Source organism: Budorcas taxicolor, chromosome 5 (genome assembly GCF_023091745.1).
Source record: "Budorcas taxicolor isolate Tak-1 chromosome 5, Takin1.1, whole genome shotgun sequence".
NCBI lineage: Eukaryota > Metazoa > Chordata > Mammalia > Artiodactyla > Bovidae > Budorcas > Budorcas taxicolor.
Genome location: NC_068914.1, coordinates 162,931,535 through 162,992,993, shown reverse-complemented (window position 1 = coordinate 162,992,993; position 61,459 = coordinate 162,931,535). Strand labels below are relative to the sequence as shown.

The 61,459-nt window shown below is 65.1% G+C and overlaps 3 protein-coding genes across 6 annotated transcripts; 1 reads left to right on the top strand and 2 right to left on the bottom strand.

The window, feature by feature from the left end:
* Positions 1-13,749: 13,749 nt before the first annotated feature.
* Positions 13,750-16,663, bottom strand: PIM3 (Pim-3 proto-oncogene, serine/threonine kinase). The gene is made up of 6 exons (XM_052639950.1): positions 16,525-16,663; positions 16,280-16,389; positions 16,141-16,191; positions 15,674-16,043; positions 14,940-15,116; positions 13,750-14,863 (listed from the first exon to the last, which is right to left on the bottom strand). The coding sequence occupies exons 1-6, from the start codon at positions 16,607-16,609 to the stop codon at positions 14,676-14,678; spliced, it is 981 nt and encodes a 326-aa protein (XP_052495910.1). The 5' UTR covers positions 16,610-16,663; the 3' UTR covers positions 13,750-14,675.
* Positions 16,664-43,958: 27,295 nt separating this feature from the next.
* On the bottom strand, positions 43,959-51,919 carry CRELD2 (cysteine rich with EGF like domains 2). Its single transcript, XM_052640761.1, has 10 exons — positions 51,789-51,919; positions 50,387-50,469; positions 49,778-49,888; positions 49,409-49,500; positions 48,675-48,851; positions 47,503-47,598; positions 46,278-46,361; positions 45,389-45,484; positions 44,956-45,102; positions 43,959-44,191 (listed from the first exon to the last, which is right to left on the bottom strand). Exons 1-10 carry the CDS (start codon positions 51,906-51,908, stop codon positions 44,142-44,144), a joined length of 1,056 nt encoding a protein of 351 aa, XP_052496721.1. The 5' UTR covers positions 51,909-51,919; the 3' UTR covers positions 43,959-44,141.
* Positions 51,920-52,378: 459 nt separating this feature from the next.
* On the top strand, positions 52,379-59,749 carry ALG12 (ALG12 alpha-1,6-mannosyltransferase). 4 transcript variants are annotated; one of them, XM_052640006.1, is made up of 10 exons: positions 52,379-52,428; positions 54,625-54,949; positions 55,014-55,146; positions 56,404-56,577; positions 56,954-57,148; positions 57,546-57,649; positions 58,129-58,352; positions 58,754-58,923; positions 59,006-59,081; positions 59,172-59,749. In XM_052640006.1, the coding sequence occupies exons 2-10, from the start codon at positions 54,782-54,784 to the stop codon at positions 59,401-59,403; spliced, it is 1,476 nt and encodes a 491-aa protein (XP_052495966.1). In that variant the 5' UTR covers positions 52,379-52,428; positions 54,625-54,781; the 3' UTR covers positions 59,404-59,749. The 4 variants fall into 4 exon arrangements, with proteins under 4 accessions (XP_052495966.1, XP_052495964.1, XP_052495968.1 ...); XM_052640004.1 differs by having other exon boundaries at positions 54,601-54,949; XM_052640007.1 differs by lacking the exon at positions 52,379-52,428 and adding an exon at positions 53,441-53,648.
* The last annotated feature ends 1,710 nt before the right edge of the window (positions 59,750-61,459 follow it).

The following is a 61,459-nucleotide window of genomic DNA, read 5'->3' as shown; positions in this document are numbered from 1 at the left end:
CTCTGCATCAAGGCACAGAAGGAGGTGGGGACCAAGGTCCCCACGCCACAAGTTCCGGCTTCTCACGCCTGGCCTGTCTCGGGGTCCCTGCTTGTGCACAGAGACTGCGGCCCTGATCCAGCGCCTCCCTCAGGAGGAATCCTTGACCTGGAGGGGTGGGGAGGTGGGTTGGCTGGTGGGTTTTGGGGGCCGGGTGCTAGAAACTGAACAGATGCAGGCTCCTCCACTTCGCAGCAGCCCTGGCCATCCCACAGGGGGGAACCGGAAGCCCAGACAAGGGGAACGACCGCGCTCCTCTCCAGGACTAAGGACCTGCCTGGCCACAGGGCTGGGGTGGGGAGGGGTGCTCCAGGGTCCCAGCTGCCCTGGTGTCCAGTATGTGCTGCCCTCGCATGGTGGTGGCACTCAGCCCAGGGCTCTGAGCTGGGCGGTCCACACGCACCCGGAGCCCCGTGGCCCGACAGGCACGCTGCGGTGGCCAGTGAGAGGCCGCTCCTTCAGCAGGACCTCCCCTCCCCAGCCCGGCCACACCTCTGCAGGAGAGCACCAATGCGGTCAGGCCCCAGAGCCAAGGATGACGGGTTCCCTCCCTGCCCTCCAGAGCTCACAGGTAACCCGGGTCTGTGTGCCTCACCCATTCATCCCCTCACCCCCCCAGCAGTCCCTGAGCACCCGCTGGGCGCCACCCTCTCCCAACATCAGGAGCACACAGCACCGGCTCCGGGGCTGCAGACCACGTCTGCTCTGCCCTGAACTGCGGGGCCCCAGGTCAGGAGTTTCAGCCCTAAAGCCTGGGCAAACAGCCATCAGTCACCTACCTGGAGCTGACCTCTGCATGGGGAAGACAGCTCACAAACAGCTGAGCCTGTCACTTATGTGAGTGCCCCGTGTGAGAAGGCAGAGGCCAAGAAAGCAAACAGGAACTGCGTGTGTGTGGAGGGGTGCCATTTAGAGCAGAGTGGTCCCCAGTATGACCAAAGAAATGGGTGATACCTCGGAGTTGCTCGGATTCAACGTTCTTGGTGGTTCGAGGGGCGTCCTAGTTTGCAGGAACGGTAGCTTGTGTAGAGGGAGTGGGCTGCTGTTGTGAGCTGTCTTCTGCAGTGAGGAGTGTGGAGTGGCTTGTCTTTGCCTGCTCTCTGCGCCCGGAGGTCAAGCCAAGGCCAGGGTTTGGGTGTCCAGCTGGAGTCGCCAGAGGAAGAGGGGGCAGCGGGGCAGGCAGGGCTGGGCTCTGAGTCCTGGCAGTGGGGCCTCCGGACAGCAGTGCCCACGGATCGGGGGCGTCTCTGGAGGCAGGTGTGCACCCAGCCCCCAGCAACAGGTGCCCCCTTTCCGCTCTTCCGGTCAGAACGTGAAGGGCGGTCATTCCTGAAGAACCTTCATGAGTACAACTTCCAGTAAGATTTTGATGATTTTAATTCTTTTAAAATGGCTGCTTATTACGTTGAGACGACTGACCCTTTTTTTCCTAAAACTCTTCATTTGCACGTCTAAACATATTTTTCCACGCTTCCCTGGGCACCACTGACACAGCCTCGGGATAGGGCACAGAGGGTGGTGGGGCGGGTGTGAACACGGGCCCTACTGGGGAGTGGGCTCCAGGCTGGGCGCCGCCCCCCACCCCGCCCCGGGCCGGAGGATGCAGCGTCTGGGCGCGGGGCGTGCGGGAAGGGGCTGGGGGCGCGCGGCAGGCTTCGAGGTCCGAGGACCGTCCAGCGAGCGCGGACTGAGGGGGAGTGGGACTTGGGAGACGCCAGGGACTCATGACTGCTGTCGGGTAGGGACACTGGGGGCCCGTCTGGCCCTAGGGCGTGTGCGCAGCCGTGACCCCTGGGGAGGGCGTGTGCCCAGCCGTGGGGAAAGAGGCGCTGGGGGTGACGCAGCTCACCGGGTGGGCGCACCTGCCTCTCCGCCGGGAAGTGGCACCTGGCGCCTTGGGCGAGCGGCCCCTGCGGCTCCGACCTGCGCGGACGCGGGCTCAGCCGCCGGGAGGACCAGGGGTGGGGGGCAGAGTCGGCCGCCACTGATACCCGCAACCTCAAGTTTTGGTTTCCGCCGGGGGGTGGGGGGCGCTGGCGGCCTGCGGGGGAGCAGGTGGGGAGGGGAGCAGCTGCGGGGCGGGCCCTCGGGAAGAGGCTGGGGCTTGGGCGGCCCTGGAAGGCGAGGGGAAAGGGGCGCGGCTGCTGCGGGAAGCGGGCCGCGAAGCTCCGGGAGCCGGGCGGGGCGGGGAACTCAGGAGGGTCTGCGGAGTCTCCGGCGCTTCTACGCCGAGCGCGCGTCTCCCGCCGCCCCCGCAGCGCGGCGGCTTTCCCTGAGCGGAGCGTGTGTGAGGACGCCTCCCTCGCCTTGGGCTGCAAGTGTCTGTCACGCCTCTGACCCTCCCAGGAGGGACCGCAGGACACGCGATCAGCTCCCGGGCGCGCGCGCCAGGCGTGCGTCCCGAGGCCCGAGCGTGCCGCAGTGCCCTCGCCCGCGGGAGAACGCGTGCCAAGAAGAAAACCCCGGCGCGCGTAAACACTGCCTGAAACATATGTTTTTAAAATATCTTGTATGTCTCACTTTAATTATTAAATGGTAAAATTGACGTTTTGATTGAAGTTTTATTTTATATTGGAGTATAGTTTATTTACAATGTTGTGTTAGCTTCAGGTGTACTGCAGAATGTTATTTATCCTCCCCCCCCCATTAAAGACTGACTTTTTGATTTCGGTGCACAGTTTTCTGAATCTTAACACATTTGGATGGCTGTCACTGGCACAGGACACACAGTTCCATCACCCCCAAATTGCCCCTGCCATAGCTTTGGGGCACACTTCTCCCCACCCGTAGCCCCTGGCAACCACTGATATTCTCCAGGATGGTCTGATGTTTTCCATGGAGGGACTCAGGCAGAAGACAGCTGGGACTGGTCTCTCTCCCTCTGTAACACCTTTGAGGCTCATCGGGGAGGTTGCGTGAGTCACCAGCTTGTTCCTTTTGTGATGCAGTCATATTTCATGGCGCAGATCACCACAGTTCACCCACTGAAAGACGTCTGGGTTGTTTTCAGCTGTTACAAATAAAGCCTCTATCCGTATTCATGTACAGGTTTCCGTGTGAATATACATTTCCATTTCTCCAGGTTAGATGCCTGGGCAGGGTTGCTGTATCTGGCAGTAAGTATACAGTTACCTGGGTAAGGAACTGAGAAAGCACCTCCCGGAGCGGCCACATGGCTCCGCCTTCCCAGCATCAGCGCTGGAGTGTTCCAGCTGCCGCGGTCCTCGGTCCTCGACAGCACTTGGCATTGTCAGCATTTCTTCCTCGCTGTGTTTCGTCGCCCAGTCACGCCCAACTCTTTGCAGCCTCACAGACTGCAGCTCTCTGTCGATGGAACTCTGCCCTTTTCTCCTTCGGGGGCTCTTCCCAGCCCAGGGATCCAACCCGAGCCTTCTGCATTGTCAGGTGGATTCCTTACCACGGAGCCATCAGGGAAACCCATTTCTTCTTTAGTTTTCTGTTACCATTTCCTCAACAGGTTTTTCCAGCCACGCAGTCTCTCTCCTTTCTTCAGGGACTCCAGCAACACAAATCCAGCCCGGCTGTCACGGCCCCATGGGTCCCTGAGACTGTTCATTCGTTAACGTCTCTATTTCTTAGACTAGTTTCTACTGATATATCAAGTTCAAGGATTCCTTCCTCTGTTATCTCCACTCTGCTAGCAAAACCACCCAGTAAGTTTCATTTTGCCTCACTTACTGAATTTTTCAGTTCCGAAATTTCCATTTGCTTCTTCGTATCTTTCTATTTCCTTGCTGAGTCATTCTGTTAATATTTTGTCAAGGCTGTTTACAGTTTCTGGTTAAAAGCTGGTTTAGAGTCCCAATCAGATAATCCAAATTATCTGTGGCAGCCCATCATGTGTGTCTATTGTCTTTTCTTGTGTGAGTGGGGATTTTACATTCTTTGGACACCTGGTGACTTCAGCTTCTACCCCCGACATCTGAGTGTTGCGGGCCTCCCCCTGCCCATGGAAAGTGCTTGTTTCCTATGTGCTCTGGTTCCACTGTTCCGTGATATTCAGTGTTTGCTGTTCTAATCAGGTCTGTCCCCGTGTGCACGCCTCACACTTAGTCTGAGACCTGGGTGGAGGTCTGCTGGTCAGATCAGTTTTCCAGTCATTTCGCACATTAATTAGGGTCAGATCTACGCACACTCAGGCTAGTGGCAAGAGCAGGAGGTCAAGACTTTAAAGCTTCTGGTGTCATTTCCCTAAATGTCTTCCTCTCCATTATTTTCCTGGTACTTTCCACTTACCTGAAAGTTCCCTTTTCCTCCACCAGAAACCTTCCATTTCTGCATTTGTGACGCATTTGGGGCCAAATGGCAAGAGGTCATAGAGGAAGAAAGCTGCTAATGACTGAGTTCAGCAAGGTTCCAGCCCCCAAAATCAACATACAAAATCCAACCGCATTTCCATGGATTAGCAATGAACAAGCCAAAGAGGAAATTGAGAAAACAATTTCATTTACAATAGCATCGAAAAAAAATGAAATGGATAGGAGTAAGTTTAACAAAAGGAGGCAAGACTTGTACATGTAAAGCTCATAGCATTTCTAGGAGAGGTTGAAAAGGTCTAGATAAGCAGGGAGACATTCAGTGTTCATGGGGGTGGTTCAGTCGCAAAGTCGTGTCTGACTCTTTGCGACCTCACGAACTGCAGCACACCAGCCTGCCCTGTCCTTCACTGTCTCCCAGAGTTTGTGGGGGAAACAGAGTCCTTCTCATTGGAAGGACTGATGCAGAGTTTGTGGGGGAATCCCCAAATGGATTAACAGATTGAATGCAATCCCTGGGCTTCTCAGGTGGCGCTAGTGGTAAACAATCTGTCTGCCAATGCAGGAGACGTGGGTTCGATCCCTGGGTTGGGAAGATCCCCTGGAGGAGGGCATGACAACCCACTCCAGCGTTCCTGCCTGGGAAATCCCATGGACAGAGGCATGCACTGGTGGGCTCCAGTCCCTGGGGTCACAGAAGAGTCAGCCGTGGCCACGCACACACACATCCAATCCCTATCAGAAGGTTAGCAGATTTAAGGGGGCCAGAAATTAACAATCTGACCATAAACTTGTGTGGAAATGTAAAGAACACAGAACAGCCAAAACAGTTTTTAAAGGAACAAGGTTGGAAAATTTACAGTTCCCAATTGTAAAACGTACAAGGAAGCCACAGCAGTAAGGACAGCACGTTTGGGGTAAAAGGATTGACACACAGGTCAATGGAACAGGACTGAAAGTCCAGAAGGAAGCCCACAGATTCACGATCAAATGATCTGTGGCAAAGGTTCCACAGCTTTCAGTGGGGAAACGATAGTTTTGCAATAAATGGTGCCACGACAAGCGGATATCCACATGCTGACAGAGGAGTTTGGACCCTCACCTCACGCCATACCCAAAAATTAACTTGAAGTGGGCCATGAACCGAAATGAAAGAGCTAAAGCTATGAAGCCTTTAAAAAGTCGGAGAAAAGCTCTGTGCCCCTGAGTTAGGCACAGTGTCCGGTATAGCGCTTAAGACAGAACCCAGGGGAAAATAGACTGGGCTTGGTCAAAAGCAAGTGTTTTGTGTTTCCAACTCCAGCAGTAAGACAGTGCAAACTGGGTAAGTGTCCACAAGTCATATATATGTGTGAAAGAGCACTCAGGACAAGACACACACACACTGAAGATTGTTCTGTATATTTATATAAAGGACACTCACAACTCAAAATAAGACAATCATACACTTAACATGATTCTGTATATTTTACCACAATTTACAGACATATATGGGCTTCCCTATGGCTCAGCTGGTAAAGAATCTGCCTACAATGCGGGCGACCTGGGCTCCTCCCGGGGTTGCGAAGATCCCCCGAAGAGAAAGGCTACCCACTCCAATATTCTGGCCTGAAAAATTCCATGGACTGTATAGTCCACGGGGTCAAAAAGAGTTGGACACGACTCAGTGACTTTCACTCATTTCACAAACATATATAACATTTTAAAGAACAGTAAGAAAAGCAGCCAGAGTGGAAAACAGGCCGGGTGTTTGATTGGACATTTCACCGAAGAAGGAGGAGTGGAGCTGGGTTTCTTCCTTGGTGAAATGTCTAATCAAAACTGAGAAGATGCTCAACATCATTAGCTCTTAGGAAAATTCAGATTGAAACCAAACGCAAAAACAGTGTCACACCCACTGGGACGGTAATCAAAATGAAAGATGATAACAAGCGTTGACAGGGTCATGGGAACATTGGAAACCTCGTATCTTGTTGGTGTGGACACAAAATGTGGAGCCGATTTCTTCAAAAGTCACACATAGATGACCCAGCAGTCCCATTCCGAATCATCTCCCTAAGAGAAATGACAACGGATGTGCGCATGGAGACGCGCACAAGCGTGTGCATACCAAGCTTATCCATAAGAGCGAACACGTGGGGGGAGCAGCCCAAATACCGATCAGCCAGTGCATGGCTATGCAAAATGGCTGGCTACAATGGAATTTTTCCAGTAGCCACGTATAGATGCGAGCGCGGACCATGAAGAAGAGCGGGCACCGAAGAATTGATGCTGTCACACTGTGGTGCTGGAGAAGGCTCTAGAAAGTCCCTTGGACATCAAGGAGATCCAACCAGCCCATCCTAAAGGACAACAGTCCTGAATACTCACTGGAAGGACTGATGCTGAAGCTCCAGTACTTTGGCCACCTGATGCGAAGAGCTGACTCTTGGAGAAGACCCTGATGCTGGGAAAGATTGAAGGAGGGAGGAGGGGATGACAGAGGATGAGATGGCTGGATGGCATCGCCGACTCGATGGACGTGAATCTGAGCAAGCTCTGGGAGTTGGTGATGGACAGGGAGGCCTGGGGTGCTGCGGTCCATGGGGTCGCAGAGTCAGACATACTGAACAACAGCACCATCACCGTGGAATCTTGTTACGGGAATGAACTATGGACCCATTACATCATGGATGAACTTCAAAATGCGTGTGCTTGGGAAAAGCAGGCAGACAGCAAACACTACAAGGTGTAGATTCTGTTTATGTGGAATGCCCAAAAAAGGCAAGTCTATGAGGACAGAAAGCAGGAGCGTGGTTGCCGGGGGCTGGGGTGGGGGACGAGTGACTGCTTACGAGGACAGGAGGTCGTCAAACCTGCTAAACTTGGACCGGGTGGTGGTGGCTGCACGGAAATTTTACTAAAATCACTGAATTGTGGGCGGCTCATTGCAGTCATTGAAAGTGGGTGGATTTCATGGTATGTAAATTATACCTCGATAAAGCTGTTTTAAAAATACTTTTCACAGATTTTATTAGATTTCCGTTTAACTCTATGAGAAATGTTTAAAGTGGCTCAGACTATTTTTAACATGAGGGATTTGACTTATTATTACAAATGCAGAGAGCGAAAGGAGATGGCTGACGTGGACCTGCCTCTGGGGCCCCTGGTGGAGGACTCCCCATTCCTTCGCCCCCACGAGTTGGGGGGAGCAGGCCCTCAGGAGGTGGGGGACTGAGGGGAGGCTGGGGTGCTGTCTAGGGGAGCGGGCTCCTAGGTGGAGGTGGCTCCAGTGAGAGGGCTGGTCGCCTGGTTAGCCAGGACAGCCTGGTGGCCGCGCAGACAAAGGCCTGGAGTTGGCACGGGGCCAGGGTGGGCCTGGATAGGCACTCCTGAGAGAGGAGGCGTCAGGAGGCAGGCACCGCCCGGAGGACCCCAGTAGGGACACCCGAGGGCGGGCAGCGTGGGCTGTCCAGGCAGAGACTGACATGTCACCAAGGGGCTGGGCCAGCCCCACAAGTCCCCCACCCTGCCTCTCCCTGAGACGCCCCCCCACCGGGCTGGGACTCCTCCTCTTGGAGCCCCAGTGTCCCCAGGGAAGGGCCTGCAGAGCGGCCCCCCGCCCACCCTCCCGGCCATGCACACCGAGTAAACAGGCCCTGCTTCCCGCACCCACAGACCTTCGGCCCTCGGGCCCGCCCACCGCAGCTCCTTCCTGCCCAGCAGGGCCAGGAAGCCCAGCAGGGCCACCCCTGGCAGGGACCCGGGCTTCTGGCTGCAGTCAGCAGACCTCTGGGCCCGGGTCTTGGAGGCACTGCGACAGCAGGGCTGTGGCCGCAGTCCCAGGCTGGCCGCCTCCCGCTGCCACCCCCCAGAGCCTGCACACACCCGTCTCCTGGCCCCCAGCTCATCTGGCCGTTAGTGCCAGTGGCCACCGGCTGCAGCCAGGCATGTGGGTCAGGCGCCCAGCAGACGGCGCAGCCGACCACGCATGACAAGGATGGGACCGAGCGGCCTGTGCAGGGAGTCCCGCGGAGCCTGCTCCGAGTTCCCAGGCACTCCAGCGCCCCCGCCCCAGGCTCAGGACAGTCTCGCCGGGATGGGACGGCCCCCCCAGGCACTCAGCTGAGGGCTGCTCTGGACCGAGGGGCTTTGCTGTGGGGGCCAGGGGGGCACCCGGACACCTGGGAGGGTCCTCCTTGGGTCTGACCGGCCTTCTGCTTCCTGCTCCATCAGGGACCCAGCCACCTCCCCTCTCAGTCCTTCAGGAAGACCCGGAGCCCCTCCACCCAACTCTGGCCCCAGAGTCCACCGGGCTCGCCCACCCTGCCAAGGGACCCCGCCTCGGGGCGGCTCCCCAACCTCCCAGCGGCCCTCGACGCCTCTCCCTCAGATCTCGGCGAAGCCCCTCTTCCTAAGACCCTGCTGCCCTCGTGGCTCCTGGACCCTCTCTGGGGCTGAAGGAGGTTCCTGCGCACGAGCCAAGCCAGCACGCACGTGTGCTCTCACATGGGTGCACGTGTGTGGTCACCCGGCCACCACGGCAGCTGGCAGCTGGCGGGTGGGAGGGCCTGGGGCGGGAGTGCCATGCCGCTACCCTCTGCCTCCCGTCACCAGCTTCCGACCTCCCGGCCCACCCGCCCCCACAGGTGCTGAGTCACAGGGGCTCCCCCTCCGGCTGCGGGGGTGTCGGGACGGAGGGCGAGTCACAGGCAGCCGGGCGCGGCGCGAGTCCTGGGGGCATGGGGCCGCGTGCACACACAGCAGCCCTGCTCGGCCACAACGCATGCACACCAGCAGCCAGACACACTCAGGCCACAACGCATGCACACTAGCACCCAGACACACTCAGGTCACAACGCATGCATACCAGCAGCCAGACACACTCAGGCCACAACGCATGCACACCAGCAGCCAGACACACTCAGGCCACAACGCATGCACACCAGCACCCAGACACACTCAGGCCACAACGCATGCACACACAGCAGCCCTGCTCGGCCACAATGCATGCACACCAGCAGACAGACACACTCAGGCCACAACGCATGCACACCAGCACCCAGACACACTCAGGCCACACAGATCCACACACCCTGACACCCCCAGGTACACACAGCCTGCTGTACCCAGGGGTGTCCCCTGGGAGCTTCCTGGAGGGGAAACAGGGGGCTGCCGGCCAACTTGCACAGGGACCCCACAGCAGCTCCTTCCCTGCTCCAGGGCAGCCCGGGCTCCGGGGCGCCTCCTCTGGTCCTTGGAGAGGGGGGGCCTGCTGGGAAGGGTGCTGGGCCGGCCTCGCTGGGGAGTCTCAGCGGCCAACACGCCTGACCTCTCAGTGGGGAGAGCTGAGGCCGGCGACCCCACCTCCCCTCTCAGCCCCTCCCTGAGACACCCCCTCCCCACTCAGCCCCTCCCCACCTCCCCACTCAGCCCTTCCTGGAGACCCCACCTCCCCCCTCAGCCCCTCCCTGAGACACCCCCTCCCCCCTCAGCCCCTCCCCACACCCCCACTCAGCCCCTCCCTACCTACCCCCTCAGCCCCTCCCCAAGGCCCCACCTCCCGCCTCAGCCCCTCCCCTGAGACACCCCCTCCCCACTCAGCCTCTCCCTGAGACCCCACCTCCCCCTCAGCCGTCCCAGCCACCCAGCCCACCCAGGAGGAGCTGGCTGTTGGGGAATCCAGGCCACGGGCCAGCAGTGGCCCCAGGGGTGTGTTGCTGGTGGAGGCTCGGCTGCCCCCCAGGTCTGCCGTCCCCCAGCCCACAGGCCCCCCCCACCTCTCGGCTTTCTGCAGAGCTGCCAGGGCTGGCATCTCTCAGGCCCGCTCTGAGGCCCACCCGGCAGAAGGGCTAACACTGACCCCGAGAACCCCACTGCCTCGTCCGGCCACAGCCTGAGTCCACCATGCCCACCGGCCTGGGCCATCGGCCCCGGGCTCGGGGGAGTCTGGTTCCCTCCGGAGGGAAAGGGCCCTTTGGGCTGGCTCCGGGCTGGGGAGTGGGGGGCCTGGGGTGAGCGGGAGCCAGCGATAGTGAGGCTTGGGGCAACTCCGAGGGAGGCTCCGGGCGGGCTGTGGACTCCACCCCACACCCTCCCCTCAGATAGGCCATGCCGAGACAGGCGCCCCAGTCCAGGCTTCTCCAGGCCCCGCCCACGGGGTGAGGGAGGAGTGGGCTTCCCCGGGTGTCAGGAGCCCCTGCCAGGCCTGGCACAGGGCTGGAGCCTCCCGGCCCTCCCGGTCACGGGCCCTAGGACCCAGGGCACCTGCGGCCCACAGAGGAGCCGCCGCCCCGACACCAGCGCCCGGCTCCCCGTCTTCAGGGCCCTGCCCCTGCCCCACAGCCCAGGCTCGGGTGAGGTCCGGGGCCACAGGGCGCAGGGCAGACAGCCCTCCTCACCCTCCTGCCAAGGAGCGGGCTCAGGCTCCTGGGGGCTGGCTGTGCGGGGACTCAGGAAGGCCCCGGACCAGGTGTCTGTCCTCCCGGCAGGTGTGGAGGTCCAGTGCCATCAGAGCTCCCTGCCCACCAGAGGCCTGGGCCTCGGATCAGGGCAAGCAGCCTCCCGGCAGGAGGGGCCAGAAGCCAGGTCAGAGCCAGCCCACCTTCCTGAGCTCAGTGGGGGGGGGTGGAGGCCCGGGTGGGGCAGGTCCCTGAGCTCAGTGTGGGGGGGTGAGGTCCCAGGTAGGGTGGGTCCCTGAGCTCCGTGGCGGGGAGCCCCTGGGTGGGGTGGGTCCCTGAGCTCAGTGTGGGGGATGGGGTCCCACCCTCAGGCACCTCCCTGGTGCATTCAGGGCTGACTGTAGGTGACCTGACCCCTAAAGCCCTTACTCATTCATCAGAGCACGGACCCCCACCCATCTCACTGTACCTGGGCCAGCATCGGGGTTCTGTCTCGCAGGAAAGGGCCTCCTTGCAGGGACCAAGCCAGGGGGAGGGCCGTGACCAGTGCTGGAGGGGTACGCTCTGTCTGCCCCCGCCCACCCCATAGGCCTGACTGCCAGGAACCCTTGGGGGCTGGGGCAGGGGGTGGGGTGTCTGTTGTGTAATCCAAGCTCGGTTTTGCCAAGGCTGCCTGGAAAGCCGGCCAGCCTGGAAGTCACGAGCCAGAGGCCCGGGCAGAGCCCCTCCACCCCGCTGCCTCACAGAGACCTCTGTGGAGGGGCAGACCCATGAAACACCCCAGGCCGGCATGTCATCGGCTTGGCCTCTGCACCCCCAGCCACAGCCGTGGGTCAGGGATGAACTGGGCCCAGCGAGCTATCCCTCCCTGTGCACTGGGGCCAGCGCCCGGCCTGGCCAACCCCACCCCTGGTGCCTACCCGGGACCCCAGGCGGCCCACACTCCAGCACTGCTCCCTCAGCAACCCCCGGGGCTGGTGAGCACACCTGTGTGGGGCCGTCCCCTCCCAGCCGCGGTGCTCGCGAGGGTCAGGCGGGCGGGCGGCCCTCTCGCTGCTGCCTGTCTAGCCTCCGTACCGCTTCAGGGGCTGCCCAGCCTCTCCCTTCAAGTTTCCTTCTGCGCTTTCTGCAGCATGGGGGTTCCACTGGCCAGGGTCTGGACGCCCAGAGGGCCTGCCTGGGACCACTTCCCTTTTCTGAGCAGCTGGGGCACCAAAGCCAAGCCAAGGTTTCGTTTCAGGGGCCGTGGCAGAGGAAAGAAACTTAGTGACGCCCGGCCAGCTGCGGCGGGTAGGTTTCGACCTGCCGTCCAGACTCTCCCCCGGAAGCTGAGCCAGCGCCCACTGGGGTGGGGGGGCACGGCAGGCCAGGCTTCCATGCTTCCCAAGGGAAGCCCCCGAGGGCGAGCTGTGAGCTGTTTCTAAGGGAGGCTCAGTACTAAACTGGCCGAGAAGTTAAAGCGTGGAGATGGGGGACCAGCCTGGTGGAGCAGAGCCCCTGGACAGGGCAGCTTCTAGAGCAGGGCCGCAGGAAGCCCCCGAGCTGGCAGCCTGGCGGGCTGGGGAGGGGTGCGGTCCTGCCCTCTGCGCTCTTCAGGCAGCCTGTCCCCACTGCTCCAGCCCCAGGCTGCGCACACCACCCAAGGTGCCAGCCGCCTCAAGGCGGGCTGGGGTTCCTGCCCGCAGGAACAGCCTCGTCCTGGTCCCCAGAGGCCCTGGGTCAGAGGAGCCCCTTCTCCCTGCCCCCTGTCCCAGGCCCGATGGACAGGCCTAGTTCTGACCAGTAGGACAAACCCCACCCCTGCAGGGTGCCTGCACACGCCAGGGGCACAGGCTGGCCTGGCAAGTGGGCCTCTGATTCTGGGAGCCTCCTTGCCTTCTCAGCTGGCTGCAGCACCTGGCGACTAGATGGGGGGGTGCCTCCCATTCCCCATGGCTGGACTGGTCCCCATGCCCAGTGGACAGACTGATGGAGCATGGGGTGTAAATGGCGGGGGGGGCGGTGCCCAAGACCAGCCCAACACCCTCCGCTGCAAGTGGGGACCAGGAGCATGGTGACATGGGGTCACTGTCACCAGAGAGGGGGTGCCCGTCCTCCACCCTGAGTGTCCTTCCTGGGAGGGCCCTGGGAGGATGTGGGCAGTCTCCAGGGCATCCACCCACATTGGGTGGCCCCCCAGGATGCCTGGCCTCAGGAGCAGACCCTGGGGAGACCCCCGGCCCCAGGCAGGCCACGAAGAGCCACTGAGTCCCTAAATGGCCCAGCCAGGAGCCCCCATCCCTGCCCATCAGAAGGGTTTTCCAGCTTCACTTTCTACAGCCTCTCACATCTGCTCTAACCTTTGACCCCAGAACGCTTCTGGCCCAGGTCTGTTCCCAGGGCCTTCCAGCAGGCATGTGAGCTGCACACCCGGGCCTGAGCTCTGGGCTCTGGGCCGTGTGCCTGGCCCCACTGGACTGTCTGGACAGCTTCCTTACTGGCCCCCTGGTGCCCCACTCACTACCCGGGCAGAGGATTCTCATGGGGGGGCGGTGCCCAGGGCAGGGAATGACAGACCCTCCACGGGCCCCCTGGCCCCACACTCTCATGCAAGCATTTCCACCTGGACTTGGCCACAGCTCCCACCCACCACCTCACCCTGCACCTGTCAGGCCAAGACCCAACCACGGCCACCTGCATTCTCTGCACTTGGAAGTCTCCGTCTCCTGGCAAACTTTTACCCATCCTTCAGAGCCCCTTCCAGCCTCTTGGGGCCACTGCCAGACAAGGCTCCAGATGAGGGCTGGCAATGACCCTCCCGCCACCCAGATCCAGCTCCTCTCTCAGGGGCCCTGAGGGCACAGCATGTTACCCCCTCCCCAGAGCACAGCGGGTCAGAGAAGAGGGTGGCAGGGAGGCCAACGCTGGGAGGGAAGCGCCTGAGCCCCCCACCCTGCCATCTTCCCCAGAAAAAAAGTGAAGAGTGTTACACGGGGTCCAGAGGCCCCTTCTCCCCAAACCTCTTCCCTTCTTACCCCGGGGTAGCCCAGAAAACACAAGACGTCTGTATAATACAAAACAATTTAATTGAAATACCTGTATAAAAAAATATGATTTCCAGACATCTCACTTTTGAACTGAAAGAAGCCCCTATCCACAGTGCCTACACACACCGGGATCACAAACACACAGCTGCTGAAATAAATTAAAGGCTTGAGACTCTGCCCCGCACCCCAACCTCCAGAGCCAACAAGCAGACTGTACAATGTCAATAATTTAAAACCCACCCCCCAGGCGCAGGGCTTCGAGGTGGCAGGGCCACCCACGCCCCTTAAATTAGCCACTGTACCAGCCCACCTTCTGACAGACACAGGAAGGACTGGGGCCTGGGGTACACACGCACAGCCACCTCCCTCCTCCGCCCACAGGCCTTAAGGAGGTAGGGCTGCTGGGAGGCAGAAACCTTGACAAATAAGTTAAACAATAAATAGCCCTCCTCGGGGTCACACCATAAATAAGACGCCTGCACGCGCACGCGCATCGGGTGGGCGGGCGGCAAGGCCTGAACGCTGCATTCCTTGTGCACAGTCGCGCCCAGACGAACACCGAGACGTTGGGGAGGGGGGTCACCAGGGGCCCTGTGCCCAGGTGAGATGAGGCCACAGGACTCGGGAGTGCTCCTGGTCCCCCACATCAGACGCGGAGGTGCCGGGCGGTCAGGGCCCGCTCCCGAGTGGCACAGGAGAGGGACGGTCTCGGCAAGCGCCGGCGGTGGGCAGGCAGGACCTGGCTTGGTCCGGAGTGTCTTTGGACAGACAGAGCTTGAGAAAACCAAGTCCCGTGAGAGCAGCGTTGGAAAAGGCACTCAAAGCAAAGGAAACGGGTTGGTGCCAAAGGCAAAGGTCACCAGGGGTCAGAGATCACTGCTTTCGCAAAGGAGCAGACAGCCTGGTCAGGGCAAGGGGTCCCTCCGGGCCCCGCGGCCAGGCGCAGGCCCTGCTCACAAGCTCTCACTGCTGGAGGTGGTGCTGGCCCCGTCGTCGGTATCCAGGGCGCAGAGCCGCAGGTCACAGCTCTCTGGGGTGCCCCCCTCGGCCCCCAGCATCCAGGGGTGGGCAGAAATCTGGTCCAGCGAGGGCCGCTCCGAGGGCCGCAGAGACAGACACCACTGAATGAGCTGCTGGCACTCTGAGGAGGAGAAGAGGATAAGCGCGAGGCCTGCCGCGCCCCCCACCCCCGCAGCCGGCCCAGCCCCCACACACACCTGGGGAGACCCTCCTTCGGAAGAAGAGGCGGCCCCGGAGAATCTCCTCATCCTGCTCGAAAGGAATGTCCCCGCACACCATGTCGTAGAGCAGCACACCCAGGGACCACACGGTGGCCGAGCGCCCGTGGTAGCGGTGGTAGCGGATCCACTCCGGGGGGCTGTATACGCGGGTGCCTGGAGGTCACACGGGGCTTAGCACGTCCGCCCCGGAGCGGCGGCCGACAAGGCACACAAACGCAGCGCCCGCACTCCCGGCGGATCCTCTCTGCAGCTGACCCTCTCCGAGGCGGAGCCAGAGGACTGGGCAGCCACGACATCCTGCCCCTTCTCGCCCTGGAAAAACCCCGGCGGGCGGGGCCTCCCGGGCGCCCCGCCCCCGCAGCTGGCCCGGCGCGGGCGGCGGGTCACGTGAGCTCGGGCTCGGGTTTCACAACAAACAGATGTGAGGTGAGGATACGCGAGGGGCGGGGAGCCCCGGCTTCCCCGGCTCCGCAATGCGGGCATTTCTGCGCTGCGCCCCCACGCTTCGCGCGCGCGCGCACGGAGACAAGCCTCACGGCGGCGCCGGGCTCCCAGCCGGGCCAAGGGAGTCCAGAGCCCACCCCGCGCCCCCACCCACCGGACACAACGGCCCGAGAGCCCACTCTGGCCGTGCTCGAGAGCGAGCCGGCGCGGCGCGCGGCCCCAACAGTCGCCAGCCCCTCGGCCCTCCCCGAGGAGAGGGCGCTCACCGTCGAAGTCGGTGTAGACCGTGTCGCGGAGCAGAGCGCCCGAGCCGAAGTCGATGAGCTTGAGCTCGCCCGAGCGCAGGTCCACCAGCAGGTTCTCGTCCTTTATGTCACGGTGCACGACCCCGCAGCTGTGGCAGTGGCGCACGGCAGCCAGCACCTGCGCGAAGAAGCGGCGCGCCAGGGCCTCGTCGAGGGCGCCGCGCTCCGTGATGAAGTCAAACAGGTCCTGCGCCGGCTCGGGCCGCTCCAGCACCAGTAGGAAGCCGTCGGGCCGCTCGAACCAGTCCAGCAGGCGGATGACCCCGCGCGCGCCGCCGGCCGCGCCCACTTTGCGGAGCAGCACCACCTCCAGTGGCACAACCGCGCCGGCCTAGGGGACACGGCGGTCAGCGCGCTCCACCTGGTTCCCGTGCCCCTCGTTTCGCCCGGCGCCCCCCGCTCCGCCCGGCGCCCCCGCCTGCGCTTACGATGCTGCCCCACTCGGTCACCCGCTCCTTGACCACGTGCTTCACGGCGACCTGGGGAGAGGGAACCAGTGGTCAGGCCCGCGAGGACGCAACGACGCGCGCGGGTCGAGAATCCCGGGTGCCCGGCGGCCAGACTCACCGGGAGCCCGTCAGCGATACGGCTGCCAGCGTAGACCGTGCCGAAGCCGCCGCTGCCCAGCACGGCGCCCACCTGATACACCTTCTCGAAGCTCTCCTTTTCCGCCTTGGCTGTGGGGAACCCACAAGCAGGGTTGGGGTGGCTGGGGAACCCAGCCCCCGGTCTCCTCCGGCCCCCCGACTCTAGTGAGCCCCAGGCCCCCGGCCCGCCGACCCTAGTGCGCTCCAGACCCCGCCGCCGCATACCTGGCTGCAGGATCTTCACCGGGAGGTGGTCCACGCCGCCCGGCCCGCACAGGTGTGCCAGGGAGCCGAACTTGGAGAGCAGCATCGCGGGCGGCGGCCGGGCGCGGACCTCGGCTCCAGGTCTCCGCGCCGCCTCTCGCCCGGCCCGGCTCCCCGCGCGGCGGCGGACGCCGGAGGGCGGCCTCCCGGGACCGCGCGGAGCCCCGACCCGGAGAGCGGTAGGGCGCGCCGGTCTCCGAGCTCGGGCGAGGCCGCCCGCGCGGCACAGTGCCCGGCAAAGCCCCGCGGGGACCGCGCGGACGCGACGCAGGCCGAGCCTCTCACACGCGCCGGCCGCCGCGCCCCGGGGTTTTGGGCCGCGGCCGCGCGTATCCCTCCGCGGGGGCGGGCCAAACCTGGCCCCGCCCCCCTCCGCCCGGGCGGCGGCGAGCCTTCCGGGGTGGGCGGGGCAGACCAAGGGCGCGGCGAGCCGGCTGGGACTAGCTGGCGGGAGCGAGGCCGCGGAGGCGCACGGCGCGGCGGGGCGCGGCGCTCACTCCTCCGCGCGCACACGGGTGCCCACGCCCGCGCAGCTCCCGCTCTCGGGGCGGGGCCGCGGGAGCCAATGGGAGCCCGCGTTTGCAAAGGGCACGGGCCCTAGCCAATGGCGATGCCCGGGCGGGGCCGCGGGAGCCAATGGGAGCCTGCCTTTGCGAAGGGCAAGGGGCCTAGCCAATGGCGACGCCCGGGCGGGGCGCGGCCAGAGCCCCTCCCCAGGCCGCGCTGGGAAGGTCACCGGCGAGACCGGCCCGGGGCCGGTGGCCCCGCAGGGAGTGTAGCGGCTGGGCTGCGAGGAGCCGCAGGAGTCGGGAGTCCGCTTCCGGTGCCCAGGGCTGTGCTCGTGCCCCCTGGGCAGTCCGTGCCCCCGAGGAGCGCCGCCCGGCGGCCGCGCCCCCGGACTCGAAACCCCCGCCTGGGGTGAGGCTCTGTCCTGCCCACCCCGGGCTACAGTCCCCACTCGGCCTGACCTCACACCTGCAGCCCGAGGGCCTTCCTGACCGTGCCTGCCCCCGGGGACCTTTGCCCTGCTGTCCCCGTGCCTGCAGGGCCCTCCCCTGCGCTCCACCCACCTGGCTGCCCACCAGGCCCAGTTGCTGTCCACCTTAGCAGGGAGGCTGCCTTGACCGCCTGTGCCAGGGCTGGCATCAGCCCAGGTCTTCACGGCCGTGGTCTGGACCTGAGCCCGTTCTCCACCTTCTGTACAGCACAGACCCATCCGGCCCCAGGGGTTGCTGTCCTCAGCCCAAGGTCACCACCGGCCTGAGCAGCTCAGGTATGAGCAGCCCCCCTGGCTGAGCCCAGGACGCCCGCTGTTTCCCACAGCCATCCAGAGAGGATTGAGGATTGGGGGAGCCAAGAGGTCGAGGTGCCGGTCCTTCTGGCATTGCAGGTACTCAGTGTGGCCCCTGGGGGCCAGGCTGGGGTCACATCATTGCAGCCCCATCCCTGGGCCCCCCAGAGGTTGCCTTCAGGCGTGCCCTCCAAGCATATGCCTCAGAGGCCCTTGCTAGCCTGCTGGCTCCCTCAGCATGCCCAGCCTGCCCCAAGTCACACCGCCTCGTTGCCACCAGGCTGGTAAGAGCCACTCACAGGGTCAAATCCGAGGCAGGCTGCCCACCTCTGCAGTGGAATTCAGAGACGCCCATCTTCTTGTGGGTTTTTTCGGGGACCAGTGCGTGGTCCACAGGGCCTTCCTCCTGGGGTCAGGCTGCTGCAGGTTCCTGGACCCATAGCCTGTCCTGAGCTGGGGAGGGAAGGAGTGCTGTAGAGTGTCCTGGGTCTTGGTATCAAGATGTGACTCTGAGGGTAATTCCAACTCTGTCAACAGGGGCCAAAGCCCCCCGTGGGCCTCCAGCCCCCCATGTGAATGCCTTGGGTGTCCTGACCTGGGGAGTCAGGCTTGGGAGGCCGGCAACCTGGTATGAGGGCTGTCCCTGCCCCCACCAGCTCCGGAGTCTTGATCTGAAGACCTTGAGTCTCCTCAAACTCAGAGCAGGGTTCACTCTCCTTCAGAAAGGGGCGATGTGTGTGTCTCTTGCCCCAGCCCTGAGGTGGGCTGAGCCACCTCTGGAAGCCCCTGGGGCCTCTGGGAGTGGGGCGGGGTCTCCCGCCTGGTCTGGGAGTGGAGGAGAGGGCAGGAGCGGCCTCTTTCCTGAGAGGGAGGTTTACTCGGAGCCTTCGTCTCTTCCAGACTCTTGTGTGTTGTAGACGTGCTGTGGTGTGTGTGTCCTGCGTGCACTGTGAATCCCTGAGGGTCAGAACGGAGCCAGACCCCCCTCCCTACCAGGGGCTGTCCTGCAGGGGCCCTCTTTCAGGTCCTGTCTGTCCCCAGGAGTAGGCCTGAGATGACCCCGCCCAGTGGGCAGGACCTTGCCTGGGTCCTGCCCACCTCCTCTGTCTCTACCCTGCCGGCAGGCATGGCCCACCCTATTTCTCAGCTTGGCACGCGGAGGCTCTGAGGGATTTTCCCATATGTGAGGCCTCTGCCCTCCTTACACAGAAAGGTAAAGCCAGGTCTGAGCACCAAGGGCCCCTCGCCCTTCTACCCCAGGCACTGCCCTTGGTCAGTTACCCCAGGCCAGCTCTTCACTGCAGGTCTGATCCACACCCCTCTTCCAGCCACATCCCCGCAGGGTAGGATGTCAAGCCCTGCCTGTTTTTTCCTGGTTCCTGGAAGGCCCATCCGGTGGGCCTTAAAAATAACCCTGGGCCCCACAGGCGGGCCTGGCCCAGGTCAGCAACTTTACGGGCAGCAAAGCTGGGGCCACTCCTGCGGCTGTGGGAGGAGCTCCTGGAGGGGGGCTCGGCTGAGGCACCAGGCCACCTCGCTGACAGCAGAGGCCGGGCAGGGGCCGGGCCTGGTCCCTCAGCCCCCCGCCACCCCGGGCATGCCCGAAGCTCAGGCCAGCGTGCTTCGAGCCCCCGTGTCCAGCGGGCCGTTCTGCAGAGAGGGGCCGCCTTGCAGGTGGGCCGGGTGCCTCTTCAGGCTTCCCGTGTCTTCTCTAGGCAGGTGTTTCCTAAGTGTGGGGAGCAATTTGGATCTGCCCCAGGGGCTGCAGCCCCGCCCCACCCTGGAAACAACCCTTCCTGGCCCTGCACAGCCCCACAAGGTCACCCTGCCCTGGGGGCAGGAGGGGCGGCTGTTGCCATGGTGACCAGAGCTGGGCTGTCCTCCCTGGATCAGGGAGGAAGAGGAGGCTGGAGGGCAGGTAGCCTCTGTCTCCACCTTGTCTCCCATCCACACACATCCACACTCACACACTCATACACACTCATGGACACTCATGCACACATTCATATACACTCACAGGCACTCGACACTCAGGGACACTCACGGACAGTCACGCACACATTGATACACACAGATACTCGTGCATACGGACACTCATGCGTACTCAAGGACATTCACACACACCATGAACATGTGCGTTCATGGACACTCATACACACTCAGGGACACCATGCACACTCACGGACATTCATATACGTGGGTACTCACACGGCCACGCATGCACACATTCATACACACACGCACACATTCACATACACTCATTCACATGGACACTCAAGGACACTCACTCATATACACTCATGCACACATTCGCATACATTCACGCACATGGACACTCAAGGACACATACACGTGGACGCTTATGCACACTCACGGACATTCATACACACGGGTACTCACACATGGACACGCACACACACCATCACACGCTTACACACGCTTACAGTCTGGCGTCACAGCAGGGAGCAGGGGGCCAGCACAGGCTCTGGGTCTGGGCCCTTGTCCCCCTCGCCCCACTCAGTCCCCGTGCCAGCAACCAGGGCCTCCTCACCTGGCCCCTCCAGCTCACCCTGGCCATCCCGTGGGGTTGCTCTGCCCTGCCCTGGACTCTCCATGCCCCTCCACCCTGCTGGTGCCTGGAGGACCTCCTCCCTGCCCCTGACCCCTGTCCGTGCCCCTCAGCCACCAGGTCTTCCCGGCACCCGCACATCAGTGTCCCACCTCCCATCCTCCAGGACCGCCCGGCTGGCAGGGTCAGCCTGGTGACTTGCCCCCTGAGCCCTGTCCCGCCTCCACCCCCGTCTTGGAGCCCTCTGCAGCCCGCGGGGCCTGGCTTGATAGCGCCCAGCTTCACCCCAGCGCCGTCTGAGCAACCCCAGGCCGGGCCCCAAGAGCTCCACGACCGGCTCGGGCTGCACGCCTCATGGCACAGGCGTCCCTGTGTCTGCAGCCGGGCTGAAGCAGGACAGACCTTCCCTCTGCCCCCTCTGCCTCTGTCCTGGCCTCTCACCCACCGGGGAGCGGAACCAGCAGAGCCAGCGTTTCTCAGTGTGCCCCAGAGGTGACGGGGCCGGCCGTGCTGGGGCCAGAGTCAGCGGGGGCTGTGGCTGGCGGCCTGTGGGAACCCGGGTCACCCTGCCCGGGAGCCCCCTGCCTGACCTGACCCCAGGCCAAGTTCAAGAGCTGCCAGCTCCTCTCGGTAGGTACCCCACCTCCTGCCACCCTTGTGCATGCCACTTCAAGGCGCCTGGCAGTGGTCACCTGGGTCTTGGCAAAGGGGACCTCGAAAAATCGGCGATGCTGTGGGATGCCCAACCTGGGGAGAGGCTGGAGTCCAGGTGGGTTTGACCCTGAACCCAGCTGGGCTAGAGCGCCCCACCCCAGCCCGGGGGTGGCGGTGACAGGAGCAGTGCCCAGACCTCGGGGGCCGCCCGGGCCGAAGGGGTGGTGTCCTCACCTCGGCCCTCCATCAGGCTCCGGGGCCAGGCCACCCCAGGCAGTGGGCACAGCCTTGGCCCTGGACCAGCTCTCTGGCCACTTTGCTGGGGCCTCACCCCGCTCACCCTGCCTGGGAGTCCCCTTCTGAGGGGCCTCTGGCCACCCCTGAGTAGGCCAGGAGGAGGAGCCACTCTGACGTGCTTCCTGGCTGCGTGGTGGATGCCTAAGACTTATCCTGGGCCCAGGCCCAGACTTCACAGAGTCTGGGGGCTCCTGGATGGGGAGGCCTGGGGCAGGGCCCAGCAGAGTGGCAGCTCTACCACCTCTGTGCCGAGACCCTCAAGGTCAAGGAGCCCAGCTTGGGTGGGACTGGGGCAGAGGAGCCTGCTTACCCCAAAGGCCCAGGCATGGGACAGGGGGCTGGGGGCAGTGGGGCCACCCTCTGCAGGAGCCCCGTGCCCCAACCCAGCAGCAGACGCAGCCTCTGAGACCCGGCCAGGGAGCGTTGGGTGGCCTTTGTGGGTGGTGCTGGGTGGGTTGGGTCCTGCTCGGCCCCTAGCATGGACGACGAAGGGACACAGAAGAAGCCTTAGAGGGGGACCCCCACGGAGCAGGAGGCTAGGCCAGCTGGCCTGTGAGTGCCTCTGGCTTGCATGCGGCTCCAGGGGCCACGCGGGGCCCGTGTTGGGGGCTTCCTGAAGGAGCAGGCAGAGCGCGGCTGAGTCTGGAGGGCCGAACCAGGATGGGGGAGGGGCACGCAGCCAGGCGGGGTTAGAGCTGTGGGGCTGGGAGCTGGCCAGGGGCCCGTGGAGACCTTGGGGCCCAGGGCCTGCGGCAGGAATGACCTCGTCTTGGGGGAGTTTCATTCAGTGCCGGGATGAGTGGTCAGACCACACTCAGGCCACAGAAAACTGCCCGCTCAAGTGGACCTTCCGACTGTCCAGAGCAAGGACCCGGGAGGGCCTGGTCACAGTAAACGCAGGGTCAAGTTGCAGCGACCGCCTTGGAGACACGTGCTAAGTGAGTATTTGCTGTGTAACTGCTCAGGCTCAGCACATGCACGCACCCCCCCCCATTCCACGCTGATGCCGCGCCACAGAGAGAGTGGTGTCTGGGGGCTGTCGGAGAGAAGGATGAGCCCCTGGGCGGCAGCTGGCCCCACCAGGAAGATAGGAGGCTGTCACCGCCAAGGCGGGAGCCCTGCCCAAGAATGGATCAGGCTTGGAAAGCAGAGCAGGAGGGATGACAGTTTCAGGTCAGGCTCGATCCGGCCCCTCCCTACCAGCCCCAAGGCCACACCCACACAGCTCAGAGCCCAAAAGCCTGGCACCCCAGTCCTTGTGGTCCTCTCCTTTAAGGGTTCGGGAATAAGAGAGCTAGGGAAGAGCCCTCCACACCTGGGCGTGGCGGTGGGGGGTCTTTGGTTCCAAGGAAGACAGAGCGTGGTCCAACTTCTGCCGGTGGAGAGAGAAGCCTGCACTGCTGCGGGCTGCCTGGGTGGGGCTCGGCACCCTGCTCTGGGGCCCAGGCTCCCTGACCTGAGTGGCAGCTGACCTTCTTCCTCACCCGCTGGAGCAGACCCAGGCCTGTGGGCAGCCGCTGAACACTGGTGGCCACAGGCCGAGCATGGAGCCAGGCCAGAGCAGGAGACAGGCCTGCCAGACAGGCCCTGGGGGGCCCATGGGGCCTTCCAGACTCTCCCCACTGCAGCTCCGGCTGGAGGGACCCAGTCAGGCTCCCAGAGGCAGCCCAGTGCCAGCCTGCACGGGGCACCGAAGGGCCCAGGGCCTTCAGATCAGAGCGCAGCCCACCAGGAACCACAGTGTTCAGGGGTTGTTGCCCAGGCCTGTGGGGGATGATGGGGAGAGTCTGGCGACCCTGAGCCAGGCCGGCGGCCTTTCCTGGCTGACCGCGTAGTCCTGGGGGCTGGGAGGGAAGGGGGCAAGAGCTGCAACAGGAGCTCCAGGACTGCTGGAACTCTGGGCCGACCCCCCAAATTTAGACTCGGCACCGACTGGGCGAGCCCGAGGGACCCCGGAGCCCGAGTCGGAGCTGTCTCTGTCTCCACCCGCGGTTCCCTGGCACCCTGCTCCCGGGGCCCGAGGCGGCCTGGGCAGAGCATCCGGTTCAGCAGAAGTGACTGGGCTGGTTTCCAGCCTCAGGGCCCGTCCTCGATTCCCAGGAAGTGACAGTGGTGTGGGGGTGGGGCGCAGGAGCTGAGTGGGCCTCTCTGAAGGGGGCACCTCCAACTCCTGCCCGGCTTATCTCTAAATGCCCCACAGTCCCACCGGCTTCCAGTGCTGGGGTGTTCAGGGCCCGGGGGGTCGCCCTAGTGGCTGGTCAGCCAGGCTCAAGGCCCAGGCAGCAATATGCCCACGTGTGCACACACAGTGGCTGGCCCGTGCAGCCCCGGGGGGTGGTGTGCAGACACCCGACGGCCCCCGCTGTCCGCGTGCTCTTCTGGGACCTCCTTCCCACTCCTCCTCAGCCCCGTGCCAGCCCGGCCAGGCACCACCAGCCCTTCCTCCCCGGGGGGCACAGGGAAGCCGTCCCACCCGCTCCAGAGGGCGGAGACCAGGGCGTTGCATGGCATGTGGCCAGGGGTGGACACACGGGATCCCCTGTCCAGAGAGGAGCCCTGAAAGCCCACGGCGGCCATCCCAACCCCCTGCCCCACCCTCACCCCATGGGGGCACCGGGGTAGGGCCCATGGCCGGCAGGAGTGCCCCACCCCAGGGACCAGGGCCTGCTCCCTGTGACGGTCTGCAAGGGGTCGGGCGGGCAGGAGGCCAAGCCCAGAGCATGGGTGCCTGGGCAGCTGGAAGGTGGGCGTGGCTGGGGGTGAGTGGCGGGGGGAGCCAGGGGGGGCATATCTCTGGGGCTGTGGAGCAGACCCTGCCCGTGGACAGCTGCTGAGTCATCCCAGGGAAACAACAGGAATGGGAGGAATTCTCCACTTGCTCTCTGGCCAGGCTCCCCACCCCCAGGAAACCCCCGTCCCAGGCCAGCAGCCCCTCACTTCCCGGTGCTCAGGGCCACCTGGCTCCCGCCCCAGGCCTGACCCCAGGCAGCAGCCTTGGTGTCCTGCCTGCTGGGCCCGCCTGGGTTGGGGTGGGGGTGTGGTGGCCAGGATGTCCAGCAGGCCCATGGAGGCCTCTGCGCCAGCACCCCGCACTCCTCTCAGGGGCCTGGCCTCCCACAGTCTGACTGGCTCCGGATAGGGGTCAGGGCAGGCGGTCCCCGGGGGTGGGCGCCGTGACCCTGGAGGTTCCCTGCGGAGTCCGTCCTGTCAGCGAAGCAGATCCTTCAGTCCCTCCCCAGCACTGCTGGTTGACATTTGAGGGGGCTGCAGGCGCCCTTGGCTTCCCACGTGGCTCAGTCTTAAAGTCAAAGTTTCGATCTCTGGGCCCAGGAGATCCTCTGGAGAAGGAAATGGCAACCCACTCTAGTATTCTTGCCTGGAGAATCCCATAGACAGAGGAGCCTGGTGGGCTACAGTCCATGGGGTCACAGAGAGTCAGATATGACTCAGCCTGCTCGCAGGCACGTGGGCGGGGACCCCCACCCCAGCAGGGCCAAGGCCTCCGCCTTTGCCCTTCCTGAACCTATGACAGCCTGGCTCCCTGCTGCCTCCCAGCTGGGGCCCCACGGGGACCCAAATGATGCCCATCCCAGTCCTCTGCCCGCCACCCTCATCTGGGTGTTCCCAGTGGCGGGCCTGGCAGCAGGGAGCCGCTGACTCGCGGTTTCTGAGACGCGCCAGTACGGGGTTTCGACCAGGCCCAGGGCCCCTCCCAGGCAGGCGAGTCAGCTGCCTGGGGACCCAGGGCTGAGGCTGCCACACGGGACAGGAGAACAAGCCGACCCGGGGCCCCCACCGCTGCCCTGACCCTGGGATCCATCCTGGCGCCCAGCCCAGCCCTGGGCCTTCGGAGGCGGTGTTTGTTTGGAGTCTGCTCCTGGCGCCCAGCCCAGCCCCGGGCCTTCGGAGGCGGTGTTTGGAGTCTGGTCCTGAGTGCCCAGTCCAGCCCCCGGCCTTCGGAGGCAGTGTTTGGAGTCTGCTCCTGAGCCCAGCCCAGCCCAGCCCAGCCCAGCCTCGGGCCTTCGGAGGCGGTGTTTGTTTGGAGTCTGCTCCTGAGCACATGCCACTCGCACCCAGAACCTTCTGTGGCTCCCGTGGTTGTCTCAGCAGAGGTGGCCCCTGGGAGGGTGCAGGGAGGTGCCCGTGTGCGTGGCAGGCGGTGGTGCCTGGAGCCCACGCCTGGCGGCAGGGACCCCCTGCCAGCCGCCCTGCACCTCTGATGTTAACTCACAGCAGTCCCTGCGCGGCCCCGAGCCCCAAGCCTGGTCCTGCTGGGCTGCGCTGACCTCACCTCAGGGGCAGCTGCAGGAACCGGCTCTGGGCGCGGGGCGGGTACTGCTGGTCCAGCTCCCGGGTCCTGTTTCCGCACTGCCCTCCTGAGGCCAAGGCCCATCCTGTGGGGCAGCAGGGCAGGACAGGGGGCTGCTCCTGCCCAGGACCTGCCCACACGGGCCCTCCTCCTCCCGGTCCTCGGGTACAGGTGCCTGCTGAGGCTGCGTGGTGCTGTCCAGCTTGCAGGCAGGAGAACCCAGGCTGGGGGTCACCAGGACAGGACTGGGGGTGGCAGGGAAGCTCAGTGAGTGGCAGGAGCTGCCGGCCCTTAGCTATCCCTGCGGAAGAACTTTTGGGGTCGAGGAGGTGTGGGGTGGGGCGGAGAGATGGCTCTAGCCAGGGCGAGAGTTTTGGATTTGGGGAGGCTGGACCAGCGCCCTCAGGAAGGTGCCCACAGCGCGGGCGGGATGGTGGGCTGGGCTGAGCAGCAGCCGTGGGGCCTCGGTGGAGGGTCTGCCTCCCAAAGGCCCACCTACCAGGACACCGGGGACCCCTGAGGGGACCTGGCTGTCTGCCCGGGCCCCGGGCCTCTTGGTGAGGTTGGGCGTGTGGAGCCCGGCTCTCCCCTTGAGTGGTCAAGGGCCCTGAGGGTGCTGGCCAGGCTGCCCTTGGGCAGAGGCGGGGAGGCCACCGCCTACAGCCAGGCCCGGGCCACCCCTGGCCTCCCGCCCGCTGCCTCTCCGGCTCCCACTTGGGAAGAGTGGACGGCGGCGTGCCGGCCCCCAACTGGAGCTGGGCCTTGAGGCGAGGCCGTTGGCCGGGGCTCCGAGCTGCTGCCCATGACGCAGGCTGGGGCCTTTGTTCCACCTGCTTCCTGGTCGGCTTCCAGTCCACACACACACACACACACGTACACACACACCTGTACACGCACACACACCTGGTCAGACCAGTTCCACCGGGCCCGCTCTCAGTCTGTGTCGGCCAGGCCTGTCCAGACCCTGTACTTCTGCCCCAGACTCAGTTTCCCCACCTGTGAGCTGGGCGGTCCTGCCGGCCTGAGGCCCTTGCTGGGCTGGGTGCAGAGGGGCCTCCGGGGGGGTGGGGGCAGGGGGTGGGAAGAGAGCCCCTAACTTCTGCCACCTCCCAGGGCCCTTCCAGCCTGTGGACTCAGCCCCTCTGCCCTTCAGCTCTCGACTGCCCGTCACTCGCCCCGCCCCACTCCGCGCCCCACGTCCCGTGCTGGTGGGGACACCCCCTCCTCCCAGTCGCTGGAGCCACAGGTCATCCTGCCTCCGGCGCTCCCTCCTTCTTCTGACCTCCTGCTCCGAGGTTCCAGCTCCTTCCAGGAGCCAGGAGAGTGCTCTGCACGCCCCGGGGGGACGCATCGGTCCCCTGTGTCCAGCCCCGATGGGCCCCCATGGGTGCTGACCTGGCACCTGGAAGGGCCTGGGTGGACCCTGCGCCCTGACCGGGGGTCCGTGTCCTTCATGATCTGCAGCCCAAGTGCCCTCCCCACCGACGTGTCCAGCAGCCGGACACCCCGGCAGTTGTGACCCCATCAGAGGCTTTGTTCTCTGGGCCACGGGGACACTGGGCAGCAGAGGGCTCCGGCCCCAGCCCAGCGGCAGTGCCCGGGGCCTGCACCTACCTCTGCGATGTGGACCCAATCCAGCCCTCCTGCCACAGTTCCCGCCTCTGGGCGCCCCAGCAGGAAGCCAGCCCCTGCTGCCAAGGGACTCTGCGCTCAGGACCCTCTCCCAGGCCTGGGGTGGCTGGTGGGGAGGGTCTCCCACCCCTCGAAACCTGGGGGCGGAAGGCAGGAAGGGGCACAGTGCCAGAAACCCTGATCTGTGAGGCTGGGGAGGCCTTCCGGGGACCGCTGCGTCCCAGACAGAAGAGCGGCGCCGGGCTCCCGCGGCTCCAACGCGGCCCCGCCCCCAGGCCCGCCGGCCCCGCCCCCATTGGAGCCCACTCCCCCATTGGAGCCCACTCCCCCATTGGAGCCCACTCCCCCATTGGAGCCCACTCCCCCATTGGAGCCCACTCCCCCATTGGAGCCCACTCCCCCATTGGAGCCCACTCCCCCAGGCCTGCCGGCCCCTCTGGGAGGGGGGCGGTGGCCGTGGCTTCTGTCGCTCAGCTCGTGTCCCTGGGCCTGGCCATCCTGGCTGCGGGCCTGAGGGCCATCCTGGGCCCCAAGTCTGAGCCCTAGAGGGGCGGGCCTGGGGGGCGGGGCGACAGCCCAGCAGGCTCGCTGCGGGCCGGTGGGCTGTATCCCCGCCCTGTTGGGGGAGGAGGTGGGGCACAGAGCTGAGCGCCCCTCCCGGGGCAGCTGAGAACACTGAAGCCCGGCCTTCCCACCCAAGAGAGTTCCAGGAGGCTAGGAGGGGCCTGGCAGCCGGGGCTTCCAAAGGAGCGGCCGCAGTGGCTGCACTGGGCGCGGAGGCTGTAGAGAGGTCAAACCTCAGGCCTGCCTGGGTCTGCAGCTGAGGCCCCTCTGCCAGGCCCTAGCTGCACCCCCACCCCCATGCAGGGGCGGGGGCTGCAGGACCCAGGGAGCCTAGATCTAAGGCCCTGCCCTAGACAGGCCTCGGCTCTCTAGCGCCCTTGGGGAGGCCGCTGGGGAGGGCGTTTGCAGGACGAATGGGCTCCTTGGAGGGCTCCTGGCACCCAGGAAGCTGGTGCTCCTGCGCGCTCTCGAGCGTGTGTGTGTGTGTGTGTGTGTGTGAGACCTGCCTGCATTAGTCTGCAAGGAGGTCCTCTCAGGCCTGCTGCTCACAGGAGCCACACGGCCAGGCCCAGCCCCTCCGGCCTCATCTGTTAGGATGACGTCCCCCACGCCCCGTCCCCAGTGGTAGCTGTGTCCCCAGGGGTGGCCCCATCCCCAGGGGTGGCTGTGTTCCCTGTGGCGGCCTGTCCCTGGGGGCGGGGGACTCTGAGCAGATGTCTCTAGCGTCTGGGATGGCTGAAGGCGGCCAGGCCTGGCCAGGTTGGGTGAGGAGAGGTGGGCAGAGGGGAGGGCATGGGCAGGGGGCTGGCAGGACCCGGGAGACCAGAGTGGGGAGGAGCTGGTGGGGGTGCCGAGGGGCGGGCAGAGGTCCCCCTGGGTGAGACTGGACATGGGCGGGGCCTGGCCACTAGGGGCATGGTCAGATGGGGCTGGAGGACCCGCAGGGAGAGGAGGCCGGGAGGGGTGGGGGCTTGCCCCAGGGTCTAGTCTCCTATGCTGCAGGCATCTCACAGACGGTAAAAAAATCAAGAAAGAAAAGAAGGTCTGGTCTTGAATTAGAGGAGGGGAGCCCTCCAGCCCAGCGTTAAGGAGACAGTTTACGTCTCTCACTGAAGCCTGAACACCTCCCCGCCCTGCCTCCCTCATGGAGCAAGTCTCAGTTTGGGTGGGCCGGGAGGGGCCCTTCCCGCGGTGCGGCTCTGCACCTTCCCTGGGGTTCAGGGGCCTGTTAGGAACACAGAGCACCAGCCAGAGACCCTCGGGCCACCCTGGTGATCCCAGGGCACCTTTGCTTTCCCAAGCCTGGGGCTGGAGGCCTCAGAAGGTGGAGGGGAGATAAGCCCAGGAAATGTCTTTTAAAAAAATACTTTAATTGTTAAATGCAACATCCGTGCAGAAAGAGCACGGACTTGTCATGGTCTTTTTTTGTCGTTGTTGTTGATTTAATGTTCGAAATAAAAAAGCATTAAATTTGGGGGCTTCCATGGTGATCCAGCGGTTAAGAGTTTGCCTTCCAGTGTAGGGACAAAGGATGGCTCCCTGGACAGGGAACTAAGTTCCTACATGCTGTGGGGGAGTGAAGCCTGCAGGCCACAGCTAGAGAAGCCGGAGCCGCTGCGAAGACCCAGTGCAGCCAGCATTTTAAAAAAAGAGAAAGAAACGCTAAATTTAAGAGTCGGTGTCATGAAAGTTACCCTTTATATTGTGCAGAGTGAGTTTAAGGCAAATAGAAGGGCAGTAACAATGGCACCCCACTCCAGTACTCTTGCCTGGAGGATCCCATGGACAGAGGAGTCTGGGGGTCTGTGGTCCATGGGGTCGCAGAGTCGGACACGACTGAAGGGACTCCGCTTGCATGCCCCTTGTTAGGGCCCCGTGAGCCGTGCGCAGGGCACCCTGCTACCACCTCCTGCCAGTCCTTGGCATCTGCCTGGCTGTTTCGGTGACGGCCATCCTGGTGGGTGGGGTGTGTGTGAGTGAGTGTGTGTGTGAGTGGGTGAGTGCGTGTGAGAGTGCGTGTGTGTGTGTGCGTGTATGTGAGTGTGTGTGTGTGCGTGCCTGCACGTGAGTGTGCATGTGTGTGAGTGCGTGTGTGTGACTGCGTATGTGTGACTGTGTGTGTGTGAGCGTACGTGTGTGTGTGCGTGTGTGTGTGCGCGCGTGTGTGTGAGTGCATATGTGTGACTGTGTGTGTGTGAGCGTACGTGTGTGTGAGTGCGTGTGTGTGTGCGCGCGTGTGTGAGTGCATGTGTGTGTGTGTGTGAGTGCGAGTGTGTGTGTGAGTGCATGTGTGTGTGTGAATGTGTGCGCGCATGTGTGTGTGTGCACGTGTGTATGAGTGCATGTGTGAGTGTATGCGCATGTGAGTGCATGTGTGTGTGCGCATGAGTGTGTGTGTGTGCGCGTGTGAGTGCATGTGTGAGTGTGTGTGAGTGTGAATGCGTGTGTGTTCTGGCTGCACTGTGCAGCCTGCAGCGTCTCAGTTCCCTGACCAGAGGCTAAACGTGTGCCCCAGGCAGTGGAAGCGCAGAGTCCAACCGCTGGACCCGGGAGCCCCCGGCTCTTCAGCACCGATGCCGTCTGGCCGTCCTCACTGTCCAGCTCACCCAGCTGGGATCCCCAACCCCCACCAACCACCCCCATCTTCCCCCAGACTCAGGGAGCAGGACGTGGCTGGAGACACACCCTCCCCGCTGCCAGCCCCTGCCGGCCCATGTCCCACCCCGCAAATCCTGACCTCTCCTCGTCCTCCGGCCCCTCCCAGGCTATCCTTCTGCCACCGTTGCCCCTACAGGGTCCACAGAGACCTGTGTGGCTTCCCTCATCAGAGCAGCTTCTCGAGACCTGCCCCCCGTGTGCCACGTGGGCACTGCCCTCTTGCCCGGACGCCCTGGCCTCTGCTCCATCGCACCTACAGCCGGTTCCTCCTTCCTTACCCTGCGGTCATCGCAAGTAACCCCAAACCCCAACGGTCTAAGACTGCCCAGGGTTGCTGTCTCCTGGCTCCCGTGGGCCTGGAATCCAGGTGTGGCCACTTCCCCTGCGTAGAGGCGCCGAGCAGGGACGCCGCCTCGCGGGACATCTTGGCCAGGATGGCGTTGGTGTGGCTGGTCCGGGTCCTGGCTGGGGGGCCTCCCTCAGCTTTACGCACTTGGGTCCCTCCACGGGTGGCCGCCAGGTCCGGCTGCGCGCTGGACGAGAGGTGGGCCGCACAAGGTGGGCCGAGGCCCAGAGCCTGCCCAGCGCTCATCACCCCCGAGCCCTTGCCACTGTCCCATCTCGCTTGGATGACCCTCCCTGGCCCCCACCCTGCGCGGTGATCCAGGGCCCGCCTGGGGACCTCTTGCCACCGGCAGCTCCCAGCCTGCGGCCAAGCGTCTCAATGTCGGGGGCAGGGGGGACAGCCTGGCCCCGCAGGCTTCCAGCGAGGGGCCCCGGGGGAGGACACAGGGTCGTGGAGACCCGAGGCGCATCGCGGCCGTTAGAGTGGGTCCCTGGGGTCCTCGTTAGGGCAGGAGACCTGCCAACCACCCTGGCCGTTCCTCCAGTCCCTGTGTGTGCAGCTGGCATGGACACCTGTCCCGCAGGGGCCAGTGCAGGGGGACCCTGGGTGGGAGCTTTGTGCCCGCCGCGCTCTGGGGAGGACAGCTGGCTGAGGCCAGGCCCCTCACCCCGTGGGGCCCCGGTCAGTTGCCAGGCTGGCCCTGCAGCACCCGCTGCCCCTGGACTCCCTGCCGTGACTGGATGGCATGGGCTGGGCCGGCGTCCTAAGCAGAGCCGCTGGGGAGGTGCCCGGAGGCAGGGAGGCCGGCGGGCTTGGGGAAGCGTGCGTGGCCATGGTTTGAAAGTGCTGGTGTCTGTCCCTATGGAGAAAAGGGGCTGCACACAGCCGTCCCACAGGACGGGCCAAGAGCATGTACTTGTCCCGCTTAGGGGCCGTGCCAACTCCTGCCTTTATGCAGCAAGGTCTGGGGCTTGGGAACCCTGAGAACATCGCACTGTCCCCGTGGCGGGAGGGTCACAGCACGGCCCGCAGCCCCAGTGGGGCCTGAGCGGTGCTGTGCCAGGCTCAGGGCTGGGGGCTGGGGGCCTGGAGAGGAGCAGAAGTGGTCACTCCCAGTGCCCCCCCGGCCCGGGCATCTGTGCTTGTCACTGCAGCCCTGGGCTCCATGGGGCAAAGATCCCGGTGCCCAGGGAAGCCCCGTCTCTCCAGGGTGCACATGAAGAACCACGGCTGAGCTGTTAAGAGCCGGTGGGTGAGCCAGTGGCCACCCCGGAGGAGCGGCGGGCCTCAGCTTTCACCCCGCTGCAGTGCAGCCACCTCAGGGACGACAGCTCGGTCAGGGAGGAAAGCTCGGTCAGGGAGGAGTCACCGGCCCACGTATCCCAGAGCAAGATCCTCTTCCTTCCGACCCACCCTGGGGTCCTCCCCATGGGGCGGGGCAGGGCTGTAGGCAGGGGGCCCTGGGGGGCTTGGGGGCCACGGCTTGTCCAGCCTCAGGCCCCGCATCCACTCACTAGACCCTGGGGGCTTCAGGGCAAGTACCTGAGAGTGACTCTAAGGGCGGATGCTCACAACCGTGGAGACCGCTCAAGGCCCCCTGCGCAGACTCGAGCCCAGCGGCCACCCGCATCGGTCCTTGGAGGTCTGCGTGCCCTTGGTCTGCGGTCACTGGAGGCCCCGGGCGGGGTGCCGGGGTGATTTCTCCCTCGCACGTGCTTCTGCTGTCAGGAGGGAGCTGGGCTCAGACACGGGGCAGCGGGAGCCGGTGGGGGCCGGACGGCAGACCCTCGCCTCCCCTACTCGCTGGATCAGCGGTCAGTGAGCAGTTCTTCCTGAGCGCCCGCTTCAGGACCATGGTCAGGGTGCATGGGACACGGCTGCCAGGGGGGTTTACTTGTTTGCTTGCCATTGAACAGAAGCACAGTGGCTGGACAGATGCAGGGAGGGAAACGTGGATATAACGGACGTGTGGACAGATGGACACATAGATTCCCTGACTCGGGCTGACAGCCGAGCCACCTCTGGAGCCATCACCTCAAGCCAGGAGCCTGGTGCCCACTCTTCCCTGCGTGGCATCGGCTGGCAAGGCATCACCCCCGGGGGGGGGTTCTCCGCTTGCCCACGGAGGACACAGCCACAGAAGCATGCTGAGGCCGGGACCCACGGCGCTAGGGTCACTCCGAACTGAAGCCTCCACCTGGAACTTAGCCCTCTGACCCAAACCATGGGGCCCGGGCCCACAGCACGCAGCAGAAGGACCCCATGAGCCTCGGCCAGCTCCCCACCCTCTGCACAGAGCCACCCTGGCCCCCACCCCACAGGGGAGAAGCCAAGTCCTCCCAGACCTGCCCCTTCTGGCACCCTGCTCTTGCCATCCCAGCTTCTAAATTGGGCCGCGCTGCAGGCACCTGTGACCAATGAGGGGCAGAAGTCCTCCAGGAGGGGCCCTTGGTCCCTGGACACCCTGCTGTCTTCAGCCCCGACTTGTGGGGAGCGCTGGGCTGAGGGCCAGTTGGGGGACCGGGCTGTCAGGGCAACCCTTGCCTGGCTGCGACCCCCACAAGCTTCAGGGCAGCCCCTCCAGGGGCGACAGACTCGGGCACAGGGCCAGGGACGTCCCGGGCATCGGCCGCCTGCTAGCCCAGGAAGGTCACTCCCCAGGCCTCAGCCCCTCCTCTCCAGTCCAGGCCTGGCATGACCCAGCTCAGCACCTCCCTCTTTTGATGGCTGAACAAAGAAAGAACAAGAGAAACTCTAGGTGGCTTGGGTGGGGGTCCAAACACTGTCCTACCAGCCGCCTGAGGACGGGGCTGTATTAGGACGTGGGTGGGCAAGGGTTGACCACCGGGCCTGAACAGAGACCAGCTTGGGGGAGCCCTCTAGTCCGGGGCATTCCCCCTTTGGCTGGCATCGCCTCTTGCCCACCCCAGGAACGCAGGTGGGTAGGCTGAGGTAGGCAGCAGATGGCACAAGGGCTATCAGGCACCTGCCCGAAGGCTGGACCCCAGGGCTCATGGAGCCGCCGTGCACGCGACGTCCCTCCTCCCTGACGTCCCTGGACACCCACCCGCCCAACAGGATGGAGGTCACGGCCGGAGCAGGCAGACTGGCCCTGGGCCGGGGTGGGCCGCTTCCGTGCGGGCTGGGGGGCGGGGAGCAGTCGCCACTGCTGCCCAGCACCAGGCACTCAGTGGCACGTCCCAGCCGCGCTGGGCAGGGCGGCTCGCACAGGCCGGCTCGGGCCAGCGCCCAGGGGGAGCCAGCTGCGCCCCCGCCCCCAGCAGATGTGAGTCGGAAGTGGGGAGGGCCGGGCGTGGGGGTGCTGGTGACGGGGCCCTTCCTGTGGTGGTACACGTGTACATGCAAGAACATGTGGGGGTGTGCTGGCGTGAGGGCGGGCCACACATGTGCACGCCTGCCCACGCCGTGGAGGATCCACTGGCTGAACCATGTGGCCAGGGAGCAGCAGCTTGGTGACTGCTGACCCTGAGGCCCTACAGGGCTCCTGGGCAGGAGGGGAACTGAGGCCGCCTTGGCCGCCCCCTCTGCCCCCACCCTTCTTCCTCACACATGGCTGGCAATGTCCTTCTCTGTGCCCCTGGGTCTTAGGTCTGAGGCTGCCCTCACGGATGCCCCTGCTGGTCGTGACCTAACAGAGCCCCCACCCCACGTGTCTCCTGATGTCGGGGGTCTCCGGGTGGGGCCTGGCTGGGCTCTGCAGGAAGGCAGTGCCCGGGTGTCCATCTCCACGTGACCTGGGGACACCGTGCCGGAGGGGCAGCCCCCAGGAGACCGCCCTGACTGTGGGGCTGAGATGACAGCGGGTTTGCCTTAAAACTGGAATCCTGGGCCTCCCGCTCAGAGGGACACACAGACAAGGAGACGGACAGACGGGCAGCTGGCGACAGGCAGAAGCTGCTGAGAATTGGCGGAAGCTGGGCGGGTGGCCGGCGGGTGGCCCGACAGGTCCTGGAAATCCTCGCTTCCTGTTTTCCCAACAAAGGGCCTCTGTCTCCGGGAGGCCGCTGGCCAGCATCAGCGGACGTGCCTTTTCCGTAAACAGAGTTGTTTTCTCTCTCCTCTTGGCACAGTAACAGCAGGTTCCAAGCCCCTCAACCCCGGCCCCCAGCACGACCAGCCACAGGGTCCTGTTACAGAGACTGTCCCGGCCAGGGCCATCCCGCCACCCTGTGAGCTGGGGCCATCGCTTGACCGCCTCTGATGCGTCCCCGTGGACAAGCAGGGGCCAGGCATTCAGTGGTGCCCGTCTCCTGGGACAGGCGGGAAGGCAGGCCAGCCTGGGGTCCACGAGAGCCAGAGTCAGGGGCAGGGGCTGGGGTGGGCAGGGCCCTGGGTGCAGGGGGCAGGACGAAGCCCCCACAGGCTGGTCTCCTCAGAGGGAGCAGCGTTGGCTTCGGGCTGACTCGGGGTGCCTCCTGGGGCATTCAACTGGGTGGACACCATGGTGCCTGCACCCCCAGACGCGGGTCAGAGAGGGCCTCTGAGATGCCCCAGCACCTGAGTGCGGCCAAAGGGGCAGACTGGGTGTGCCCACCTCCCCTAGAAGGGAGGCCAGGCCAGATCCCCAGGAGAGGACCAGGACACAGCTCCAGGCTCCTTGGCTCGGTGGCCTGAGGGGAGGTGGGCATGCAAACAGCGCCCTGGCCTCAGCTGGGGCACAAGCGGTCCCGGAGCCAGCCAGGAGTGGGCTCAGAGCCCAGCGGGCGGCTGAGGGGCCAGTGTGCAGGCGTGTGTGGGCGATTGTGTGCAGGGAGGCAGGCGCCTGAAGGGCCTTGTGTGAGGGGCTGGGGGTTATTTATAGTAGCTCCACTGCGGAGAGGAGCTATTAATAGTGAGGGTGGAGGGTGAATGGACAATATGCCTCCGTGGGGTGGGGGAGGGTGCCACTCTCTGCCCGAGACACCCGGAGCTGGTACCCCAGCCCCCACCCCGCCGGCGAACAAGGGCCACTGTTATCCCCGCCACAGCTGAGCCCTGGGCACCTCACCTGCGGCAGCGGTGGGGGTCCCAGGCTGGTGTCCCCGCCCCTCTCCCACCCTTCACCCTAAGGAGAGCCGGGCCGATGGGGGGGGGGCAGCTGTGAGATGGGAGGGACCCCAAATGGAGGAGGGGGGCGGGGGGCTCAGATCGGCCCTCGCACCCGGAGTCAGGGGGCGGCAAGGAGAGGGCAGAGATGGGCTGGGGGTGGGGGGCTGTGTGCTCTGGCATCACCTCACTTCTAGTCCGAGGCCGGGAAAGGGTGTGGCAGGGCCCCAGCCGACCCTGCAGGGTGACTCTGCCTGCAGGAGGGTGAGTACGCGGACCGGGGGACGCTCACCCCCGGCTCCCTGGGACCGAGGGTCACGCTCCAGGGATGTTGTCCGAAACCACAGAGGGAGCCTCAGCTCCGGGAACGAGTCGGACCTGAGCTCACGGAGGGCGCAGGGTGAAGTGGGGGCCCCCCGCTCTCCAGCCCCCCGGGGTGGGGGCTCCCTGAGCCCGGTCACAGGTTCCACGACGGCCCGTCGGGGCCGCTGCTCCCCGCGCGGAAGGAGAGCTGGGCGGACCCCGGCGCGGAGGACACGCAGGACCCGGGGTGGAGATCTCAGCGCGCGGCGCACCCGGGCTCTGCCGCCCCCCGACCTGGCGTCTCCCGCCCCCGCCCTCCCCGCGCGGACCGTTTCCTGCGGGAACCCCCGTGACGTCAAGAGCAGCGCGAGCGCCCCGCCCGCGGCCACCTGGCACCGAGCGCGTTCCGAGAAGGTCGCGGCCCAGCGCGCACGCGCCGCCCCGAAACCCGGCGTCACCGCCGCCGCCCGGCGCTCCGGGAAGGGGGGGAGCCGCGCGGTCGGGGAGGAACGGGGAGGAGGGGGGAGCGGGGGGGAGGGGGGACGAGGAGGAGGGGGGACGGGGGAGGGGGCGGGGGGAGGGGGAGCGGGGGAGGAGGGGGGAGCGGGGAGGAGGGGGGAGCGGGGGGGAGGGGGGCGGGGAGGAGGGGGGAGCGGGGAGGAGGGGGGACGGGGGAGGGGGGACGGGGGAGGGGGGACGGGGAGGAGGGGGACGGGGGGGAGGGGGCGGGGGGAGGGGGAGCGGGGGAGGAGGGGGGACGGGGAGGAGGGGGACGGGGGGGAGGGAGCGGGGGAGGAGGGGGGAGCGGGGAGGAGGGGGGAGCGGGGGGGAGGGGGGCGGGGAGGAGGGGGGACGGGGGGGAGGGGAGCGGGGGGGCGGGGGGAGGGGGGCGGGGGGAGGGGGGCGGGGGAGGGGAGGAAGAACGGGGAGAGGAGGGGAGGGGGCGGGCCGGACGCGCGTCTTCCCGGCGGCCTCTCCCGGGGGGAGCGTGGCGGACGCTTCCGGCACCGCCCCCTTCCCGGCACCGCCGCCCCCTTCCGGGCGGACCCAGCCCTTCCCCGCACCGCCGGCCCTCTTGCTCCGCGAGGGGGAACTCTGGGGGCCGCGGTCACCCCTCCCAGGCGGCGGGGCTGGGCGAGGGTGGGGGGGCGCGGCGGGGAGCTAGCACTTAGCCGCGGGGTCCCCGAGGGGCCGGGCTGCCCAGGGGCTCCCACGCGCCCCCGTCACGGGCCCAGACACTGCGGCCCACTGGCCGGCCCTCGGAGGGCAAGGACGGCGGACTGGGTCCAGGGAGCCTGCGGCCTGGGGGGCGCTGCCGTGGACCCGGCTGGGAGTCCCCTGGGCTTTCAGGGGAGAATGGGGCAAGGGGTCAGACAACTTTTCCCGCCGTCCCGCGTTCATTTCAGGGGACAGGCCTGGACGCAGGGCCTCCCTCGGCGGAGCCTTGCCTTGGAGCAGACCCCCGAAGCCCCCGGGCCGTAAGGATGTGGGTGCAGAAAGATTCTGCTGCTGACGCCGTTCTGTGGCTCAGCTGCCAGGATGGCCAGGCTGGACGGAGCGTGGCCAGTGCGAGTGGCCCGGGCCAGCCCCGATGATGTCACTTGGAAACCTGGAACGGCTTTTCTGCGCGCAGCTGGGACGAGGGGTCTCTGAAGAGAGGGGCGTCCAGTCAGGCCAGGCTGACCCTCTGGTGGTGCGGAGCCAGCCGGCCTGGCATCCGGGATGATCCCAGCCACAGGGAAGGCTTTTTAGGACCCTGGGCTGGGAGGGGGCTTGTGGCCCGAACGCCAGGCTGACCCACACGAGGCCCAAGGCTGGTCCCGCCCACCCCCAGAACCCAGCAACTGCCCCCAGGCCGAGGCCTTCTGTGCCACCTCTGCCCACCCCCGCGCCGCCCCGGTGCCCCTCCCCAGGGCCCGTCAGGCCGGCGGTGGACATGCTGAGGGGGACGGCACCACCACGTCCTGACCCGGATCATCCCACTTCACAGCCATCCTGTCCCACGTGGCGGCCCGGAGCCCCAGCCCCTCCCAGGCCTGCCTGTCTGCACAGCCGGGCCCCCACGGGTGGGGCTGAAAAGCAGAGGCCAGGAGCGCCTGGCAGGACCCCGGGGCCCGGTCTGGGGAGGCAGGTTTGTGAGCCCAGTGGTGGCTGAGGAGGCCCCGAGGCAGCGCCCCCAACGGGGGACGGTGAGGGAGGGTCACCCACAGAGGGCAGCCCTGGGCCAGAGCACCTCCCAGGGCCCGCAGGGTCGGGGAGGGGCGCCCCCTTCCACCGTGAGCCCCCTCAGGGGAGAACGGGCGCGCAAGATCCGGGCTGGCGCCAGGGTTCGGGGCCTGGCGCTCCGCGGTGGGAACGAACGGCCAGCACCAGGCTGCTTGGACCTGGCCCTGGGCCCCTGGAGCCCTGACCTCGGCCAGAGGTCACCCGGCCACCGCCATTCTCCTTCCCCAGGCAGAGTCCAGAGGGTTCGGGGCCCAGCGCCCTCGCCGCAGCTTGGACACCTCTCAAGAGCCATCTGACACCCTCCCTGGGGGTCAGCTGAGGACCCGCGGCTCCTCTGGGAACCAACTCGGAGGGGCGGGGCCAGGCCGGAGGGGCGGTGCTAGAAGGGCGGAGCTAGACGCCCCCCCCCCCACCTCCGCGCCCCCGCCGCTGCGGGGCGCCGTCTGGTCTCCGAGGTCGCTGGTGCCCTGGAGGGGGCTGCATAGCTGCGCGGTCGGACCATCTAGAGTGCAGGGCGAGGGTGTCTTGGGCTGGCGCTCTGGAAAAAGACGGTGGCGGGGGACGGGCCAACTCCCAGGAGGGCAGAGCCCCCAGCCAGACACTGCCCGAGGGAGTGGGCCCTCGGTGACCCGCAAGGCCCCCACCCCTGGCCACGCCTCCACCGGGCACCCCTTGAAGATGTGAGGACCTGCCCACCTCCCTCCTGGGTCCAAGTGGTGACATCACCTGGAAGGGACATGCTGGCCCCCAGCAGAGCCTCAGGGCCCAGCAGCAGGTCCCAGAGGGGTGAGGGGAGCCCCCGGAGAGCAGGGCCTTTCCCCAGGCCCAGAGTGCACCCCCAGTAGGCACGTGGTCATAGCGCTGGGGGCCAGGAAGAGGCTGGCAGAGCTGGTGTGTGGCCGGGGCTGAAAGGCTGGGGGCCAACGTGGGCATGGAGCAGAGGCAGGCCTGCTGGGGCTCCCACCACCCCGCCGGTGGAGAGGCCGTCCCAGGACCAGCGGCGAGGGGCTGAGGGCGCCTGGCTGCGGGGCAGGTGGGTGCAGCTCTCAGGAGTGCCAGGGCTGGAGCCGGGCCAAGGGCCTGAGTCACCTGAGGTTGTGGTTAACAGAACTCAGTGTTCCCGGGACTGGTCTGGCGGTCCAGCAGGAGAAACCAAGGATGAGTGACCGGGGCCCTGTGAAAGGCCATGACCCCTCGCCTGGTTCCCAGACCTGAGGCTTCCGACCCAGGACCTACCTAACAGCAGGCAGGTCCCCAGGGACCTCCCCGGGAGCCCCCAGCTGAGTGTGGCATCTGAGGACCGCCGGCCACAGTCGCAGCAGGTCCCGGAGGCCCAGAGCAACCTCCTGGCTCCTCTGTTGAGTGGGGGGCTCACGGGAGCCCAGAGACAAGCGGGCTCTCAGCCAGGGTCTGCACGTGAACCCTGTAGGCATATCCCAGGCCCAGAACAGACAGGCAGCCGGCAGACCTAGTGGCCAGGGAGATCACTGCCTTGGCCACCATTACGGACAAGTCCAGGGGAAGCCTCTGCAAGTGCCCCCACCCAAGGTTGCAAGTCAGAGGCAACACACAGGGGTGTTTGGTGGAGCATCTGAAGCCCAGAAAATTCAGGGTGGTGGTCCGACCAGGTCTCTACTTATGCTGCCAATCTGAAGACGGAAAAGGCGAGGATGGATCCCAGGGTGTGGACCGCCGCGAAAGGCCCGGCTTGGCCAGACGTGGTGTTTTTGCTCAATTCGATCAAGCCTGCGTCCAAGGCCGCAGGTGTGCAGTGGCCAGGGGCGGGGCAAGCTCTCCTGCAGCCCCAAGGGAAGGGTGGTCAGAACCAGTGTAGGTCACCGGGAGCAAACACGCGGCCCCTCAGGGTACCGGGCCTCTGTAGCCCACAGGCACCTGGACCAGCCACCCCACCACATCAGCAGCCCTGTGCTGACCAGGCCAGGTGACCAGAGTGCGGAGCGCACCGGGGCCTTTGCAGGACGCGTGCACTCTAGGCAGAGACGGGCCCTGTGCAGATGCAGGCTCGGGCCCCCCGAAGCAAGGAGAGCGCCACCACAAAGGAAGGGGGACACACGGGCCTGGGCCTGCGGGCGCTGAGCCGCACGGCCGGCTGAGACTCTGCTTCAGGACCCGGGGGCTTCCTCTGTGGCTCCCCTGGGAAAGAATCCGCCCACAAGGCGGGAGACCTGGGTTGGATCCCTGGGTTGTAAGATCCCCTGGAGAAGGGAAAGGCTACCCACTCCCGTATTCTGGCCTGGAGAATTCCATGCACAGAGGAGGCTGGTGGGCTACAGTCCATGGGGTCATCAAGAGTCGGACACGACTGAGCGACTTTCACTCCCTCCCTCAGGACCCAGAGCCAGTCGGCCCCCAGCTGGACAGGGCACGGAGCGGGAGGGCGTGGTGTCTCTGCCCTGCGTTTAGGGGCCCCTGTGGGGAGGTGGGGTGGGGGAAGGGGAGGTCCTCCGGGGGAACTTGTGGGCAGGAGGGGGCCATCTGCAGGCTGTGGCTCTGCTGGGGAGAGGGGCACCCGCCACAGTTCACCCGGGGCTAACGTGGGGCGTCCTGGACCCCCGGGCGTGTCGAGCAGCATCGCTGGTCTCTACCCACTCAAGCCGGGAGCGCCCTCACCCCTGTGAGAAGAGTCCCCAAACGCTGCCCGTGCCGCCCCCGTGCAGACCCATCAGATAGAAGGACCCACTTTGCAGCAAAGCCAGGGCGGGCAGCCAGGACTGTGGCTGCATGCTTCCAGAAGCATCTGCCCATGGGGTGCGTGCTGGCCTGCTGAAGGCCGGCTGGGAGGGAGGCAGCCCCAGGACTGCGTGTGGCGAGGGGACCCCAGGGACTTGCCCGGGCTAAGGCCCAGAGGGTGGTGGGTGCAGCCCCGGGGTCTGAACTCCGGCCCACAGAGCCTGATCATGGCTCCCTCCAGGCTCCCAGCCTCCTGCAGGGCCCGGCGGGCGAGCGAACGTGCCCCTAGGTCCTTGCGCCTGACTGGACGGAGGGCAGGTGGTCTGGCTCAGAGGCAGGGAGGGGGCGCTGCACCCTGTGACCCTGAGGAGGAGGAGGAGGAGGAGGAGGAGGAGGAGGAGGGGTCTCTGAGGGGGTCCTGGGGCACTGTGGCTCCCTGCCCTGTCAGCCCATCCTGGGGCAGTACCAGGCGGTAGGAGGCATGGTCCCTCACTGGATGGGTCACCCTGATGGCTGGGCCTGGGGCTCTCGGGACCCCCGAGGCCTCAGGGTGAGGACAGCCTGTCCCCAGACTCCGGCCAGGGTGGCCGCCACCCGGCGGCCCCTACAGACAGGTCTGGAGGTGGTCCCGCAGCGCCCCCTGCTGGCCACACACACCCCTTGGCCCCAGGCATAGGGGCTGATCCACCCGCCTGGCCAGACAGGGCCCCCCAGAGCCCATGTCCTCACAGCTTGTATGCGGGCAGCCTCGGCACCCTGAGCTCCCGGCCTGGTGGGGGAGGCCCTGCTCGGGGAGCGTCCACCCTCCCTCCTTGGTCGCTGGGACGTCCTCCCATTTACAGATGGAAAAACTGAGACAGGGGTATTAACCTTTGACTCCAGACCTCAGCCTAGGGGGTCGGGTGGGGGCAAGAAGCCCTGCTGGGTGCAGAGACACCCCCTGGGGAGTGTGGGGCTTCAGGAAGGGGCTGCGGCCGCCCTCAGGGGGCCCGGGCCCCGGGGTGACCAAGCTCCAGTGAGGCGCTGACAGGGCAGGGAGGCACAGGGCCCCTGGACCCCCCAGCCTGAGCAGAGACCCCAGCGGATGGGAGAGCAGACCCCCACGTTCCCAGCAGGAGAGACAGCAACATGGAGGCCCTGGGCTGGGACCACGCTGGGCACGACGCAGGAGCCAGGTCCGCCTGGCGTGCTCTGCCCTAGTGGGGTAGCCGCAGTGAAGGGCTGGGGGCCTGACTGGGGGTCCCAGAGCAGAGAGGTGAGGACTGATGGGTCCCTCCAGCTGTGGCCACAGCTGCTGCCAGCAGGGAGGCGCCGAGTTGGCCTCATCCATCCCCAGGCTCCCCAGGCCCATTAGCATCCGGGAGGTGGTCTGGGGGGGGTCTGGGGAGGGTGTCTGTGGCATTGCAGGAAGGCAGGGAGGGGATGGAGAGAGGACCCCCACGCTCCACCGGCCAGCGCAGTGGTCACAGGGGAGCCAGCTGCGCGGCTCAGACTGGGGTACAGCTTTTGAGTCCAAAGCTGTGGGGTCCCCCAGCCAGGGTCCACCTCCCACTGCTGGGGGACCAGTCCCCTCAGGATATCAGCTGGTTTCCCCTGTGGGAGGGGGCGAGGCAGCCGCCCAGCTGACCCTGCCGTGGCTGGGGGTGTCGGGCTGCCGGGGCTGTGCACGCCATCCCCCACAGTGAGGACAGGAAGCGTCGGCCTCCAGCTGGGTGTAGGGCGGCTCCCTGCTCGGCTCATGCAGCCCCGGGGGGAGGCTTTGGCACCCAGGCCTGGGCCTTGCACAGCGCAGGGACTGTCCACCCTGCAGACCTGCCAGCCCACAGCTGGTTCTCTTCCCTCGGGGAGCCTTTGGATCGCCTCCTTCCCGAAGTGCCCTCCCCCTCTTCCACACCCCTGCCGCAGCGCTCCAGGCCAGGGCCTCCCCCCACCAACCCGCCAGCACCTCTCTCAGTGCCCAGGGACCCCACCCAGCTCTCAGGCTTGGCTCATCCCCTCGTGGGGCCCTCCTGGATCCCCACAATGCAGGCTCCATCCCCCCCTCTCCACCCCACCCTATGCTGCCTGCCCGCCGGGTCGTCATCCCAGTCATCACCCCACTTTCGTACTCAGCCCCTTGGCCTGCACCACGTGTCTGTCTCCAAGAGGACCATGTGGCCCCCAGTGTGGCCCCCACCGTGGGCCTGGCGCTGGCCTCGCCCAGCCCACTGGACTCCTGCTTACCTCAAGGACTCGGGGAACCTGCCCCGGGCCTGGGACTGGAGGCTCTGCCCCACAGGAGCTGGGGGAGCTGGTGGAGCCAGCTGCAGGGCCCTGCGAGCCTGCAGCCTTGGTGCTGTGGGCCCCTCTAGCGAGGCGCCCCCAGGGTAGAATCCTGCCACAGGCTCCTCTAGCGCCCAGGCCAGTGCCCAGCTGGGGCTGAGTGCCCAGGGGCAGCCAGGGGCACGGGGACCGTCCTCGGGGCCAGGGTGACACAGGTGGGAGTGAGGCCGGGGGCGGGGGTGCTGAGGGTCTGGGGGTGCAAGGGTGCCTCCTTCCTACTGAGGACCTGGCCCTGGGGGTTCTCTGACTTCTTCCCACAGGGTCCCTAATGACACTCACTCTAGGGCCCACGGGGGGCCCTGAACCCCCTTATCAAAGTTCTGCTGGTGCTTGCAAGCCTTTGGGGGTGAGCAACAGGGACCACTGGGGGGCCCTGCAGGCCCGGGGCTCCAGGACTGGGCAAGCTCCACTCGAAAGCATCCACATGTTTTTACCGAGACAAACCCACACCTGTCCTCTGCCTAATTACCTTCAGGGGCCAATTTTATTATAAAGAACGGTATCAAAATATACAAATCTGTTTAAGAACAGCCAAGAAACGCAGCTTTTGAAGGGTCCAGCGAGCACCGTCCATTCCAGGAAGGGGCCCCCTGGAGCCAGCGGCCAGAACTGGGCCCGTCGGGACGACAGTCTGAATAAGTTAGGGGCGGCGTGGCCAACTCCGTGCTGGTCATAAATCTTCCCGGGAGGGGGGCTGCGTCGGACTTGCCTCTGTGGCTTCTGTAAGGAAACAAAGGTCGTTAGGTAAAATCCTGGCACGAGGGCCCCGCTGGAGCCGTGATGAGTGGGCGGCCTGCCCACAGCCCTGGAGGGCCTGCCCAGCTGGGTTGTCTCCCCAGAGTGGGGCGGGGGCCCCGGGACAGGCGGCCGCTGTTAGTCTGGACGAGACGAGAGCCTGCATCATGAGCCCTGGCACACGGGGCTAAGCGGGGCGGCCACAACCTCTCTGGGCCTTGCTCTCTGCTGCCCACTGGGCCCCCCATGATCCTTCCGGGGCCTCAGCTCCTCCTGGAGGCCCAACCACCGACCTGTGGACATCCCACACTCCCCAGGATGCGTCTGGGACCGTCTTGGAAGAACTGCACCCCCCCATGGGACACGTGTGGACGTGACCTTGCTTGGAAATAGCGTCCCTGCAGACGATCAAGGTCACTGGGGGTGGCCCTGAGCCCATGAGTGGTGTCCCCACAAGCAAAGGGAACTGTGGACGCAGACTCCAGGGAGAAGGCCACGAGATCACAGAGGCAGAGGCTGGAGGGACGCGGCTGTGCGCCCAGGAACACCAGGAGTGACCCCCAGAGCCGGGAGAGGCAGGAAGGATGCTCCCGACGGGCTTCGGGGGAGGCAGTCCCCAACACTGGAGCTCAGACGTCTCACCTGCAGGGCTCTGGGGTTGAAGCCACCAGGGCTGTGGTGCCCCCCGCCACCCTCTGTGAGCTCGTCTCTGCGGGAGCCCCGAGCAGAGGCGGCCGGGCGTCACTCACCAGCCCCCGCCGGCCTGGTCTGCACACAGGTGCCCTCCGCCTCCTCGAAGCCATCGGGGCACACACAGACGAAGCTCCCGGGCGTGTTGTAGCAGTTCTCATTGTCCCTCAGGCAGGGCTTCTCTGCCAGCGAGCACTCATCGATGTCTGAATAAGAACACTCCACTGCACGGGCGACCTCACTGGGCAGACAGGCCCAGCAGGGGTCGAGGGGTTCATGGGGGCTGGGGGGGGGTTCACTTGTGCACAGAGGGGAAGATGGTAGGTGCATTAGAGAAAGGAGGGAGGGGCTCAGCAGGAGACCCGGGCGGTTGTTTGGAGAGGGGACAGGCAGAGGCATGAGGGCAGGAGCTCCGTGCCTCCCCAGGGCCCCGTCCACACTGGAGCATGGCCCCCGGGAAGGCCCCCCAGTGGAGCAGACGCACCCGCTGACCTTCACACTGGCCGCTCTCCTTGCTGTAGCCGGTGATGCACTCTCTACACTGGGCGGGGCCCTTCCCGGTGCACCCCACACAGGTGGGGTCACATTCTGCAACGAGGGGAGGGGAGTGAGCCTCGTCCTGCAAGAGCCACGCGCGGGGCTGGGGAGGGCTTGTGGCCAGAAGAGCCGGTATCCCCACCCTTCGAGGGGTGGCCCCCCGTGCTGCCCCGGCAGACAGCCTGCGTTCCTGTGATGCTGCTGGGGCATGTTGTGTGTCTGTGGAGCACGGAGCTGTGTGTCCGTGGAACATGGAGACAGGATGCTGCGGGAGGTTCACACCTCCGCCACACGGGCCGCTGCTGGGTGAGGAAGGGGCACCACCTCTGGGGCAGGTGGCCCAACTTGGAGACTAATGCAGGGAAAGTGAGGAGCAGCGTGCAAAGCTCTACCTAAAGGGCTCTCTGAGTCTGTAACTGGAGAACATGCACGGCTGAAATATTCAACCATGTGGGCTGCTGAAGACCAGACATCAGCACGCTCCTAACGACACGATGCAGAGAAACGCGATGGACAAACGGGCACAGTGTTGTTGAGGCAAAATCGAACAGGGGACAAGGCACCGCGTCAGATCAGCACTGCACTGACCCCAGGGCCCTCCTGCCAGCGGGCACTGCTGTCTCCTTGCACCTGAGTTTCCTGACGGTCGGGAAACGGCCAGTGCTTCTGTTGCTAACTTAAGCTTTTTAAGCGGGCGGCGCGCGCAGGGGTCACACAGACAAACGACAGACGCCTGGGGAGCTGGCCGGACGGGAGGCCAGGGCGGGCGGGGGGACGGACGGGGGGACGGACGGGGGCAGGACAGACCGGGGTAGGGGAGGCCAGGGCAGTGGGCGGTGCTCACCCTCGCACACGAAGGAGCCGTTGACGTTCTCGCAGTACTGCGTGTCCTCGCAGGGCGGCGGCTCCGCCGCACACTCATCCACGTCTGGAAACAACAGCAGAGCTGAGGGGCGGCCCTGACCCGACCCCGGCAGCCAAGGGCCCCTTGCCTGGGGACACGTGGACGACCATCATCCGGGGCCTCTGTGTGCAGCGGGCACAGCGCAGTGGCTGAGCACGAGTCCCTCCTCAGGGCCGTGGAGGGCACCACGCCCCACTCAGTCTGGGACCTGAGGCAGGAGGCCCACCAGCCGTGAGGCTGAAACCAAACCCGGGGCTGGACCCCCAGGAGCAGCCGGGCAGCGCAGGGACCCCCCAGGAGCAGCCGGGCAGCACAGGGACGCCCCAGGAGCAGCCGGGCAGTGCAGGGACCCCCCAGGAGCAGCCGGGCAGCGCAGGGACCCCCACGCCCCCAAGGAGCAGCCCTGGGCAGCACAGGACCCTCCAGGAGCAGCCAGGCAGCGCAGGGACCCCCCAGGAGTAGCCGGGCAGCGCAGGGACCCCCACGCCCCCAAGGAGCAGCCCTGGGCAGCACAGGACCCCCCAGGAGCAGCCGGGCAGCGCAGGGACCCCCAGGAGCAGCCGGGCAGCCCAGGGACCGCCCCCCCACGCCCCCAAGGAGCAGCCCTGAGCAGCACAGGACCCCCAGGAGCAGCTGGGCAGCGCAGCACGCCACCCCAGGCCCTGAGACTCTGTGGGCGGGGCTACAGTCCAAGCGAGGCCTGAGGGCGGGCGGCGGGTGGTGGGAGGCCAGGCGCCCTGATCAGGGGCCTCCCGAGCACCGGACTGCGCCGTCACTGCACTCAGAGGCTGTCACCTCCCCGCAGTGTCGCCTCGCCAGCCCCGCAGAGCCCAAGGGAACGTGACTGGGCCTGGGTCAGGCTCCTCTCCTGAGCCAATAGGACCCCTGAGGCCACAGACAGCAAGGCTGCGGCCACCCACCCAGCCCAGGGTCTAGGCTGCAGAGGGTTCCCGCGGGGCATCCCGCCCGCAGGCAAAAGCAGCCACCTGCAAAGCCAGCCTCCACCTGTGACCCCTTAATCACGACCAGGGACGTCAGTCTCCCCAGCACGTCCGCAGCAGGCAGGGCATGGCGTGTCCTGGGGGTGGCTGGGCTGGCAGAGCCCACGGAGGGCGGGAGGTTCGGGATGGGGGGCGCGGAGGGGAGGGCCGCCTGCCAGCCTCACCCACGCAGGCGTCGTCCTGGCGCACCCAGCCCACTTCGCACTGGTCGCAGTCTCTGTTGGTGGGGCCCACGCACGTCTTACACGCCTCGTCACAGGCTGCAAGGCAGAGGCAGGCGCATCTCAGGAGCAAACTCAATGCAAAGGTTGTTTTGGGGCTTAGGAACTGACATTTGTTAGGGTGAAAACAAGCGTAAATCCCAAAGCGGCAAGACGGATTCAGTAACAGAAAAATACATTCACTAAGTCACAACACTGCACTTAACGAGAAGAGACAGCGCGTGGGGACTCCCGCGCCCAGTGGTGATAAAATTCTCAGCAGAGGACGACTCAGAGGAGCTACTCGTAAGCCTGGAGCCAGACCCGGCTGGGTGTGCATGCCGCCTGCCAACATGCGTGGTCCTGCCGGGCCTGGGGAGGTCTCGGGTAGAAACCGGGGTGGCTGGCCTCACTGTGGGCAGGCCCGAGAGCGCGGCACGGCCCCCAGACCTGACTGCCGGCGCCCGCCACAGTCCTCCCCTGAGGCAGGGACAGCCAAGGAGGAACACAGGTCTCCCATGGCCTGCTCCCTGGATTTACACGTCGGAGGACACCGCCCTGGGCTGACGCAGCCTCATGAGCGGGGTGTGGGCCTCCCCATCTGGAAGGGTTGGCGTTCCATCCCAGCTGAGAAGGCTCCATCTGTGGACCCCACGGGCACATCTCGGAACTCACGGAGGAGCCCAGGGACAACGGCTGGGGAGCCTTCAGAGAGCCTGGTGGGGGGGCCGCCCTTCCCACACCAGGGTAACGGAGGTGGCGAGCCTTCCTCACGGGGGCCTGGGGCCACACTGCATGGCCTCTGCTGTCCCATTCTCAGCCACACCACCGGCCCCCTTGGAGGCGCGCCGATGGACCCGGCCCCGTGCGCCGCAGGCACAACCAGCCTGTTCCCGCTGGCGCCGAGCTTCCCGCCGGCGCAGCAGGGCCGCACAAGCCTCCAGGGGACACAGCGCCCGGGCCCAGCGTGGCTGTCATGGAGCTGACGGTGCCGTGCTGCCCGTCCAGGAGGCTGTCAGGGGTCATCACCGCACGCTTCCCTCCACGGCTTGTTCAGGGGCAGGAAGCGGGACTGTCCCCAGCCCCCAGCTCTGCCGGTGCGGTCCCTGCTCCCGGCCTGCGGGTGCTGCCGGTACCTGAGCAGATGCTGTGCGTCCCGCCCGTCGGCGCGCGGAAGTAGCCGTCCATGCAGTCGGTGCACAGCGGCCCCCGGTATCCCAGGTGGCACTGGCACGACCCGTCGCCCTCCCGGGTGCCATCTCCGCTGCAGTGGCCGCTCCCGCTGCAGGGCCGCTCAGACCCGCCCTGGCACGCTGCGAACACGAGCTGCTCAGAGGGCGTCTGGGAGCAGGGGGGCCCCGGGGAGCCCCGGGGAGCCCCGCCGTCCACCCGCTCAGCCCCAAGTCCCGCTGCCACCCCAGGCCCGCCGTGCCCTTCTCCGGGACACACAGGCCCCGGCCTCACCGGGGACACGAGGCCGAGGAGCAGACAGTGAGGACTCCTCGCTGCAGCCACGTGCCAGCAGGACCGCGGGCGGGCTGGGGCAGGGTCTGGGCGCCAAGATGATGCCCTCCGCCCAGGGGATCAACCTGAACGTGTCAGTGATGCCTGGACGGAACCCTGAAGGCTGGACGCCCCGGCCTCTGGCACAGCGCTCTGCTGGCGGTGGGCCTCCTCGCACTTAGCAGGCAGCACCAGGCACTGGGTTACGACGAACCCATGGGTGAGCTGGAAGCACACCCGGGACCAGACTGGGGGAGAAGGTCCCTGCAGTTGGGAGAGGGCAGCACCCAGGCCCATGGGAGCTGCCGCCCCTGGAGCCGCAACAGGAATGATGTGGACACTCGAGGGTACCCAATGAAAGACATACCCAGGCAGTCTGGCCCGTAAGTCCCCGGAGGACAACAAGCTTTCAGTGTCTGCACACAGAACCACTCAAATAAGTCAGGATGCTTCTTCTTCCTGAGGATGTAAACAGCATCCACTGAATCTCACGTGGCGGATTTCCTCAAAACAAAACCACAGTTGAATGTAAGGCACTTCTGAGCATCATGGGACCCAGGAAACGAGGGCCTGTGGCCAGCTGACTCTCCCAGCTAACTCCCTTGTCAGGATCGCTGCACTTTGATGGAACAGGACGGCAATGTGGGTGAGGGAGAAATCAGGTGTGTGGAAGCCCTACTGTCTCCAGCGCGTTTTGACCCCCAGGCATGGCGGGCGCCAGGCCCCGAGCACTCACAGCCGCAGCCACCAGGCCTCCAGCAGCTCCTCCTGCTCCTCCAGCAGCTGGTTGCACTCGAAGTCGCTGGCCTCACACAGGCCCTCCACGATCTCCAGCAGGCGGACTTCGCTGAAACACAGGGCCAGTGGCACCGTGAGAGGGGGGCACGCGGCACCTCAGGGGTCAGCGTCCATGCTCCAGGGAGGCCTGGAGGCCCGCTGCTGCTGGGGAGCAGCCACACTGGTGGTCAGTGAGGACAGACCCGCGACAAACACCCAGCTGGGGCCGGGCGGCCTCACTGCCAGGCAGAGAGCTAAACGCAGAGGGCGCGGCGGTGAGGGAGGCCTGCTCATCCTCAGGGAGAGCATCAAGCATGGGGCCACCCAGGGAAGCCCGGCGCTGGGCTAGAGCTCCGGGTGGGGGTGGGGCCAGCCCCCCCTGCGTTTTGAAAAGACCCGTGTCTGCCCCTTGGAGGGCGAGGGGACAGCCAGGGGCCAGAGGCCCACATGCCAGCCCCAGGCAAGGACAGGTGACCGTGCCCAAGGGACCCTCTGTGTCTGCAGACGCTCCCAGGGACACGTCAGGCCCCAAAGGCGGGCGCTGGGCCAGTCAGAGCAGGGTGCCCACCTGAATTCGTACTTCGACAGCGTCTTCTCCTCCCAAGCCGTGTTCCCACCACCAAAGTTCTTCTTTGCTGTGTCCACCATTCCCTGTGGGGAGAGGGCCACACAGGGTCAGCCCTGCTGCTTCACATCTGTCCATGGAGGGGTGAGCCAGGCTGAGGTGGGGTGACCACAGTCCACGGTGGGGTGAGCCAGTCCATGGGTGGTGAGCCAGTCCATGGAGGGTGAGCCAGTCCACGGTGGGGTGAGCCAGTCCACGGTGGGGTGAGCCAGTCCACGGGGGGTGACCCAGTCCACGGGGGTGACCTAGTCCATGGGGGTGAGCCAGTCCACGGTGGGGTGACCCAGTCCACGGGGGGTGACCCAGTCCACGGTGGAGTGACCCAGTCCACGGGGGGTGACCCAGTCCACGGGGGGTGACCTAGTCCATGGGGGTGAGCCAGTCCACGGTGGGGTGACCCAGTCCACGGGGGGTGATCCAGTCCATGGGGGGTGACCTAGTCCATGGGGGTGAGCCAGTCCACGGTGGGGTGACCCAGTCCACGGGGGGTGACCCAGTCCACGGTGGAGTGACCCAGTCCACGGGGGGTGACCCAGTCCACGGGGGGTGACCTAGTCCATGGGGGTGAGCCAGTCCACGGTGGGGTGACCCAGTCCACGGGGGGTGATCCAGTCCATGGGGGGTGACCTAGTCCATGGGGGTGAGCCAGTCCACGGTGGGGTGACCCAGTCCACGGGGGGTGACCCAGTCCACAGTGGGGTGACCCAGTCCACGGGGGGTGACCCAGTCCACGGTGGGGTGAGCCAGTCCACGGGGGGTGACCCAGTCCATGGTGGGGTGACCCAGTCCACGGGGGGTGACCCAGTCCATGGGGGTGAGCCAGTCCACGGTGGGGTGACCCAGTCCACGGGGGGTGATCCAGTCCATGGGGGGTGACCTAGTCCATGGGGGTGAGCCAGTCCACGGTGGGGTGACCCAGTCCACGGGGGGTGATCCAGTCCATGGGGGGTGACCTAGTCCATGGGGGTGAGCCAGTCCACGGTGGGGTGACCCAGTCCACGGGGGGTGACCCAGTCCACGGGGGGTGACCTAGTCCATGGGGGTGAGCCAGTCCACGGTGGGGTGATCCAGTCCATGGGGGGTGATCCAGTCCATGGGGGGTGACCCAGTCCATGGTGGGGTGACCCAGTCCACGGGGGGTGACCCAGTCCATGGGGGGTGACCCAGTCCACAGTGGGGTGACCCAGTCCACGGGGGGTGACCCAGTCCACGGTGGGGTGAGCCAGTCCATGATAGAGTGACCCAGTCCACGGCAAGGTGATCGCAGGCCCACGGTGGGGTAATTCTGGGCCATGGCAGGGCGACCCCGTCCCCCGCCGCCGTCCCCGCGGAGTGACCGGCCCACCTGGTTGAACTTGTCCACCAGCTCGCGGCAGCGCTTGCAGGGCGTCGGCTTCTTGGTGGCCTCGCCGGTCGGCAGCAGCAGCAGCAGCAGCCCCAGCACGGCCAGGGCCGGCGGGCGCATGGCGGGCCGAGGCGGACGGCGCCGCGGGGTCGCGGCAGCGCGGACGCGGGCCGAAGTCCACCGGGAACCGGCCGAGCACTCCGGCCTCCGGCCGCCTACCGGCTCCGAAGCGCCGGCCGTTCCCGGGGATACTCGGCGGAGCCGGCTGGAGCCCCGCCCCACGCCAGCCCTCGCGCGGCGATTGGCCTTCTAGGTCCGCCCCGCCCCCGTGCGGCCCAATCCGGGCTCGCCACGAGCGGCTACCAATAGGAAGGCCCCGGGTCAGCGTCCCGCCGGGAGGCTGGGCTTGGGGGGCGTGGAGGCCCGGGCCCGCCCCTTGCGTCCGCCTCTCCCGCGCGCCGCCCGGAGCGGCCATCTTTACTCCGGGCAGCGAGGGCGTCCGCGACGGCAGCGTAGCCTCAGCGGCCATGTTAGGTTCGGGCAAGGGCTTCGCCGAAGCTCTTGGTTTCCGCCACCCGACTTCCGGCCGCGGGCAACCCAGGCGCGAGCGCTTCGAGGGACCGCGCGGTGGGCTGGCGAGGTCAGCGCGCGTGGCTGGGGCTCTCGGGGCGGGCTGAGGGCACCTCGGGCTGGCGCCGTCGCGGGGCTCCTTGGGCCTCACTGTGCGCGTGCACGCGAGACGCCCGCCAGGCTCCTCACCTGGGGCCAGCCGCGTCACCTGGGGCCCGAGGAGTGTGTCTGGGGACGCGGCAGTCTGCATTCCCCGCCCCCCGTGCCCTAGGCCCTTGGCGCCGAAACCCGTGGTCTAAGTCAGGAGAAGGAACGTGGGCATTACCGGTCTCTTTAGGACAGAACTGCCAGAAGGAAGGCGTACGAAAGATAGTTTTCCCTGGCCTGATCTCTTGCCACTTCCTTTGTGTTTCCAGCCGTGAATTAGTAACGTGGACATCTGATTTGACCGGTTTCAGTCGAGACCGAGGAATAGACGGGGACAGGAGGGCCTCTGCAGGTCGCTTCCTAATCTGAGGGGCCACTGTCCTGGAAACGACAGTCGTTAACCTCTCAGATTAACAGTCCGAACGGCTGCAGGCAGGTGTGGACGAGTACAGGGGCATTTGCTCACGGTCTTGGTCCCAGGGGGCTTACTGTGGTTTGTGTACTTGCTCCTGCCCTGTGTGTCTCCTCCTGGTCCCGGGTGGGCATGCAGGGCGCTGCTAGTGTCTTCCAGAATAAGCTGAGTGCCAAACAATTGATGCTTTTGAACTGTGGTATTGGAGAAGAGTCTTAGAGTCCCTTGGACTGCAAGGAGATCCAACCAGTTCATCCTAAAGGAGATCAATCAGTCCTGAATATTCATTGGAAGAACTGATGCTGAAGCTGAAACTCCAATACTTTGGCCACCTGATATGAAGAACTGACTCACTGGAAAAGACCCTGATGCTGGGAAAGATTGATGGTGGGAGGAGAAGGGGACCACAGAGGATGAGATGATTGGATGGTCTCACTGACTTGATGGATGTGAGTTTGAGTAAGCTCTGGAAGTTGGTGATGGACGGGGAGGCCTGGCGTGCTGCAGTTCATGAGGTGGCAAAGAGTCGGACACGACTGACTGAACTGAACTGAATGAAGATGTAAGCTGATAACATCCACACTTAGGAGCTGTTATGAATTTGTTTTTCAAGTCTGTTGAGCACCTGCTGAGCACCAGGTGGCGATGCAGCCGCGAGTCGTGATGGACAGGCCCCTCCTTGCTGAGGTTACAGAGGTGGGAAAACAGGAAAATCCCGCCCTTACAATTTGGTAAGGGAACCAAGTTCTGTTACTTCTCTCGGAACTGCGTTATTTGGTAATTCTGAATTATTAAAGCCCTCTGACTCCCTTACTTCCCCCACCTCGCCGCCACCGCCGTATCGAACAGGATCCCTCTTCCTCCTCCAGATTTTATTAAGTTGTGGATTCCCCACTTGCTGACTTAGAGCAGAGGCTTAATACATCTCCCTCTAACCAAAAAGTACTTTTAACAAATGGCACTGTGGTTCTCTTCTTTTGCTTCTTGCTCTTTTGGTTTTGATCAAAGAAAAGCAAACGTGTTTTAAGACAAGCCACAAACAGGAAGAATTTGCTGTCTTTCCTCCCTTGCCGAGTTGAAAGATGTAGGTCTCCTGCGAGAAGGAGCTGCCCAGACGCTCCGTGGTCTTCTTGGAATCTTTGTTCCACGGGGTACCCCCCAGTCCTGGTGTGTGGGCGCCTGCAGTGCGGGCATCTGTCTGCGGCACCCCCCCGCCCCCCTGCCCAGGAACAGGCTTGCTTTCTGCCGTCCACCGGTTTGTGCTCACGACCAGCGTGGTGCTTCCTGGGGCTCAGAGGGGCTCCCGGGCGAAGTTCAGGATGCAGAGTCCATGGCCCGTCACACAGTCCTGGGAACGCAGGTCTTCGCTGCTCCCCCCCACTCATGGCTGCTGCTCTGCTGTGCTCTGGGTGTGCCCCCCACCCTCCTGCTTCACAGCCCCAGCCTGTCTGCCCCAGCTACTGCCCTGGGGGCCGAGCCCGGCGTGTTCTTGACTCTCCAGCCAGATCTTAGCTTCTCGGTCCTGCCGTGTCCAGGGCCGGGCTGACCCAGGGCCCAGCTGCCAGTGCACTCAGCTCCGGCTCTGCAACTCAGGTCCTTTTTCCTGGAAGAGTATTCACAGACAGCTTAAAGAAGATGGCTGGTTAAAACGTGGAAGTTTCTTAAGGGTGATTTTTCTTTCAGTGTCTTGTGTTGATGTGTTTCCAGGTTACTTCAGAGGGGTGCTGTTACCCCTCACACACGTCTCCCAGGTGTTGACTCCAGCAGAGTTTTCGAGCTTGGGAATCTGTGTCTCCATTCTTTGAACACACTCAAGAGCTGCGGTGCTCACGGTGGATGAAGGTCCGTGAGGTGGGCGCGCAGAATGGCTGGGAGAAGGCCGTCGGTCCTGGGCGGGCAGCGCCAGCTCCTGGGGCTGCTGATGGCCGTGGCCGCGGTCCACCTGGCCGCCTGCCCCTACACCAAGGTGGAGGAGAGCTTCAACCTGCAGGCTGTGCACGACCTGCTCTACCACCGGCTGGATGTGGAGAAGGTGAGCTCGCCTGAGTGGTGTGGGGACCTGGCCTGGGCCCGGCTGACCTGCCCTCTCCCTGCAGTTTGACCACCTCGAGTTCCCCGGCGTGGTCCCCAGGACGTTCCTCGGGCCACTGCTGATCGCCACGCTCTCCAGCCCCGTGGTCTACGCGCTCTCGCTGTTGGAGACGTCCAAGTTCTACTCTCAGCTTGTAGGTAAGGGCTCCTCCGGTGGGGGGAGGCGGTGGTGAAGAGCGGTGGCGGCGTCAGACAGCCGCGGTCACCCAGTCAAGGGGCCCTCGGCGGGAGTGGCCGCCACCTGGAATCCCGGCCGTCTTGGTCACTTGGCAGGCAGTTCAGTGGGGGCAGCGCCCACTTCCCCAGGTGGTGACAGCGGGGGCCAGGCCCCGCCCCTGAGCAGCCGCAGCACGGCTCATGCCGGTGGGCACGTGTGTTTGGAGAGCTCCTGGGACCAGGCGGCTGTGCCTCGGGAAAGGGTGGCCGAGGAAGCGGAGGTCGGCTGTCCACTTGCGTGGGGGGGCCAGGCAGCCTCGGCCGGGTGGCTGGGGCCACGTCTGCGCGTCACGTGCTCAGTAAGTGTAGCCCTGGAGGTGTTGGCCGGTGACAGGGCCTCTGGGGTGCCAGCTGTGGCCTGCGCGCGTCTGCCCTGCCCAGCCCAGCTTCCGGGTGTCCCAGCCCTGCCCGGGGCCGCCAGGCACAGAACAGCTCTCCAGGGTCAGGGTGCCAGCGTCCAGGCCACCTGCTTCCCACGCCCAGCCCATTTGTTTGAGTTTAAGAAGTGTTTACTGTTAAATAAAAAGTGTCACAGGACTCAAAGGTGGCCCACCATGCTGAAAAGAATCTAGTTACTGGCAAGTGAAACAGAAAGTGAACAAGCTCACCTGATGCTAGTTTCAGGGGAAACCACGCGCCGTTGCTTTAGATGGAACACATTTCGTTTCATTTTGCGTGTCAGGTTTTTAATTGAAGTAGAGTTGACTTTCGGTACTGTGTTCATCCCAGATGTGCTGTGAAGCAGTTCAGTTCTATATATATATCTCCCTCTTCCCGATTCTTGCCATCACAGGTTGTTACACGATGTTGAGCGTAGTTCCCTGCGCGGTGCAGCGCATCTTTGTTGAGGTCTGTCGTGCACAGCCGTGTGTGTCTGTTGGTCGCAGACTCCTGAGCTGCCCCTCCCCGCTTCCCCTTTGGTAGCCATCAGTGTGCGGCCTCCTGTGTGAGTGTTTTGTGTGTGGTGCATCCGTGTCCATTAGATCCCACACACGAGGGACGCCGCGTGGCGCTCGCCCTTCTCCTCCTCTGCACTTGACCTCTAGTATGATGGCCTCCAGGCGCATCCGCTGCTGCACATGGCAGGGATTCTTCTCTGCAGCTGAGTGCCGTCGTGCTGTGTACACCGGCCCGTCTTTAGCACGGGATCCCCTGGGCCCACGCACCCTCTCTGCTCAGTCAGGGCCGTCGTGGGACTCGGCGTGATTCTCGGGCTCTGGGCGTTACAGAAAGCAGCGAGGCGGCAGTTTGGGGCCACAGTGGCCGCCCTGTTCTGCTGGGTGACAGCCTCGCAGTTCCACCTGATGTTCTATTGCACACGGACGCTCCCCAACGTGCTGGCGCTGCCCGTGGGTATGTTGCTGCCGGCCTGGCCTGCCCGGGTCTCCCGGGCTGGTGTCAGCGGGGGTCCATCCGAGTGTCTGTCGAAAGCTGCTGCCCACCAGGTGTCTCAGAAATGCAGGACAGGGAGGCCAGGAAGCGAGCGAGCTCTGTCCCTGTGCAGGGCTCCGGCTTGGCCTCAGGGGAGCTGGTGGGGCGAGGCCTCCCCAAGAGCAGCACCCGGAGGAGGAGCTGGTCCATGGGGCTGGGAGCAGGCAGGGGCCCCAGAGGGGCCGGGTGGGCGAGGCTCTGCAGGAGGTGGGGGCAGTGCGGATGCGGCCCGGGCGGGCGGTCTCGGGGCTCCCGTGCCCCTCGAGCAGAGAGTGACGCCGCGCCCACCCTCCCGCAGTGCTGCTGGCCCTGGCGGCCTGGCTGCAGCAGAGGTGGACGCGCTTCATCTGGCTCTCGGCCTTCGTCATCCTGGTCTTCAGGGCCGAGCTAAGCCTGCTCCTGGGCCCAGCGCTGCTGCTGCCGCTCTGCTGGCGGAAACTCTCGCTGACCCGGGCCCTGCGCTGCGCTGTGCCGGCCGGGATCCTCTGCTTGGGTGAGTGGGTCGCAGGGGCTGGGCCAGTGGGGGCTGCGCCCTCTTGGTTGGGGGCTTTCTCATCTCTGTTCCTCATCAAGGAGAATCACCTGCATCTCCCATGGGGTCACAGAGTCCCGGTGCGGGTCTTCTGGCTCTGCTGCCCAAGCGTCCCCCACTGGACCCCCTCCACAGGACCCCGACCAGGGCCGCCTTTTCCTGTGCCTTGGCCAGGCCGTGCAGACGCGGGGGCACCTGTGTGGGGGCTGCTTTGGGGGAGGGCCCGACGCCTCGGCTCCCGCGAGGGGTGCTGCTCTGGCTCCTGGCTGCTCTGCGGTCGGGGCTGCACCTCGGGGCCTCCACCTGTGACAGTGTCCGGGGCGGCCTGTGCTCCCCTGAGCTGCTCTTCCTTCTTCAGGACTGACGGTGGCTGTGGACTCCTATTTCTGGCGCTACCTCGTGTGGCCAGAAGGGAAGGTGCTCTGGTATAACACCGTCCTCAACAAGAGTTCCAACTGGGGCGTATCCTTCCTCCGAGGCAGAGCGAGGAGCTGCTGTCCGCTGCACCTGCGCCTCGGGGAGCGTGACGGCTGCCGTGGCGCCAGCACCAGCACTTCCTCCTCTGCAGGGCGGGTCTCCCTGGTCCTGAGTCTGTGCCCCGAGGAGACACCACTCAGCGTCTCAGCCCCAGATTCTCTGTCCTTGCAATCTTCTGATTTAATGTTGCACTCTGGGCTCTTTAAAAGACATCCCCAAAGAGAATGCTGTGGGTCCCCAGTGTGCCCCCCACCCTGGGACAGGCTGTTTTCATAGTGAAAGATGGAGGGACGGTTCTGGGCAGTTCCGCTGTCCGTCCGCAGCTGTGGCAGCCCGTGTGTGGGGTCACCGTCCCCGTGTGAGGGGTCACGCTGTGGTCGGAGCTGTGGGCGGGGCGCCATCACGCTGGCGGGGGACGGCGGGCTGCCGCGGGGGTGCCTGCAGCCTCCTTAACGCCCGCTCAGACCTCGCCACTGCTCTGGTACTTCTACTCGGCGCTCCCGCGTGGCCTGGGCTGCAGCCTGCTCTTCGTGCCACTGGGGGCGGTGGACAGGCGGGCCCTGGCGCTGCTGCTGCCCGCGCTGGGCTTCGTGGCCCTGTACTCGCTGCTGCCACACAAGGAGCTGCGCTTCGTCATCTACACCTTCCCACTGCTCAACGTCGTGGCTGCCAGGGGCTGTGCCCGCGTGTAAGTGCTGCTGGCTGCCTCGTGGGCTCGCCCGGAGCCATGAACTGGGTTGCAAAGGGGAGGGCATCCAGTGTGATCGACAGGCTCAACCAGGCACCCGGCCGGGGTCTGGTGCGGGGTCCAGCGCGAGTCTGCAGGGCCCGTGGCCGGCCTGTAGAGGCAGCGGGCGCCTGTCCTTGCTCTGCCCAGCACCAGGCACCAGGCAGCCCGGGACGTGCCTGAAGCCAGGCTCTGACCTGAGGGGTGACTCGGGATACTTGAAGGGCTAATGCAGGTTTGGCCTTGGCGCCTGCTGGGGTTTCAGAGTCTGTCGCATCCGCTGCGTGGTGACGGCCTGTGTGGGGGCGTGGCAGCGGGTGGATGTGCTCTTCATGGCGGTCCCCGGCTCTGCTCCCTCCCAGGCTGAACAGTTACAGGAAGTCCTGGCTGCATAGAGTGGGGTCCCTCCTGGTGCTGGGGCACCTCGTGGTGAACGCCGCGTACTCGGCCACGGGCCTGTATGTGTCCCACTTCAACTACCCCGGCGGTGTGGCGATGCAGAGGCTGCACCAGCTGGTGCCCGCCCACGCAGGTGGGTGTGCGGCTCTGGGCCAGGGTGGCCTTGCCAGAGGCGCGGGCCCCCGGCGCTGACGGGGCTGGCCTGCTCTCCACAGATGTTGTTCTACACATCGACGTGGCCGCTGCCCAGACAGGCGTGTCCCGCTTCCTGGAGGTCAACAGTGCCTGGAGGTACGTCCTCCCTGTGGCGCAGGCTCCCGGGGGAACGGGGTGCCAGGGACCAGCGTGGGCCTGCAGGGCGTGGCGTGCTCTCCTCCGCAGGTACGAGAAGACGGAAGACCTGGAGCCAGGCTCGGAGCGCATGCTGGCCTACACGCACCTGCTCATGGAGGCCGCTCCCGGGCCCTTGGCGCTCTACCAGGACACGCACCGTGTCTTGGCCCACGTCCCGGGCACCACCGGGCTGAGTGTGAACCTGAGCAGACTGCCTCCGTTCCATGTGAACCTGCAGACCAAGCTTGTGCTTCTGGAGCGGCTCCGTGGGCCTCCCTGAGGGGAGAGTAGGCCCCCAGGGATGCGGGTACCCACCAGCTTCTGCCAGGCGAGCCGGGAACTGACAGGACAACGGCTGCCCATCCCCGGCCGTGCCTGGATCCCCGCGGCCATGAGGGCACTGTGGGTGCTGACGCTGCCCGCCATCCAGGCCACGGGCCTCGGCCTGAGGAGCTGCTCCAGGGCAGCAGGCGGTGGCCTCTTGGCGCCTGGCAGGGCCCCTGGGTGGTGGAAACCCGAAGGCCAGCGTGTGCTGGGCGCAGCCCCACTGTGCCCAGCCCTGCAGGGCGGGGCCTTCCCTGTGCTCACAGGCACGCTGTCTCCATTGCAGAAGAGATCGTAGGAGATAAACGTGTTCAGAAAGAATGAGAGTGACATTGTATGTTGTCTTACCACTGATTGTCTGACAGCTGGGAGACAGTTGTCACTGGCTTTAAGTGAGGTTGGCTCTTCCCACTTCCTGAGCTGTGTCCACCAAGTTCCCAACGTGTGTCTGGCCCTACCAGGCCCTGGTGAGGATGTGGAGAACCGTGTGTGCTTTTCACATGTGTACACAGTCTGCATACCCACACAGACGCTACGCCTGTGCAGAGAGACACGGGATCTCTGGGCACTCCAGAGTGAGTCGCCGACAGCCTAACCTCCACCCCAAGCGCCTCAGTGCCCCAGGGAGTGCCGAGGGCTTCCCCACCTTCAGGGGCTGCTCTGTGCACTGAAGCTGACAGCCTGCGCACCCGCCGACAGGGAGGCCCCTCCCCACCCACCCAGAGCAGCACCCCCTGGGGCTGCTGCAGCTGGTCTGTGGTGCCTCCACACCCACGAGTTAAGCTCCCACTTCCCTGCGTGTGTCCCCCGCGCGTGGATGCCCCCGGACCTGGCTGGGCTGTAAACGGCCCAGTTGGCTGCCTTGGTGTCCGGCTGCAGCCTGGCCCGGGATCCGGTCAGCTGTGCTGTCCCGGCCGCGTGCCCCGTCAGGAGCCTGTTGCGTGGCTGCTTCCTCTGCCCCCGCCCTGGAGGCGGCCGTTGTGAGGGCCCAGGCTCCTTGTGGCTGGGCTGGTTTTAGAGACCAAGACCCAGCTGCAAAGTGCTCGCTGCTGTCAGTGCGCCTGTGTTTCTAGGCCTGCCTTCCGATGGGGGGGTGTCAGGCACGCTGTGCGCGGACATGCGTGTACGTGTGTACACGCACAGGTGTGAGGAGTCACGTGCCAGGCTGATACCACCAGCCCCACTGCATCTCTGTGGGTGTCAACATACACTTGACCTTCGAGCAACGCAGGGGCAGGGTCGCCAACCCCCGCCCCCAGTCAGATTTCGACTCCCCCAAAGCTTAGTTACCAACAGCTACTGTTGACTGAAGGCCTTACCGATAACATGAACAGTTGAGGACGTTTTTGCAGGTTATATACTCTTCCAATTATGTAAGGCTACAGAAAAGAAAACTATAGGGATTTCCTTGGCGGTCTGGAGGGTAAGACTCCACACTTCCACTGCAGGAGGCCAGGGCTCACTGCTTGAACTGAGATCCCACAAGCCTTGAGGTGCAGCCCCCCAAAAGAAAACAAAGTCACGAAGAAAAGCTCTGTACGGTGCTGTATCAGTATCACAAGTTTTTGTCACCTGCCCCTAGGGTGGGTCATCTGTCAGGACCTACACTGTACAGAGCGCTGTGGATGTTCCACAGATTACAAACACCAGACAGAAGACAGGAGAGGGACTGCCGACACAGCCAGACGCTCCCTCAGTCCCCGACGCGGGAAGATCCACACGCCCTGGAGCAGCTGAGCCCGAGCTGCAGGGCCACGCTCTGCAGCAGGAGGAGCCGCCGTAGTTCGAAGCCTGCACTCTGCAACTAGATAAGGTCTGTGTGCAACGAAGACCCAGCACAGCCAAGATGATTAATTTAAAAAGCTTAAAACGAAAATGTGGAAAAGATTCACAGTTACGTACAGGTACAATTATCTGAGGGTCGATAGTCAAGCAGCAGTACACTCGCTTTAGAGTCGCTTAGTGGCATCAGCACTTCGAGGCAGCCCAGCCTGCACACTGACGGGTGGACT

Coding starts and splice junctions, on each gene's coding strand:
- PIM3 (XM_052639950.1), bottom strand. CDS start 16,609: ATGCTGCTCTCCAAGTTCGGCTCCCTGGCACACCTGTGCGGGCCGGGC. Junction 16,044..16,140: donor TGACCGAGTGGGGCAGCATC/GTAAGCGCAGGC, acceptor CGTGTCCCCTAG/GCCGGCGCGGTTGTGCCACT. Junction 15,117..15,673: donor GGTCTACACCGACTTCGACG/GTGAGCGCCCTC, acceptor TGTGACCTCCAG/GCACCCGCGTATACAGCCCC.
- CRELD2 (XM_052640761.1), bottom strand. CDS start 51,908: ATGCGCCCGCCGGCCCTGGCCGTGCTGGGGCTGCTGCTGCTGCTGCTG. Junction 46,362..47,502: donor CCAGGACGACGCCTGCGTGG/GTGAGGCTGGCA, acceptor TGTTGTTTCCAG/ACGTGGATGAGTGTGCGGCG. Junction 44,192..44,955: donor GACCAGGCCGGCGGGGGCTG/GTGAGTGACGCC, acceptor GTTTCCTTACAG/AAGCCACAGAGGCAAGTCCG.
- ALG12 (XM_052640006.1), top strand. CDS start 54,782: ATGGCTGGGAGAAGGCCGTCGGTCCTGGGCGGGCAGCGCCAGCTCCTG. Junction 55,147..56,403: donor GTTCTACTCTCAGCTTGTAG/GTAAGGGCTCCT, acceptor CTCTCTGCTCAG/TCAGGGCCGTCGTGGGACTC. Junction 58,353..58,753: donor GCCAGGGGCTGTGCCCGCGT/GTAAGTGCTGCT, acceptor GCTCCCTCCCAG/GCTGAACAGTTACAGGAAGT.